Genomic DNA, 72,089 nt, shown 5'->3' with positions numbered 1-72,089 from the left:
GACCCACAGACACCAGTATGAGACCCACAGACACCAGTATGAGACCCAGACACCAGTATGAGACCCACAGACACCAGTATGAGACCCACCAGTATAAGACCCACAGACACCAGTATGAGACCCACCAGTATGAGACCCACAGACACCAGTATGAGACCCACCAGTATGAGACCCACAGACACCAGTCTGAGACCCACAGACACCAGTATGAGACCCACCAGTATGAGACCCACAGACACCAGTCTGAGACCCACAGACACCAGTATGAGACCCAGATTGCATCACTTACTCAAAACCAGAGTTGGCAGAGACAGAGAGAAGAAAGGGAGAGAAAGAGAGGGAGGAGGGGAGAGGGAGGAAGGGAGAGAGAGAGGGAGGGAGGAAGGGGAGAGAGAGGGAGGGAGGGGAGGGAGGGAGAGAGAGAGAAAGAGGGAGGGAAAGAGAGGGAGGGAGGGAGAGAAAGAGGGGAGAGAGAGAGGGAGGGAGGGGAGGGAGGAAGGGGAAGAGAGGGAGAGGAGGGAGAGAGAGGAGGAGGGGGAAAGAGGGAGGGAAAGGGAGAGGGAGGAAGGAGAGAGAGAGGGAGAGGGAGGAGGGGAAAGAGAGGGAGGGGAGGGAGAAGGGAGGGAGGGAGAGAAAGGGAGGGAGAAAAGAGGGGAGAGAGAGAGGGAGGGAGGGAGAGAGAAAGGGAGGGAGAAGGGGAGAGAGAGAGGGAGGGAGAGAAAGAGGAGGGAGGAAGGGAGAGAGAGAGAGAGGGAGTCTGTTGACTCATCAGTGTCCTCTTTCTGTCTACTACTTGGCCTGTCTGTCCGTCTGGCTGTTACTTCACCAGGGGAGGTAGTGTGAGAAAGGTTGAGTGTGTGTGAGGGGGTGTGTGAAGGAAATTCTTATGGCAGTGTGTGTGTGTGTGTGTGTGTGTGTGTGTGTGTGTGTGTGTGTGTGTGTGTGTGTGTGTGTGTGTGTGTGTGTGAAGGAGAGTCGCAGGAGGGTAAAGGGTGAGGGAGAGTCAGAGAGGGAGGAGAGAGGCTCCAGCTGTTCTTATCGGCCACACATACAGTACCCACACACACACACACACACACACACACACACACACACACACACAAACAAAGAGTATCAGACATACAAAAGCTCCCGAGAAAATACTGTACTGTACATTCCACACACACATACACACACAAACACACACACACAACACAGATGCACACACACACACACACACACACACACACACACACACACACACACACACACAGAAATACAAACAAAGGGTATCAGATATACAAAAGCTGTAAAGAAAATACTGTACTGTACATTCCACACACGCGCACACACACACACACACACACACACACACACAAACATCTGGTATGGATTAGATGCATGTGTTCTGGTTTCTGTAAGAATGTGCTTTGCCCTCACTGAGACTGAACATGCAGGAAGGGTTACTCTGACTGTGTGTTTGTGTGTGTGTGTGTGTGTGTGTGTGTGTGTGTGTGTGTGTGTGTGTATACTTAAAGGAATTATCCGGAGTAAAATGCACTTTAGATCAATTTACAGATGATTGGGGAGTACATAATGTTGAGTTGACATCAAAATCATGTCATTCGATGTGTTTCGAGAAAGTTCGATTTTACCTATTTTAGTCAAAACTCGTTAGCCTGGAAGTGACCCGGGCATGTCATTTCGCCACTACAAAACACTATTTTTATACCTCTTCTACAGTTCCAAACAACATTACACTTACGTGGTAGTGAGTTGAGGGTCCCTAAAGCCAAACCGAAGTATCCCGAGGTCTTTATGTGGTCGGATAAAGAGTCCAGAATGAATTTCATCAAGCCAGTACCTTTCCGGAAATGTTGCTGCTGCAGCTGGCATCTTTAGGGGAAAGTCCGTAGGAGTAATTCCTTTAAGTACTGTAAGCCATATTTAATCCAAAGTTTCTATCAGGCACAAACACACAAGTTGACATGTTACTACCCCCCCTCAGCGCCCACCACCCCTCCTCCTCCCACCACGCCCACGGTTACCACGGCAGCTGTCACCATGACGACGGGCGCCACAACTCCTCCTCTGACTCCACTTGCCACTGTGACACCTGAGGATTGTGAAGGGCATGAAGGATGTGATGATTATGGACCAACAGGTAAAAACACACACACACACAAACACGCACAGATGCACACACACACACACACACATGCACATACACACAGATGCACACACACACACACACAGATGCACACACACACACACACACACACACACAGATGCACACACACATACACACACATGCACACACACACACACACACACACACACACACATATGCACATACACCACACACACACATACACACACACACACACACATACACACTGAAGTGTGCATACACATACACACACTCACACACACATAGATGCACACACACACTCACACACAGATGCACACACACACACACACACACACACACACACACACACACACACACACACACACACTCACACACACACACCACACACACACACACACACACAGATGCACACACACACACACACAAAGTGACTCTCTTTACTTCTCATTCTTAGAAGACAATCCTGGATCAGTTGTGATACTAGAGGACCCCTTTCCCATACCTGGTGAGATGCACACACATACACATGTACACATGTATACACACACACACACACACACATGGGGAGTTCACTGCTGCAGATTAAAGAGCTGCTCCTCTTTCTGCGGTGTGCCTCTGTCTCTGTGTGGGGAGGAGAATTGGCATGCCATATGTGTGTGTATGTGTGTATAAATGAGTGAGAGAATGTGTGTGTGTGTGTGTGTGTGTGTGTGTGTGGAAGAGAGAGAAAAAACTAGAATGTGTGTGTGTGAGAGAGAGAGTGTGTGTGTGAGTAATAGAGAGTCAATGAGTGTGTGTGTGTGTGTGTGTGTGTGTGATGAGTAACAGATAGAGTGAATGTGTGTGTGTGTGTGAGAGTGAGTAACAGATATAGAGTGAATGTGTGTGTGTGTGAGTAACAGATATAGAGTGAATGTGTGTGTGTGTGTGAGTGAGTAACAGATATAGAGTGAATATGTATTTGTGTGTGTGTGTGTGTGTGTGTTTTTGTGTGTGTGTGTGAGAGAGAAAGTGAGTAACAGATATAGAGTGAATGTGTCTGTATGTGTGTGTGAGGATATAAACCTGCAGCTACACAGCTCACTCCTGCCCTCTTGTGGCTGAGCTGTTTCCCAGTGAAGACAAGTGAAGTGACCTCATCAATAGGAGGGCAAAATGGCATTCTGCGTCAGAACAGAGAAGAGTAGTTTGCTGCAGCTGCTATGCCATTTCAGTTCACTCAATTAGTGTTGCGACGGTGCAGCAAAAAAGGCTGCACATGGGGAGGTCCTGTTAACAATGGAAATATGAATAGTGTCCTACACTGTCCTCTTTAGTGGGCCGAATAGTGTCCTGTGCTGTCCTCTTTAGTGGGCCGAATAGTGTCCTGTGCTGTCCTCTTTACCTGGGTAGTGGGCCACCTACCTGTAATGGGAACTCCTGGCCTTGTGTTGCAGCGTTCTACCTGTAATGGAAACTTCTGGCCTTGTGTTGTAGCGTTCTACCTGTAATGGAAACTTCTGGCCTTGTGTTGTAGCGTTCTACCTGTAATGGAAACTTCTGGCCTTGTGTTGTAGAGTTCTAGCAGAAAGACTCGGGAGACACAATCTGGGGATTTAATCCTGAATAGGATATCAGAGACAAGATAGGGTTCATGAGATGAGACATAACTGCTCAGTATTTAAACAGTCTTTGGGGCACACTGGTGGCGGTGGGGTTTTGGTTTGGTTTGGTTTGGTTTGGTTTGGTTTATTTATGGATATAGGAAGACAAAGGGGGTATCCAAGGGATTACATGTAAAAGCGTAAAAACACTTATTTCCAACATGGTCCCTGATGGAAGAGGACAAGACATACAAACACATGCAACAGATATCACATATACACATACAGTATAAAATCACATTTCTAAGTCACCTAATTCTCTACTTTATTCCACAGAAAAACTCTAACCCTTTGTTTAAAAACCCTTTTTGTTTCTGCCATTTTAATATTAAATGGAAGGCTATTCCATAGCATAATCCCTGTATAAAAGAAAGAGCTACGTGCCGCGCTCTTTGCAGATGGTACCTTACAGGAGCGAACACTTGCTCTTGTTTCATGGGTATGTTGAGTATGCACCATTATAATTTGGGATCCCAAATACTTAGGGGCTACCCCATTGATAATGTTAAACATATGATTCAGTTTTAGCTGTTCAACCCTTAGTTTCACAGGCAGAAAGTCCACTTTCTTAAAATCATTAGAAGTGACATGATACCTAGGTGGTTTACCTAATATAAAACGGATCATGGTGTTCTGCATAACCTGCATTTTATTTTTCATTTTTACTGTCAGGCCACTGTACCATGCTGAACAGGCATAGTCAAAATGGCACTGCACAAGCGCCGACACAAGGAGTTTTTTAACTTTAAAATCTAAAGTGGTGGTGAAGACGTCAAAGTCGGCTTACTAAAAGTAGCAAGGAGGTGAGTTAGGCACAGAAGTTTTTAAGAAGCGCATGCACTTCCTATTGGTTCGTAGTAGGCTACTTGAATGAATGGGAAGCGCAGGCAATGCGACCGAACGACTGTGATTGGCTAGGAAATAGTGCTTCTCCTAAGCTGTAATTGGTCAGCAAGTTATGAATGGAATATGTGACGTCTTCCCTGTAGAACTTCTCTAAAGTTACCAGTTCCTGATGTGGTTCCCTATTATGTGTCATGCAGTTCCTGATGTGTTGGAGGGTTCCTGATGTGTTGGAGGGTTCCTGATGTGGTTCCATATTATGTGTCATAGAGTTCCTGATGTGGTTCCATATTATATGGTGGAGAGTCCCTGATGTGGTGGAGAGTCCCTGATGTGGTTCCATATTATGTGTCGTAGAGTTCCTGATGTGGTTCCATATAATATGGTGGAGAGTCCCTGATGTGGTGGAGAGTCCCTGATGTGGTTCCATATTATGTGTCGTAGAGTTCCTGATGTGGTTCCATATTATATGGTGGAGAGTCCCTGATGTGGTGGAGAGTCCCTGATGTGGTCCTTAAGGCTTAATTTCTCCTTAGGTAAGGGATTTCCTTAAGGGTGTTGCAAAGAATACCTTAACATGTTTCCTTAGTTAAGGAGAAACGTTAAGCGATTTACTGCTTTGAAAGGGATTTTCCGGCTACAGATTGTTCAACAGTTGTACTAGCTGCCATTAACCCACCGAACACAGTAAAGCTTAATGATCTTCATTCATCATTCATCTTACCTTAATAATATTCACGGAAATGATCCAGGTAGCAAGTAAAGCATGTTATACATGAACTGAACAATACTAGTTGGCAAGTTAGAGATGATCCTGACTGTCATCAGTGCACCAACATTTTAGTAAACCGAACCCGAAGCTCATAGGCTAACAAGACATCCACATGTTAACGTTAGCCTCACGTGAAGCAACAATAACAATATGGCATGTTTCTGATAGAAGCTAGCCCTATTTGACAGAGTAAGCATATTAACAGAGAGGTTTTATTTTGAATTGTCAAAAAAAGTAGTTAATATACCTCATTTATCAGCCTCAATTCCGTTAATAATATGGTTAAGGTATAGTCAGATGTCCCTTAGGTTTTTCCCCTTAGTTAGACTACTAAGGTCGTTTGTGCAACAGTTTAAGGGATTTCTTACAAGATAAGGACAAACCCTTAAAATACCTAAGGGAAAAACTTAAGGATATCTTGCAACCATTTTTAAAACCCTTAAATCAGATTTTAAGGGAAAAACTTAACTTTAGGTGCTTTTTGTGCAACCGCCACAGACCCTTATCTGGCCCACTGTTGCCCAGCAGCCACTTTATCTCTAAACACTGTGTGTGTGTGTGTGTGTGTGTGTGTGTGTGTGTGTGTGTGTGTGTGTGTGTGTGTGTGTGTGTGTGTGTGTGTGTGTGTGTGTGTCACGCTGGAGAGAGAGGGACGTGTGCTGCTGCCCTCTGCCAACACCTCCTATCAGGTCATAAACCCTTTATTACACTCTCCTATCAGGTTATAAACCCTTTATTACATTCTCCTATCAGGTCATAAAGCCTTTATTACATTCTCCTATCAGGTCATAAAGCCTTTATTAAGGTTATAAAGCCTTTATTACACTCTCCTATCAGGTTATGAAGCCTTTATTACATTCTCCTATCAGGTTATAAACCCTTTATTACACTCTCCTATCAGGTTATAAACCCTTTATTACATTCTCCCATCAGGTTATAAAGCCTTTATTAAGGTTATAAACCCTTTATTACACTCTCCTATCAGGTCATAAACCCTTTATTACACTCTCCTATCAGGTTATAAAGCCTTTATTACATTCTCCTATCAGCTTATAAAGCCTTTATTAAGGTTATAAAGCCTTTATTACACTCTCCTATCAGGTTATGAAGCCTTTATTACAGCGTTTATTACATTCTCCTATCAGGTTATAAAGCCTTTATTACACTCTCCTATCAGGTTATGAAGCCTTTATTACAGCATTTATTTCATTCTCCTATCAGGTTATAAAGCCTTTATTACACTCTCCTATCAGGTTATAAAGCCTTTACTATGTGTGTATCTGTGTGTTTGTGTGTGTACAGGTGGTGTTTGAGTTTAAGTGTGTATCTGTGTGTGTGTGTGTGTGTACAGGTGGTGTTTGAGTTTAAGTGTGTATCTGTGTGTGTGTGTGTGTGTACAGGTGGTGTTTGAGTTTAAGTGTGTATCTGTGTGTGTGTGTGTGTACAGGTGGTGTTTGAGTTTAAGTGTGTATCTCTGTGTGTGTATGTTTGTACAGGTGGTGTTTGAGGCTGTGATTGGCAGCCATAGCTCAGGTGGCCTGGCTCTGGATGATATAAAGATTCTGGATCAGATCAGCCCTGCAGAGTGTAAAGGTGAGTATGTATAGTGTGTGTGTGTGAGAGAGAGAGAGAGAGGGAGAGAGACAGAGTATGTAGTGTGTGTGTGTGTGTGTGAGAGAGAGGGAGAGTATGTATAGTGTGTGTATGTGAGAGAGAGAGAATGTATGTATGGATCTGTGTGTGTTGCCATTGATGCTCATAAACTCATATTCTGTAGTATTCTGCTGGCTGGTTTAGTAGGACGAAAGCAACCAGTAAAGAAAGTCATCTCTAAGGTTTTAAGCATGCAGCCACTGTGATCAGTAAACTATAATATGTGTGAAGATCAAAAATAACATAGGAATATGTGTTTTTCCCTATGTGTGTGTGTTTGTGCGTGTGTGTGTGTGTGTGTGTGTGTTGTCCTAGACCCTGAAGATAAGCCCCTGTCGACATCCTCTTCCCCTGAGGTTCTGTCCTTGTCCACCACTCCTGGGGTCCTCTTCTTCAGTAAGTCAAAGCAGCTAAGTCCCAGAACAGCTAACTCTTAGAGAAGCTAACTCTCAGAACAGCTAAGTCTCAGAGCGGCTAACTCTCAGAGCAGCTAACTCTCAGAGAAGCTAACTCTCAGAGCAGCTAACTCTCAGAGAAGCTAACTGTCAGAGCAGCTAACTCTCAGAGAAGCTAACTGTCAGAGCAGCTAAGTCCCAGAACAGCTAATTCTTAGAACAGCTAACTGTAAGATCAGTTCATCTTTACAGCAGCTACTCTCAGAGCAGCTAATCCTCAGTGCAGTTAGCTCTAGTCTGGTCAGTTTCCTTGTTTTGTGATCGGCATTAAACTATCTCTGCAGGAGTAGCCTGCTGCACTTGTGGGACAGAAATGATCTCCCACTTCTTTCAATTCACATTGTGCTCAGGGGCTGGCTTGACTGGTGTTCTTTTACTTTAAGAGTGACATTCTCAGACCCAATGCTGTATGAAATCTAAAGTCTCTCTCCCCCCCACACACACACACACACACACCCTCTCCAGCCTTTCCTACAGATTCCCCAGTAACCGGCATGAGCAGTGGGCTAGGTTCCGGTTCGTCCGGTTCTAACGGCGCCTCTGTGGGTTCTGGAATGGTTCTGCGTTCCCTGGACCCCATCCTGATCACCATCATCGCCATGAGCGCTCTGGGGGTTCTGCTGGGGGCTGTCTGTGGGGTTCTGTTGTACTGCGCGTGTGGACAGCCTACAGACGGTACTGGTACCGAGGGACAGGGCTCGGAACCACCACGGAACATCTCGGCCATGAAGAGCTACAACTTTGAGCTGGTGAAGAAGGAGAAACTGAACTCACAGAAGTCTTTCATGGAGGTGTGAGGATGCAAGGGGATTCACACACACACACACACACACATACACGCACACAGATTGAAAAGGTGGGACAAAATATGTCACACACACTGCCACGTCCAGGCATACGCATACATAAACATACACATCAACACACACCACCACGTCCAGGCATACATAAACATACACATCAACACACAATTGAACAAAGAGACAGAGACTCTTGGGTGAAGTTGTTTGGAGAGCAATGATAACTGCTGCAGGACGTCACTCACGGATTCCATTGAGAGACACAGGGCTGTCACACAGAAACCTTTTAACTGGACATCTGATGGACCTGTCAGACAGACAGGATATTGGACAGAGCTTCTTTGGGGTCTTCTTTAGCGCGTTTTATAGCAGAACAGGACAGGAGGACATTGCAGGACAGGAGGACATTGGACATGAAGTGTTTCATGAAGTGTTTGTGTAGAATTCCTCTGCAGAGTGGACACATTGAGTGGACATGTGTGTGGGAGTCAGTAGAACTGCACTATTGGAGGTCGTGCAGAAGATTGTGCCAAGTGTACAGTTCAAGAAGGTGTGTGTGTGTGTATGTGTGTGGGAATGTGGTGTGAACTGCTACTTGTTTCCTCTCAGCGGATTCTGCTGCTTTGGCCTGCGGGCGCATCAATATTCTTCTGTGTGTGTGTGTGTGTATGTGTCCACTCTAAAAAATGCTGGGTTAAAACAACCCAAATTCAAACCAAGTTCTGGGTTATTAACTAGCAATGCAATGAAATAAAACAAGTTTGATATTTATTTGACAGTTTACCGGAACTTTTATTTAGTAAGGGGGGAAAAAACAGCTTTTAGAATACTGAACTTCATGTCGAGTGTAAGACTGTCATGATTCATGAGCAAAAATCAACGAATTATGTGGATGAATAAAATCCATCAGGAGACAAAACGTAAGCGCAACACACTTTTAAACTATGGCCAGAGACTTTCTAATGAGGAGACAGCACTCGAAGAATCTCCCATAGAAATGCATGAGGTTAGTTTGTAATGCAAACATGGCAGTCGTCTACACATATTCCACCGCAAAAAGTTGACATGTGAATACCATGTCAATCATGCCAATCATGTATGTTGTGAATACATCATGCCAACCATGTGTTGTGATCTCACTGTCCTAAATGTCTTACCCAGCGAGCTTGGTTACAGAAACAACCCCACAAGATGACCCAACAGCCTCAGCCCAGCGTTTGGGTTGAAAATATAACCCAGAATTCTTTAGAGTGTGTGTGTGTGTGTGTGTGTCATTTTGGTGGAAATCATACTCAATACTGCAGCTGCCCTAGCAACACACATGGCCGGGGCAATGAATGACACGGCACATCTTTGTGTGTGCGTCTGTGTGTGTGTGCGTCTGTGTGTGTGTGCGTCTGTGTGTGTGCGTCTGTGTGTGTGTGCGTCTGTGTGTGTGTGTGTGTATTTATGTTCCCATAGGTGTTTCTGTAAATGTATGACATGGGTCAGTGTGTGTGTGTGCGCGCATGCGTGTGTGTGTGTGTGTGTGCATCCTTACAGTGCCTTTTTAAAACAAATATTTTGGTTGTCTTTTTATCACCTATTTGTTGCATTGTAATGCTTCACTTCTACATTGTTCTTACACTGCACACACACACACACACACACACACACACACACACAGGCTGACCTCACCATGTTACTGAAGAGAACACAGACTCCCAGTCTAACACACTCACACACACACACACAGGCGGACCTCACCATGTTACTGAACAGAACACTCATGTCCCCGTCTAACACACTCTCACACACACACACACACACACACAAACTCACACACACTCACTCACTCACACACACACACACACACACACTCTAACACAGGAATATTTAACCTAAACCCCGAGCTGAACTTTGACTTGTTCTACCTGCTTTTGTACTCCTTCTTCGTGAGCTTTATGTCTGCCACCGAAAGCTGGAATAATCACATGGAGGGTGTGTGTGTGTGTGTGTGTGTGTGTGTGTGTGTGTGTCTTCTGAAGCTGAATGTTGTTGTTTCACTTGTCCAGAAGGACGTGATTGTTTTGATTATCGGCGATTATCTACAGGGTAATGCGATGGTTGTGAATGTCACATGTTGGGTGTTCTTAAGACTGGTGAGAGAGCGCCCTCCTCTGGCAGGAGAGAGTCATCACTGATCACCTTAATAAGATGGAGGGTCACTGTCTACGTTAACTCGACTATTTTACTGTCACTCAATGACTATCTGAATGCTGACTGGATGGCTACCTCACCAGAGGCGGGGTTTGTTATCATGGGTAACACAGGACGGACGGCGAAGTATGAAGGAGTGTTTCAAAGACTCCCAGATAGGACACACACACACACACACTGACAACACACTTTAGTTTACAACATAGGGACACACACACAAACACACACACTGACAACACACTTTAGTTTACAACATAGGGACACACACACAAACACACACACTGACAACACACTTTAGTTTACAACATAGGGACACACACACATACACACACTAACTAACAATTACACACCTTAGTTTCAGACACACAAATACAATCACACACACACACACACAGTCACTTGCACATGCACTCACACACATTCACACGTGTACTTATTACCTACTTACTCTCTCTTACACACACACACTCACACAGACTTTGATGTACCCACACTGGAGTATACACAAATCCATGCTCGCACACACACACACAACTCGGATCACACACAGATGCACAAAGCATAGAGCTGACAGACAGCTGCACTGATGAACACACACACACGTCTACACAGGCACGCTGTACACACACATAAAAACACACACACACATCTACACAGGCACGCTGTACACACACATAAAAACACACACACACCTATCTACACAGGCACGCTGTACACACACATAAAAACACACACACACATCTACACAGGCACGCTGTACACACACATAAAAACACACACACACCTATCTACACAGGCACGCTGTACACACACATAAAAACACAGGCACGCTGTAAACACACATAAAAACACACACACACGTCTACACAGGCACGCTGTATACACACACCATGTACAACCTGACATGAAAGCACACACATTCTCTCTCTCTCACACCTGCATACACAGACACACACAAGCAGGCACATTCATACACACTTACAAATACTGTATGTGCACACAGATTCTCTCTCTCTCACACACACACACACACACACACACACACACGTCTACATCTTCCTACAGCTGTCTGTCTCTAGCAGTGACTACTACGACATTCCAAATTAACAAATAAATGTTTTTATTTAGATGATGTGTACAAATGTGTCCTTTGATCCTCTCAAGGTCGTCCATTCGAAGACGCTCACCAATATGGGAGACCAATACTAATTTGGTGTTTTAGTATTTAAATATGACATTTGGGCCAATATTCAGTTTTAACAGAAACACTTCATGTAAGTATTTTCTCAAATATTTAGCATAATAATGGAAGAGTTTGGATCGATATGGGACTTGGTGGTTTAAACAACTGACTAAATAATTAAATATCTGGTTTTACAAGCATTTGTTTGTGATTCTGATCATAGAAAAATTAGTTCAAATATTCCATGTTATTTTTTCAGCATTTTCAGTTCATATTGAACTGTTCTTTCTCAATCACAGGAAAATAATAATTCCATTACTACGATTTTAATAATTAACTAGAAAAGCATTTCCTGAAGAAAATACAGTGCATGAAAATGCAAAAAATATCATGTAAAATATCATACAGAGTAAAAACAAACTATATTGGTTGCTAGGTAGATGAGGTTTAAAGTTGGAATGACTGAACAGTTAAATAGGTGGATAGTTTATATAGTTAAATACTTAGCTAACTTAGCTAATCATTTTTAGCAGTTTTGCTAAAAATGCTAACTAACATGCTAACTATGCTAACAATGTTACTTAGCTAATCATTTTTAGCAGTTTTGCTAAAAATGTTAACAATGCTAACAATGTTAGCAATGCTAACATACTAACTATGCTAACCATGCTAACTAGCTACAGTGGGTAGGAGTCATAGTTGATGACAAGTAACAGTTACAATGGCTGAACAGTTAAAAAGTTCAGTAGTTTAAAGGGTTAAATTGTGTAACAGTGAAATATTGTACTGAGGACTTTTATTTTTTTAAACAGTTTTTGGCAGAGGAAGCAGTTGAACAGGATGTGTAGTCTTAATAGGGCCAGTTTGTATGCTTAGCCTGAGACTGGCAGTTGATGCAGGTGGCTGTCAGTACACGATCTGTACCGCCTGCCAGATCCGTTTCTGCGCGATAAGATAATCGCGGCGATGCGCAGAAGTTCAACGTCTTTTACGATGGTTTACTTACACTACATGATCGGGTTCTACGCCATGCGCATTGTCAGTATTACCTATTCAGAGAACGAGAATGTATAATAAGTCAAGTTAACATTGTTTGTTGCAGTAATAAAGTTATAATAGTTAAATGTACATGTTTTAAGGAACCAACGGAAATGTATGGAGGCTACCCAGATAGCAAAGGAGGTCAATCAACATTGATTTGTCAGGGTTCGCGTTTCCTAGCTGCTAAGTTAGCAACTTAGCTGGTTGCAATGCAATTTCCCCATTGCCAACCAACCAACAGGTTAGCAACTATTTGGGAAAGCGATCCCAGATTGGTCGGTTTCTGTCAGACTAATCGAAATTCCATGATGAATCAACGGCATGAAAACGTGAAGAACGTAAAAAAAAATATATATATTTGTAGTTGTAACTTCTACAGACCAAAACCCTGGATGAGATGTAATGAAACAGCTTTTAGTTTACACTTAAGCTAGGTTACACAATTGACAGCTCTCATTAGCCTACATGCCATCTCCTCACGCTAACTGTTAAGTCTTTGTTTTCACATGTAACATTGTTATAATTTAATAATGAAATATGAACTGATCTGGGAACTGGATACTTTCATTTAGTGGCCCATAACGTTTGCATGCATCCACAGAAGACACCTGCGTGACGCTGGCGTTTCAGGAGGCAACACTGCATCAAAACGAGAGCACACATTCAAATTCACACATGGAATGATCATCAAATGACTCATTCCTTTACTGTGAACTTGCTAGCCTATGTATTTGCCTGTGTAAACTTGCAAAGATGAGTATGGTCACCTACATTTAAATGAATGCTGCCTATTACAACCATGAATAAATGCATTGAGAGAATGAGCCCTATAGGAGGAGAGGGGGGGGGGCAACAAGTAAACTAACTTGCTGTGTTGAGACAAGAACATGGACTCAATGACCGTTAATATAATTTTATAGGCACATAAGTATGATCTTATATAAATAACACTTCATTTTAATTCATGTAACATGAAAAAATACATCAGGTATTGTATGCAATTTCAAGCCCATAACATTTTCTAATGTTTTCACAACTATAACATTAAGCAAACATCTCACGATTGCTGCCCATTGCATGAGTACACTGTACAAAGAAATAGTCTATAAAAGGTTTTTGCTGTTAATATGTCATCACTGGACATTTTTTGAAATAGTGTTAAAATACTGTCACCCTACCTGACAGTCATGAGTACTTTGGTGGTTTGGTGCATGGCTATTAGACTAATGGCCTCCTTACACCAAACAACTTTGACAAGATTTGAGAAAAGATTCTTTAAAGATTGGAGTCTTTTGAGTAAAGCTTGAATGGGGGGCATTAGTTAAAATACTACAATCTTTTAAGAATCTTTCCCAAATCTTGACAAACTTGTTTGTTGTAAGGTGGCCACTAGAGGTTTCCCCTCCCACTCAAGCAATTAGGACGCCTTTCACACTGCTCCTGCTTGACCTATCCCTTCTGGCAATTTCCAATCAGAGCCATGCAAACATTTTTATCTGACATAATAGAGTGTGCGTGCCTCTCTCTACAAACCATGTGCAGTGGCAGAGTCATAAGCCTCAAAAACATGGCCAAACTTAGATGTCTAATGTCAAAACATGATTTAGATAACTTATTGATGCATTCATCTCCAGTAGGGTTGACTACTGCAATGGGCTTTTCCATTTGGTGTCACTGGGCCGAGTCATCATCTACTTCTTTGGCTTCATGTTCTGAGTCCTTGGGCTTTTCTGTGAAAGAGAATCACCTGGAGTTGACCATTTTAATGCACTTTATTTACACCGATGTATTATAAGTCTTTATGCAGTGGTTTGACACTGACTAAAATAGGAGAAATATGTCACCCTATAAGGACTTTCCAACTTTTTCCAGCTAAGGGTTACATTAAACATAAAAACATAACGGTGAACTTACGACATGAACTGTGCCATCTGACAATTTGGGGTGGCATTTTGTCATTCTATGTTGTTGAGTGATTTGTGTGTCCTGGGGGGGCTTGGTGGACTTGGTTGCACTGCACCTTCTGGTGGTTTGAACTGTTAAATGAGAGTGTGAGGGAGAAATAGGACAGACAAAATAATTTATTAGAATAATATTACTACAGCACTAAAACAGAGTATCATCATTATAATCATCATCATCATTCATTCACTGTAATACTGATTAGAAAAACAAAAGGGCAAACGCTAAGAATCTTTAGGTCATAATCCAATAAATACTCTGATGCATCTGTGATTAAAGAGAAACTATGCAGTTTTGGCCATTTATTTGCGGTTTTCTCACTTTTTACTCGCAGGTTTCTCTGCAGAGCTCCCCCTACAGCCTCAGAGTATATGATTTACGACACTCCTCAATCAGTCAGTCTGTCGTTTTCCTCCTCCCTGTTCCTCCGACAACAGTTACTCGCTTTCTACTTCTTTTTACTGGCTGTCACGACGAATGTCTGAGAAACTCCATCGCTACCTAGTTCTAGGCGGTACATTCTAATTTTTACATTTTAGTAGAACTAAAGCACTCATTTTCAGGTGCTTGTTGACAGCCATGTCAAAGAACAGGAAACTGGTTTGCCGACTACAAGTGAGCTTGTGCTCAGAGCACATAGAACCTATTTTATCAACTCACAGCTTTTCTCTGCTTCACTGAAATCACTCCTGGCACTGTCTTGTTAGACAGCCAGGGATGTGCACTGCTGAAATAACGTTAGCATGGAAAATAGTCTCTCCAGACATATTTCTTCTCATATTTCCACCCAGATGAAATTTAATGCCACTCTTCGAAAATTAGCTAAATTTAATACATTTTAAGACCTTAAAAAATGTATATTTTATTTAAGACGTTTTAATACTTTTTAAGGATCCAATGGAGACCCTCTATTGCTTCTAGTGGTCATACCTTATTTTTAGGATCAGTTGAATTGTTTTGAGATTTTTTTTGTAACAGTCTTTACTATGTTAGATATTCATGACATACCTTCTTTGTGATCACTGCAAACCATATTTTTTATTTTTCCTCTTTAGCATTATAAACAATAAATGAAACTGGAAACAATTGAACCAGGAGACTTTGTCACAAGACAAAACAGATGTCTCAAAGCCCATTAGATTAACAATGAGCCTACTGCGGTTTAGATTTGTATGGCAGCAACGTTATAGACAAATAGACTAGGCTAGCTAACGTTACACTGACACAACGTAACTTAATGCTCTGAATTCGCAGCCAACATGAAATCCATAACTTTTTGATCACCAAGTTGACATTTCCAGGTCAACCACAAATAATTCCGCTTCTTTTTAATATCATCCAATAACTAATTCAATGGATAGGTTCGAATATAGGCTACTAAAAATTAACAGTTATAGAGATCAACGTGAACGTGAGTCAGTTACTGTAAGAACCGTGGCGTGGTTTCATCTATGTGATAACGATCAAGTGTGTAGGCCTACGGTTGATATAGGCCTACATATTCTATACGATTTACACGTAAAAAAAAAAAAACATGGATAAGCTGAAAGAAACTTGTGTTTTACAGTTTTGCAAAAATAATAAATGCATAGCTAGTGAAATCATTTCACTATCCTAGTCGCGAGAGACCTCTTGCTGGCTTGCTTGCTCGACATCACACTTGCGGCTACGCGCTCCCCACTGACACACCTTTTTGCATTACATTTCATTATGCTGACATACACCACAGTTTTACTTTGGCATACATTTACTGACTTCTGTACATAGTTTATTTAATAAACCTATTTTTGTGTTTAATATACTCCGGTGTGGTCTCCCCCTTTTATGTTGTGGCGGCCTTGAGCCAGGAAGTCATGACACATAGGAACTCTGGATCTAATTCATAGTGACCATTGGGTCCTTGGTTACCTGTCTGACCAAGGCCCTTTGTCCCGGATTACTCAGCCAGATCTAGAAAGACCGTTGGTTGTTCCAAACTTATCCATTTCAGAACGATGGAGGCTACTGTGTTCTTGGCCACTTTCAATGCTGCAAAATGTTGTTATAGATCACTGTGTCTTCACACAACCCTGTCTCACAGGTCTACAGACAATTTTCTCAACCTCATTGGCTTGGTTTTCACTCTGACATGCACCATCAACTGTGAGACCATATATACAGTATCAAGCAGACTTAAACTGCCACCTCTTGGCGAAAAGTTAATAGTTTTGCATATTAGTAGTAATACATTTCACGCAGCTGCGTGAATCACGGAAAGCGCGAATGAAGTGGACACTTCTAAAAGGGACCCACGGTACAGTAGCTGAAGGTCTGTGGCTAAAGCAGCCATAATGAAAGTGTTATCATTGTTTGGATACTTCACACACACGTGCTTTTTAACCGCATAGACTACAACTACCAAGCTGGAATCAAAGCACATCGACTCCCCTCTCACACCCTAAACACGCACTTCGAACAAACAAAAAAGCGCCTCAGTCTCACGGTATAGGCAAAACTGTATCGGACCGGTGTAACGTTGGTAGGCAACTAAATCATCAATCTTTCTGTGGAGTGTTGGAGTATTGTGTGTAGATTGAGATGAGAGAATTTAATTAATTTTAAGATGAGTCTGAAACTTACAATGTGGAAAAAGTGAAGCACTGTGAATACTTTCCTTATGCACTGCAAATATCCAAAGCCATTTTGGGAAAAGGCTCTTGAGATATAAAAGTGCATCTAAAATAAATAGAATATTGTGGAAAAGTGTGTTGGTTCAAGTAAAACAAACAAAACAAAAAAACATGTTATAAAATTAACAAATCTATCGTTCTGTGTCATTGTTGACAAAATGATCGGAGGGCTCAGAAGCCCCTAGCATTTTGGGGTGCCCAAAATTTCTAGCGACGCCCCCGACCTTGGTATTTTAAAAATTCAGACTACGACCTTGTCTAGAACATGTGCTGAATAACAGGTCTCTTAACTAACGTTAACCAGTAAAAAAAAGTACTTACCGCACATATTTCCATGTCCTTTGGTGAAGTTAATCGTGGTCTTTAGTGGCATCAACCTGATAAATAAATGCACATTATTTACCTTAACCTTAGCCCATAAACCTTCAGATGAAACACAGCAACCTAACTAATCCAACACTTAATATTTAGTAAGATAGCTAAATATTAAGTGTTGGATAAGTTAAGATAGGTTGCTGTGTTGGCATGAATGAATACTAGCAAATGCTCAATGTGGTCCCTATTTAAATTACCGTTACTGTTACGTTAATGATTAGCATGATTATTTCTACCCAAACGGCTAACGATAGCTAACGTTCACTGTTAACAATTGCCATATAGTGACATTACGTTTAACCAACAATAGCAACATTTCTAAAGACAGTGAACATCTGAACGCTGTACTCTTACCTGCACAATCTGTGAACATAATTCGTCGGGTGTAGTCAAAATATATTTTTCTGCGAAGTTGGTCTCGTCAAATGTGCCGCTTCTTGGCCGTCAACTGTTTCAAGACATGCGTGGTACAGATATTACAGAGGAATCGTTACGTCTTCTACTACGTAATTATGCGCAGAACGGATCTGGCAGGCGGTACGGATCGTGTACTGACAATGGCCCGAACACCTGCCATAGGATTCTAATTGCTTAACGGCTCTATTGTGATGTCATCAGCCCATGTTAAGTCTATGGGGAAATTTTGAGTAGTTTTTAATTAATAGTTTAAAAAGTATAATTAATAGTTTAAAAAGTATAAAAGTTACAAAGATGAAAAATACAAAGCCCCCATGTCCTAAGTAAGACCTACGTAACATAGTTTGAATGAAGTTTCTACGTTAAACGGTTGAAGCTGCATTAACTGCGTTAGAAGAAGAAACCGCAATTCCAGGGAATTACCAGTGCATGAAAATGCAAAACATATGGTGTGAAATATATTGTTAAAACAGATGATGTGCTAATTGGCAACCAACATGATGAGGTTTAATATAGTTCAAATGACTGAACTAGGTAGATGTGGTTTAATATAGTTGGAATGACTGAACTAGGTAGATGAGGTTTAATATAGTTGGAATGACTGAACAGTTAAATAGGTGGATAGTTTAAAAGGTTAAATTATTTGCTAGGTAGACAAAGTTTAATATAGTTGGAATGACTGGACAGTTAAATAGGTGGATAGTTTAAATGGTTAAATTATTTGCTAGGTAGATGAGGTTTAATATAGTTGGAATGACTGAACTAGGTAGATGAGGTTTAATATAGTTAGAATGACTGAACGGTTAAATAGGTGGATAGTGTAAAAGGTTAAATTATTTGCTAGGTAGATGAGGTTTAATATAGTTGGAATGACTGAACTAGGTAGATGAGGTTTAATATAGTTGGACTGACTGAACAGTCAAATAGGTGGATAGTTTAAAAGGTTAGCCTGAGAAACTGATAGGGTCCAGGTGGCCTGGCCACCTGGCCTAGGATTCTAATTGCTTAACGGCAGTCTTAATAGAGCCATATTGTATGCTTAAAGCCTGAGACAGAGTATATAGTTTAAAAGTTAAATGTAAATAGTGTAATGGATGTTGATAGACAGAAAGTTGAATGGATGTTGATAGGCAGATTGTTTAATGGATGTTGATGGATAGTTTAATGGGTGGATGAGTGAATGGTTTGAAGAGCATGAATGGATAGAAAGTTGGATGAAATGTGTCTTATATCCTTGTAGAATGGAGAAACACAGAGAGTTGGTCTAGTTCAGTAGAAAGCAGTTGATACAGGTGCAATCAGTTGAACTGATTCTTTGATGGGGCCTAGATGAGCAGCTGGAAGATGATACAGGTGCAAATCAAGTTAATTAGTCCATTGTGATGTCATCAGCCCATGTTAAGTCTATGGGGAAATTTTGAGTAGTTTTTAATTAATAGTTTAAAAAGTATAAAAGTTATAAAGATGAAAAATACAAAGCCCACATGTCCTAAGTAAGACCTACGCAACGCAGTTTGAATGAAGTTTCTACGTTAAACGGTTGAAGCTGCATTAACTGCGTTAGAAGAAGAAAAATAACTAGATGTACCGCATAGCGGTACAAAATATGACCGCCGCTCAGTCCTGTACATCCGTTCTGCGAAAATAAATCACACTTCAATTTGTCTCCATATTTTACTCCATCCCCCACTCTTGAAACTTTTGTGTATGCTTGTTTGGCATGCCTGAGTGTGTGTGTGTCGGCTGCACAGAAAAGTAGCCTACTGGTGCTGAAAAGGTGAATAGATTGTAGAATAGCCAAAGAAGATGTAGCATTGTTATAAAACCTTTAAAATCTCTAAACAATCACAAGTAGGGCAGTTCATCACAGTTCATCCATTGCAACTGGATTGATGAAAGGTCACTTACACCTGTTGGCTACATTGTATTTGGGAAAAGCAAAAGGTATCAGCATAATGTTATTTATTTATTTATGTATTTATAAACAAAAACATCTCTGTCAGTTCCATGCCGTTTTCAACAGCTATTAAAAACAAAGGTCATTTTTGGATGGATGGATTTTTTGTGAATGTTTCTTCTTCTACATAAGATTTTAGTCATCTTTAGTTCATGTAATACTTTATTGTCAATGCACAAATTAAGTAACAGTAGTCTAAAACGTTATTGTTAATGCACAAATTAAGTAACAGTAGTCTGAAACGAAATGCTGTTTTACATCTAACCAGTGGTGCAAATAACTGACATGTCCAAATGGGCCTTGATGAAATGCGTCGCTAGACTGTTCATACACATTTTAACGGGCCAAAGTTGAAGAGCTTTTGTCCGTTATTGTTCGTGCAAATATAGGCTGATTCATGTTCCCTTGCATTGTGTAACTGAGGTCCATGGCTAGTCTGGCTTTCATCAGACCAAGCTCAATCTTTTAAGAAATCAAAAAATAAATAGCAGGCAGATCAGTCTGGGTTCACCCAGCCTAGTCCAGGCTGGTAGTTTAAAAAGTATAAAAGTTACAAAGATGAAAAATACAAAGCCCACATGTCCTAAGTAAGACCTACGCAACGCAGTTTGAATGAAGTTTCTACGTTAAACAGTTGAAGCTGAATTAAATGCGTTAGAAGAAGAAGAAGAAGAAGAAGAAGAAAAAGCCTTGGAATAACAGTACAGTGCATTTTCATGCACTGTAATAATATTTCCATTTCTACGATTTTTTTTTAGATAATCCACCGCTTTGTTGTTTGAAGTACCCTTGAGAGAAATGAGAGACATAGTATTTCTGACAGATCCTCATCATTCAAAAGACATTCAGAAGTACTCTGGTCTGGTGGCAGGCAATTGGCCTCATTCACCAACCGTTCTTACGAAGAAATTTGTTCTTAAAACCCACTTACGCAGTTTTTACGAAGATTATGGTATTAAGTATAAATACTCTTTTGATCCCGTGAGGGAAATTTGGTCTCTGCATTTATCCCACACACTAATCCCGGCGCACTGAGCTGCCTGCAACAACAGCGGCGCTCGGGGAGCAGTGAGTGGTTAGGTGCCTTGCTCAAGGGAACTTCAGCCGTGCCTACTGGTCGGGGTTCGAACCAGCAACCCTCCGGTAACAAGTCCGAAACGCTAACCAGTAGGCCACGGCTGCCCCTAAACGGCTTCTAGAAGAGTAGAGATTAATCAACATCTCATCCATGTCCATTCATCATGTTCTGAAGCTCCTCTAGAGCGCAACAGGTAAGGATATTCACCAATGTTGTCTTGTTCTTAGGTAAGAACAGAATCTACGAACACTCAAGAACACTCTTAAGCACATTTGAGAACTGACTTGTTTGTAAAAAATCAATGGTTATTGCATTTTCATCATATCTGCAGGTGTAATATATAATAGAATTTAAATAACAACTACCTGTATATATTTTATAATTTAGGATATTTTTGAATGAAAATATTATAATAATTTTTTTAATAAAATAAATTCCACTATTTTACAAAGCATTAATGTATTTTAGAATAAATAATTAACACAACAAAAAACACGTTTTCACTTTTATTACTAGCTACTAAATATAACGACTTATTTACTGTTCAATTCCTGCAGCAGTGCTTTCACTTCAAAGTGTGTCATATACGGTAATCACAATTGTCTTGCTCATGTAGTTTATAATATATGGTACAAATGAAAGCTGGTGCCTCAGCCTCAATTTTGAGTGCACACAGGCCCTGTAGTATCATGCCCTTTTAGGGTGTTTACCTCTACTAATTAAGAACAATTGGCACGCCCCGTCAACTTAAGAAGAAATGGGATTCAGCATGATAAGAACAAAACTAAGAAGTTTTAAGAAGAATCATTGCAGTTCTAGGGTCCAATATGTGGGCTAGGCTAAGATATTTTAATCAACCCGACGCACAAATATTAATTAGGACAGAATTATACCCGACCCGCGATCCGACCCGGTTATTTACAAAATGTGTGCTTTTGGTTATAGCCTGCATGCATGTAGGCTATTTCGAAAACAGACATGGTGAGGCAAGGTAGGCAAGAGAGATACATTGCTGGTCAAAACATTAGCGTAAGAACAGGTTTATATGCTGAATGAAGCACAAAGCTTTACTAAAGCACATCCACTGTTTAAAGTCACAAACACAACGAACTAAGGTAACTTTTATGCATGCACGAACCTATACATACCAGTAGATATGGCTGTGTAGTCTGTCCCATAACATTTATTCCTGCAGGCTGCCCATTTTGGCTGTCATACTTTTAAATGGCTTCGTAAGAAGTAGGCCTACATAGACCATAACTTGTACTACTGTCATCTTCTTTAAGAGCTTTTCCCAATATTTCCCATAGCCTATATCGCTTTTCCTGAAGGGGTGTCTTTATTATTTTAACTCTAGTCTTCAGCTTCTTTACTGTTGACTTTACTGTATTGATGCTTTACTGTATTGATGCTAGCCTTCTTGTGATATTTTAAGGCCTATTTGTAGAAAATATATAATTAATTAATTTTAACTGACCTGCCCGCAAATGACCCGAATATTATTAAAATATTTAGTTTATGACTCATAACCGCGGGTGACCTGCAAGCTTACGAGGGGGGTTGTGGGAGATTCAGGTAGGGTTGCGACTTTTTGGACTCACCCACTCTGTCAAAGAGACGTGAATCATGTTTTGGCCTATAAACCTTTAAAAATATTGAAAACGGATCATTGATCAGGGAAAAAAATATCATGGATCAGGATTTTCCTCGGCCCTCCCCCCAGGCCAACAAAATTATCCTGGGCCTTCCTCTAAGGCTTAAAAAATTCTCTTAGGCCCCCCCCCCGACGATCGCCCTAAGGGCTAAGGGTCCAATATGTGGGCTAGGCTAAGGGTCCAACATAGGCTAAGGGTCCAACATGTGGGCTAGGCTAAGGGTCCAACATGTGGGCTAGGCTAAGGGTCCAATATGTGGGCTAGGCTATGGGTCCCGTGTGTCTGCCAATGTGTCCTTGACTGGAAAATGCCCGACAACCTGGCAACACCTCTGGTTACCCATACGGAAAAAAACTGGAAAAAACATATAAGAATGTACCACTACCTCAGTAGTAAATCTTTATATAAGGATAATATGTGCAATATATGGTTTACTCCTGAAAGTGGCCCCTTTTGCATTTTTCTCATACAACTATATTATGAGAAACAAGTATTCATAAAGTGAACATTGTGTATGACATTTATAGGTAATGTGCATGATAAACTATAGTTTCTTTAAATGTTCCATGTAATGTTCGTAGTTTTTAATTATATGTTGCAGTTTAAAATGTGTATGCTTTTTATATGGAAATCAACCCAATTATATATGTTTTTTGTTTGAAGTGTGTATTCAATGTAAAAGGAATCTATGATGTCTTTCTATGATTCTTATATGTTCCATGTAATGTTTGTAGTTTTTAATCATATGTTGCAGTTTAAAATGTGTATGACTTTTATATGTAAATCAACACAATTATATATGTTTTTTGTTTGTAGTGTGTATTTACTGTAAAAGGAATTTATGATGTCTTTCTATGTTTCTTATATGTTCCATGTAATGTTTGTCATTTTTAATTATATGTTGCAGTTTAAAATGTGTATGCTTTTTATATGTAAATCAACCCAATTATATATGTTTTTTGTTTGAAGTGTGCATTCAATGTAAAAGGAATCTATGATGTCTTTCTATGATTCTTATATGTTCCATGTAATGTTTGTCATTTTTAATTATATGTTGCAGTTTAAAATGTGTATGACTTTTATATGTAAATCAACACAATTATATATGTTTTTTGTTTGTAGTGTGTATTTACTGTAAAAGGAATCTATGACGTCTTTCTATGTTTCTTATATGTTCCATGTAATGTTTGTCATTTTTAATTATATGTTGCAGTTTAAAATGTGTATGACTTTTATATGTAAATCAACACAATTATATGTTTTTTGTTTGAAGTGTGTAATTACTGTAAAGGAAATCTATGATGTATTTCTATGTTTCTTATACTGTATGTTCCATGTAATGTTTGTCATTTTTAATTATATGTTGCAGTTTAAAATGTGTATGACTTTTATATGTAAAGGAAATCTATGATGTCTTTCTATGTTTTTTATATGTCAACCAATTTAAAATTACTGTCACTATAAAAAAAACATAGTTTTTCTTTTTGACTTCTGTACACAATTCTGTACACTTTTAAACTGCTAGAGCAGACATGGTTAACATGCAATTATTAATTCCTGCCATGTAGTGGTATATGTCAATCTAGATCTGTAATATAGAAAACATAGGCCTAGACGTTTCACAGATGTAAACATTCAGCTTTTTTATTAAGTGAAAACAAACAGCTATACAAACTACAGTAGCTGTACTACTTTAGATTACAATTAACATGCCAATCTCACTAACATGCCCTCAACACTAATTAAATGGGCTCCAAAGGCAGAAGTTTAACTGTGAGGTGTGGAGGTTTTACTTTTAGATCTGAGCTCGGTAATCTTGGCATTGATCGTGGTTCCATGGACAGTGGAGTCCCTGGAAACCTCTCAAGAGTTGCACCTACACATGAAACAAACACAGAAAAATGCAAACATGTACTATAGTAGGCTGTAGTCAGGAGATACAGAATAGTGCACTGAATAGTGAATATGAACATAAAAGCTTTCATAAAGCTGAAAACCTACTGTAAATGGCATCCAATTTATTTTTGTCCAGTGGTAGACGAGTATCTCCTCCACTTCTTTTGGTCCCCCGAAGATTGCTCACCAGTAATATTTCCAATGGGAAGACTGCAGTGAGGAGATGCCTCACAAACACAGTGGCTGAATTTGAATTGAGGGCATAGGCCCATGCTAGTTTGTCAATCATGACTCCAGTCCCAGGATGAATCTCCACCTGTTTAGATAAGGACCCAAGGAGAGCATCTCAACATATGTGAAGCAATATTCCTGATTAAAAGCATTCTAGGGTCTATTTGAGCATGGGAACGAGTCAAACTTTTGTTCAAAAGTGATTTTAAACGCATAGCAGCATTTTCAAGTTTGATGGATGGAAGCATTCACAGCACTTTAGCTTGCAATGAACACTCTATGGACAGATCGTAGGATGCATTCAGTCGCAATTTAACCACTAACAAGGCTCAATATAGAATCATACTTCATCAGTTGTATTACATTAAGTGTACACAAAGTTAATTTAAAAAGAATGTTTATGAAGACTCTGTTCAAATGGACCCTAGAATGATTTTTTCCCAGAATATTGCTTTAAGATACTGTATAAAGGGTTAGACATACTCATTGCAAGGACGTCTCACATACAGTACATCTATTTTCTATCTTAAGTATTTATTTATTCTTTGAAAATAGATTACCTTAGATGGCTGGGAGACAGTTGGTGATGGAATGGGGGGAGATGCAGATGTGGCTGTAGAGAGCCTAGAACTTGGGGACTTATCAGGGGTGGGCCCTGAACTGGATGTTGACCGAGGAGAACCTTGCAAGGTCAGCCTTGGTGTGCTAGTCTTAGGAGGTGTAATTGAATCCATTATTTTGTTCATGCCATATAGGAGTCCTGGCACATCTAGTTGCAGAACAAGACAGGAACAGAACAGAAACACACTGGAAAAAAAGTGTTAATATAAGTGTTAATATAACAGAATTTTACTGTTTATTTTACAGATCTGTATTTTTAAAATACCATTTAATTTACAAAAAGAGACTGTGATTTTACATGTCAAATGTAAACTAACATGAAATCACTGTAACTGTGAAAACACACAATATTCCTGTTCTTTTACAAAAAACCTATTAGAAATCCAAATATTTATTGTTAAAATACGTTCACAAATATATCGTAATTTCACAAATATTTGCCTGTTATTTAAGGGAATAAACTGTAAAATTCAACTGTAAAACTCTAAAAAAAGTAGAAAATCATTTAAAGTTACTGAGAAATTAAAAGCAATAACAATTTAATTAGTAATTTTACTATAATTTCTTTCTTAAGTGACTCATGTTTTCATTGAAAATAACTACAATTACTGTAATTTCCTAGATGGTAACATTTATTAACATTATAGGCTATTCATTTATATTGAAAGGACATCTAAACAGACATAGGGAAAGTGAAGGAGGCCAATACCAGGATAAAACCACATAAACTAGGCTGTATGCTTTTCATCTGTTTCCTTAACCTAGCCTACCATTTAAAAGCATTACATTCTGTCAGAACAGATCTTATGAAAGAGCATTAATATGCAACGTCTCCCTGCACACACACGTACACCAAAAAAAAACGTCTCACGGCACCTGAACCGGAACAACGTGACGACAACAACGCGACATGTCATTGGAGTACATGCTTTGAAAAGCGCGGGTCCCGTTTGGGTTGGTATGGACAGAGAATGTCCTAATAAGGGACGGGCTGGTATGGGTTGGTCAACGGGATCTGTTTGAGAAGAAGAAGACACCCCATTGGCTGTTGGGAACATCAGTCTTTGACGTTACGCTAAACTAACACTAAACCGGTGTCAACCCAACAACATCGCGCGGCGGTTCCCGTTTGGTCGACTTCGAAGTGAATAGCAGCTAATGCCCGATGTCAAGGCTAGAGGAAGGACGAAGGTAGAAGGTAAGTATCAAACTTACTTAAAGCTGAGTAGCATTGGGTTTATTTACCACCATGCCTCTGAGTTTACTCAGTCGGCACCGAATCCGCTAGCATGTCGACATGTAAGCTAACTATGATGAACAAAAGCACGACTGGCGGCCTCGGCGTCTTCACGTTGTGTAATTATATATTGTGAACTATTTTTATTATCATTGCTAGTGTGTGATGCCAATGAAACACTCTCTTGGGCACGGAATAAATTATTTATTTTTGCCCGTTAACTTCGCTAGTTAGCTAGCTAGCTAACGTTGGCACAGTAAACTAAACGTGAATGGAACTGCTGGTTATGTTCACTAGCTAGAGTAGGTGTAGGACTTTGGTTAAACTTTGCTGAAAGCTGAAATGACACGTTCAGCAACTGTGTGGTAGTCTACTAGTTTTAGCAAAAATATGTTCGGATAGTTTATTCAGGGCTCCAGTGTGCGACCAATGTGCGACCAAAAATCTGCTTAGTGCGACTAATGTTTTTTTATAGCCTATGTCCCCGCTATTTCTAATAGACCTACGTTAATTACTTAACTAATTCATGCAGCTTTTCTTGCTATGCCCTGCGCACTCTGCCTCTCTCATTCTCCTACGCGAAGTTTCATTGTTTTTTAAAAGATGTTTAGATGCTTTAGTTTTGTTTCATCAACGTTGTCACGACCAGCCACTAACGTTAGCTTACCACTTAACAGTGAGCCATTACGTTTGCATTTGTGATCTAACTGACACAGGCGGAGAGAAAGACGAACATTTGTTTAGAGCTGCAACAATGAACAATAATCGATTATTACCCCTCTTGCCTTTTCTACAGAACCCAATGTTGAGTCAGCTAACGAGGTGCAGTGGGAAGGCTCTCAGTACAAAAAGGGACACTTTCTGTGTTTAAACCAAGGTGAGGCTCTTGAATTCGGACAGATTGAGCTCATGCTTCTGATCCAGGACCAGCATGTGTACTTTATTGTTACACCTCATGACGTGTCTTATATGCCAGCATTTGCATTGTATGAAGTGAAGCAAGCAAGGCAAAGCATGAAATGTTGGAAGCCTGAGCAGAAACTAGATTATTATCCTGTGTACAAGCTTTGTGGGACGAGTAATTTCACTTAAGCATAGCATTGTTGACTCAGAGTAAGTTAAAAGTTAAAATTTGACACTAATGTTTGGATATCATGGATAGGAGTTGAGGACCTGGAAGACCTGAGCTACCTGCAGGAGAGTGACTTCCTTTCTTTCCTGAGACCAATTGAAGCCAGGAAACTTCTGTCACTGCTCAGAAAGTCAAGTATGCGTTTCAATTTGTACCATCAACTTTGACATTAGAAAAATGTGCATAGTCAAGATATATTTATTAGGTACACCTGTTCAAATGAATGCAGTCCAATACAGAAGTTATACTATGAATTATACTTCAAAGAATCTTCTCTACATTTTTGTTGATGTTTTCAAAAAGGTGATGACTAAACTATACCTTGTTCATCATTGATTTCATAGTGGGTGTTGGTGGTGGTGTACTCTACTGCATTATATTGCAAAAGGAACATTTTGAAATGTGTCAATTGGCTACTGAGTATTTATGTTGGGTATTAATATACCCAGATTGAGCTATGTGATGTCTGTATGGTTAAGTATTACTACTATCTGTCCTTTATTAAGGCCAACAAGATGTCTTGGACAGTCCTCCAAGCAACCAGAGCAACCAACAGTTCAGAAGTACCAGTACAAGTCCAGTAACACAGTCTGACGAGATGCACCTTTCTGGTGAGTATATGCATCTGTTGCACAGAATCACTTTTATGAAGAAATTACAAGCCTCTTTGCGCATTAGCATAACGCGGGAAGGAATTGGGATGGGGGATGTGTTGCATATCCTTGAAATCGTCTCCTCATTGGCTACACGGACATGTAAGTCCCGCTTGGAAGCTCTTTCAGAAGCAACCCTATTGGCCCATCAACGTTGGATGACAGATTCATGGCTCGCATGCCTCATTGGCTTAGAATATATTGAAGCCAGCGACAACAATGGACATCATACTCAAAATCGCTGTTTTCCCTCAGAAAAAAAAGTTAACGTTTCGTTTTTTCGTTATGCATCTTTTTTGTTTGTGATGGCTTGTACGATTTCTCGATATATTGTCAATGAAACAATGCAGATATTTTACATCTATGGATTCTTACGAACTTCATATGGGGGTAGGGTATTTTAAGACATTTTTAGATCTAGTAAATATTATTTTTGCATGGAAAGCTTTACCTGTATCGATTGTTGAACCTCAGCTTTCAGCTGGTATATAACATTACTATGGAGCTGCATGATAAGCCGATGTAGGTTCATTTTTGGTGTCTGGGGGGTGGGGGGGCACAGTGAGTGTCCCGAATTGTCGACAGGTGCTTCGAGAGGATTATTTTTTTTTGCTATATATATATATATATATTATTTTATATATATATATATATATATATATATATATATATATATATATATATATATAACCGAACCGCTTCTTTGCTCGCTTTGAAGCACAAAACAGCACCTGCCCACAGAAGACCCATCCCCCTCTACATGAGCAGCCCCTGTGCCTCTCTGCCGACAGCGTGAAGAGGACACTTGCTGCTATCAACACCCGTAAGGCAACAGGTCCAGACAACATCCCAGGTCGCGGCGCTGAAGGACTGCGCGGGGAGCTTAAGGATGTCTTCACAGACATCTTTAACACTTCCCTGAAGCAAGCCATCGTCCCATCATGTTTCAAAGCTGCCACCATCATACCTGTGCGAAGAAAACTGCTCCATCCTGCTTCAATGACTACCGCCCGTGGCACTGACACCCATCATCATGAAGTGCTTTGAGCGGCTTGTCATGTCACATATCAAAGCCATTCTCCCCCCACCCTGGACCCTTCCAGTTTGCATACCGAGCCAAGCGGTCTACAGAGGATGCAATCTGCTCTGCCCTCCACCCAGCCCTCACCCACCTGGAAAAAAGAGACTCATATGCAAACTTGACAAACTGGGACTCAGTACCTACCTCTGCAACTGGCTACTGGACTTCCTCTGTCAGAGGCCCCAAGTAGTAATGCGATGTTGGCAACAATACCTCAAGCAGCATCACACTGAGCACAGGGGCCCCAAGGCTGCGTGCTCAGTCCGCTGCTCTTCACCCTGCTGACGATGACTGCACTGCAACCTACAGCAACAATCACATAGTGAAATTTGCTGACGACACAACTCTGGTGGGTCTCATCACCAAGGGCGACGAGACTCCATACAGGTTGGAGGTCAACCATCTGACCACGTGGTGCAGGGACAACAACCTCCTGCTGAACGTCCAGCAAGACCAAAGAGATTGTTGTTGACTTCCGGAGAGGTCACACCCAACACCTGCCACTGACCATCGGACGGTGCTGTGGTGGAGAGAGCGAGCAGCACCAAATTCCTGGGGTGCACATCAGTGAAGACCTCTCCTGGACCACCAACACTGCATCACTGGCTAAGAGAGCTCAGCCGCCTGTACTTCCTCGCGGAAACTCAGGCGAGCAAGTGCTCCACCAGCCATCATGACCACATTCTACCGAGGCACCATTGAGAGCATCCTCTCCAGCTGTATCGCTGTGTGGGGCGGAAGCTGCACTGAATACAACAGGAAAGCCCTGCAGCGCATAGTGAACACAGCTGGAAGGATCATTGGTGCTTCACTCCCCCTCCCTGAAGGACATTTACACCACCCACCTCACCCCCAAAGGCGACCAAAATTGTGAGTGATGCAAGTCACCCCGCTCACAATCTGTTTGATCTACTGCCCTCTGGGAAGAGGTACAGAAGCCTGCGCTCCCCCCGCACTACCAGACTCACCAACAGCTTCATACACCAAGCTGTAAGGATGCTGAACTCTCCCTCCCTCCCCCTCCACCCTCAGCTACATAACATCCTGGACATTGGACCCACAATGGCCGCCTGCACTACTCCACTTGCACACTTGAACACTTGCACACTTGTACACTTGTACACTTTACAACTTGGTGTTGTTGTCCTGAAAACACAACACTTCTGCTGCTCTTACATAACTTGCACCACTATGCCACTTTCTTTATTACTTAGGTCAAACAGAACTACCCAAGCCTTTTATTGGCCTGACTTTGCACTAGTATTTTATTGACTGTCTATGCACAATTTCAACCAAATTTTGCTGCTCTTATTTTTTCATTATTATATGTGCCCTCTTATTTACTTATTTACTTACTTTTTTGTTTACTTGAATGTTATGTTTGTCTGTGGACTTAAATTGGTAAAATGTCTTGTCTTCACCGTGGGATAGTGAGAAACGTAATTTCGATCTCTTTGTATGTCTGGAACATGTGAAGAAATTGACAATAAAGCTGACTTTATATACTTTATATATATATATATATAAAAAAAAAAAATGCACATACTGTACAACTGAGCACTGCTCAAGTGCTGAAATGATTAGTAAAAGGGTTCCCAAACTTTGTCAACTCAGGGCCCACTTGAAAATCTCTTTTTTTCCAGCCCACCTCTGCCCTCATTAAAGGAACACACCACCCAATGTCAGTAGTAATATATATCTGTTCTTACCTTAACTTTCACGAGTTGAGTCATACCTCTCCCGTGTCTGTACGTGCACTCAAACGCTCTGGTGCACGGCGCGAATGTGTTAGCATGTTGCTATGCTAGCGGGCTCAGACGTAGCCATAGAGGGAGGAAGATAGCAGTAATCAAAAACATACACGTTTTCCCTACTTAAATACAGTTGCACGAGTAGTTGATAAAAAATGTGTAAGGTCACACAACATGAAACGTGGCGATTTTCCAAGCGAATAAACAAAGAGAACTACAATGTGTGGCGCAATAGCACTTGGGAGTACTTCGACCTAGTACTTCTCTCCACCACGTTACATTGTAGTTCTCCTGTTTATTCGCCACCAAAAGAAAACTTGCAGTCAGTCCAAAGGTTCTCACACTGATCGCCAGAATTGCAGACTAGGAATTGCGAAGACAAGTTATGGATACTTTGTCCAAGTTACAGACTGTTGGGATTCATTTCCAGTGAGGTTTCATGTAAGTATCATGTGGATCAATTTTTGGTCCAAGTTATGGATGACTGTTGTATGGATTCATTTCCAGTGAGGTTTCATGTAAGCTATCATGTAGCGTTATCAATTTTGTGGATTACTTGGCCAAGTTATGGATGCCTTGGATAGAGTATGGATTCATTTCCAGTGAGGTTTCATGTAAACTATTATGTAGCGTTATCAATTTTGTGGATGCCTTGGATAGAGTATGGATTCATTTCCAGTGAGGTTTCATGTAAACTATTATGTAGCGTTATCAATTTTTGGATTACTTGGCCAAGTTATGGATGCCTTGGATAGAGTATGGATTCATTTCCAGTGAGGTTTCATGGATTCAATTTTGTGGATTATCCAGTTATGGATGCCTTGGATAGAGTATGGATTAATATCCAGTGAGCTTTCATGTAAGCTATTATGTAGCGTGGATTTTTTAATTTTGTGGATTACTTGGCCAAGTTATGGATGCCTTGGATAGAGTATGGATTCATTTCCAGTGAGGTTTGACAAAGTTTGTCATCAATGTTTTGGATGTATGGTTAATTGATCCAGGTTATGGAAACCTTGGATAGAGTATGGATTAATTTCCAGTGAGGTTTAATGTAAGTTTGTAATCCATGTATGGTGACTATGGTGACCAAGTTATTTATTACTTTTTTTTGTTTGCAAATTATTGTTGTATACTGTTACTTTACATCTAATATAAAGTAATATACAGCCTTTTTACATAAAATAATGTCATTAAAACCAACTAATAGCGCATTTCTCTAAATTTAAGCATTATTATTCATATTACAATGTTAATTTACCATCTTTATGGGTAATTTCATTGTTTTAAAACAAAATGTTTAAGTAAATGTTAAAAACAAATGTAAAATAATTAAATATGCATTTGATGTGATCTAAAAATAAAAGTAAATTATTGCTATTGTAAACCCAAGACAATGTTTTTCAAATTCTTTTTACATGTTTTAAAAGATGAATCACATTATTTTATGTCCATTTACTGTTATATTACATCAAATATAAATTATTATACAACCTTTTTCCATTAAAAACCAGCTAAGAACAGCACATTTCTTTAAATTTAAGCAGTATTATTCGTAATAAAACATTTATTTACCATATTTATAGGTAATTTCATTGTTTTAAAATGTGACTGTTTCTAAATAAACATTAAAAACAACATGAAAATAAGGCAAAATCTTGTTAAAATTACAACTACAAACTGTATTTTAATTATGGAAAATAACCGTATTTTTATGAGAAAGTAATTATCTGTTATTTTACAGTATTTTTCTGGCACCCCAGCTGCCAGAAAATTACGTTTTTTTTTACGGTCATCACTCCACAAGCTAGCCTACAGTATAGTCACAATACTTCCTACAGTTATTTAGACAAAATGTGTATCTGTGTAGTTGTTAGGGCTGGGCGATATGGACCAAAAGTCATATCCCGATATATTTAGGTTGAATATCAATATACGATATATATCCCGATATTTTTTCCGCAAAGTTAGAGCTGTAAAATGAAATGTTCAGTCAAATATGTTATTGAAAACTCACTACTCAAATAACAATAAAATGTAAACATAAAACTGGAATGGCTTTTTTTGAAATCAAAGCTCCGTAAGGTGCACATTTAAATAAAAAAATATCTTAAATAAAAATAGCCTATAAAATAGATCTATCTTTTTCTGAAATAAATATATTTGTATGAGAAAAGTAGCATGCAGTTTACAAAGTAGATCTATCTTTTTCGGTGAATGATGGAGCAAGGATAAATAAATTTGTATGTCGATATAGCATCGCATTTTAAAATATATCGATATATCATTTTATATCGATATATCGCCCAGCCCTAGTAGTTGTCTAATGGTTTCAACTACAGCAGTGCAGAGAACCATTTCCTTCCATTTGGTGTTCTCTTCTTTAAGGTCCTCGACCTCCTCTTTAACTCCACCAGTGTCCATGATTGTCAACTGAATGAGGCTGGCCAGGTCCATATGTCTTAAGGAAGTCTTCTGCAGGGTCCGCCCTCACCTTTGACTTCTGGTTGTCAAGATAAACAGAATTGATAGCAATACTTGGTTACCCATAATGTACTGTAGAACTGAATCAGCAGTGTTCAATTTACATATTACCACTGGAAAATATGATAATTACATATACTACTGTAAGATAAAAGTAAATTAATGTCACCTTAACTTTCTTTGGCTCCGTCTCAATATCAGTGGTATCATCTGAATCGCCCCTATATTTTGAGGGGGCCACCGACACCCTTTTGGTCAGCTGTGGTCTTTCCACCTCTTCCAGCAGAGAGTTTAATTTGCGGGTACCTAGAGAATAGAGTTTGTCAAACATCATTTGAAACAACTAACTTCGGGACGATCATTTCAAACAACTAACTACTTTAGGATATGCTAATTATAGTTCATACAGATAAAAAATATTGTTTATGATTGGGTGCTAAGTCTGCTAACCAATGCCTTTGAAGTGAGTGTTAATAGTGAGTTAAATAGGACAATTAAGGACAAACTTACCACTAACAAAAAGCACATCTCCTTTATAGTGAGGCCACCCTCCCTTTGGCTTCTTTCCATTGAAGCCACTCAATAAAGGCTGAGTAGGGGGAAATTGGATTTCCATTTTGGTCCATTTTGGAATCATCATAACTCCTTATAGCATCAGTTTACACATCACTGAACTTCCCTGAATCTTACCCTTCAATCCACTGTACCACAGCAAACTTTCTCTCCATATTCTTAAAAGATTAAAAGTAAATATATGCATTGTTAGCAATCAGCATAACACCGGGTATAGGCCTAAATGTGAGGAAGTCAAACACCAATCTTCTGCCAAAGGACATTTTAGATCAGTGTTACTCATTGCGCGGCTCGCAAGCCACATGCGGCTCGTCAAGCTACTGTATAATTGGTGGCTCGCATGGTAAATTTGGTTTTACTCATTTTGAGTAGGCCTAAACTGTTCGCCAAAGGCCATCATCTCTGGACCCAGCTTGATTAAAAACAAAAGTAGGCTCTGATTTAGCCTAGTCTACTATATGACTTCAAGGAGGTGATCTTAAGTTTCGTTCTACTTACAGTATCTATCAACGCCTTTGAATGCAATCCGCTGCCCTGTTACACAAATGCTACAGCTGACTTAAACTGACACCTTGTGGCGATAAGTTGTAATACATTTCACGCAGCAGCATGAATCACGGAAAGCACGAATGAAGTGGCCACTTCTAAATGGGACCCACTGTGGTAACAGTCAATCATTTTTTTCAAATGTGCTTCATAAACATACTATATTGCACTACAAAAACGCAAACATCTGAATTATACTTCCCCCTTCACCCAAATACAGTAATGAAGGTGAAAGGAAGTTATTAAACTTCTAAAAAGAGAGTGTAGGAAGACTGAAAGAAAGTGGCGTAAATACAAACTTCAGATCCACTATGAAATCCATAAAGAGATGCTCCGCACATATAACTCTGAAATATGCAAAGCAAGACAGTCTTTCTTTTCTAACATTATCAATAGAAGTTCAAATAACACTCAGTATTCTATTTTCAACTGTTGATAAGTTAACAAATCCCCCTCACAATTAGCCTGAACTTCTCTCAACTAATAAATGCAATGAGTTTTCATCTTTTTTAAAGGTAAAATTGACAAAATCAGACTCAACATATCTGCTCAATTACAAATTCAACAACCTGAACTTCCAGCAACAAACAGAGGGAAACTAAACTTGATGTCAGAGTTCAGATTGATAGACTACGAAACACTTGAAAAAACGGTACAGAATCTCAGCTCTTCCACATGTGTCTTAGACACTCTGCCTACCAATTTCTTCAAAACTGTTTTTCACCTCATAGCGGCGGATGTCCTTCAAATTGTAAATGTATCACTGCTGTCTGGCACTTTTCCTAAGTCACTGAAAACAGCTGTTGTAAAGCCACTTCTCAAGAAGAATAACCTGGATGCCTCCATGCTAAACAATTACAGGCCCATATCAATCTACCTTTTATTGGCAAAATTATTGAAAAAGTAGTCTTTAATCAATTAACCACCTTCCTAACATCAAATGGGTATTTTGATTACTTTCAGTCTGGTTTTCGGGCAAATCACAGCACTGAAACAGCTCTCATTAAAGTTTCCTAAGACATACGCCTCAACACAGATTCAGGTAAAACATCAGTCCTAGTGCTACTGGACCTTAGTGCAGCATTTGACACTGTTGATCACAATATTTTACTACACAGACTAGAACACTGGGTTGGATTTACAGGCATAGTTATCAGCTGGCTAAAATCCTATCTACAAGAAAGGAGCTTCTTTGTTGCCATCGGAAACTGTACCTCAACACCAACGTCCTTGACCTGTGGTGTTCCCCAGGGGTCGATCTTGGGGCCACTATTATTCAACCTCTATATGCTCCCACTTGGACAAATCATTCAAAATAATTTGATTTCATATCATAGCTATGCAGATGACACACAAATTTACTTAGCTCTATCACCAAACAACTATGGTCCTCTTGAATCTATGTGTCAGTGTATAGAACAAATCAACACCTGGATGTCTCAATTTTTCTTCAGCTGAACAAAGAAAAACTGAAGTAATTATATTTGGTAAAAATGAGGAAAAGACTTAGGGTTGCCACTCTCCTTGACACAAAAGGGTTGAAGGCAAAGGATACTGTTAAAACCTTGGTGTATTAATTGACAGTGATCTAAATTTCAACAGCCACATGAAAGCGATAACTAAATCAGCTTTTACCACCTCAAAAATATTGTCAAACTCAGAGGGCTGATGTCAAAACATGACTTAGAAAAACTCATTCATGCATTTATCTCCAGCAGGGTTGATTTACTGCAATGGACTGTTCACAGGCCTTCCTAAAAAGACTATTAAACAGCTTCAGGTGATACAAAATGCAGCAGCTAGGACAAAAACTAAAAGAACTGACCACATTACTCCAATTCTTAAGTCCTTGCACTGGCTTCCAGTAAGTCACAGAATTGACTTTAAAGCACTATTGCTTGTTTTATAAATCAGTAAATGGAGCAGGACCTAAATACTTGTCAGACATGCTTCAGCAGTACACACCTTCTCGTCCTCTCAGGTCCCAGGTGAAAAACCTGCTAGTAAAACCTACAGTTAGAACTAAACATGGTGAAGCAGCTTTTAGCTGCTATGCGGCTCAGCTGTGGAACCAACTTTCGGATGACATTAAAAAGGCCCCAACTGTAGCCAGTTTTAAATCTAGACTTAAGACCAAACTGTTCTCAGATGCTTTCTGCTAACTGTGCCGAGTTACAAATTCTGAATCTACCTCGATAATTATTCTACTTTGTCTTTTATTACTTTTTTTACTACTTTTGCCTTTGTTTTTGCTTACTAATTATTCTTTATTTTTAAATGACTTTACCTTGTGTTTTATGTTTTCTTTTTATTATGATCTTTACCTTTTAACTATTCTTTGACTATATTGCCCTTCTATGCTTTTATTTGTTATTATCGTTTGGTTTTGTTTATGTAAAGCACATTGAATGACTTCTGTGTATTTGAATGACCTCTGTGTATGAAATGTGCTATATAAATAAACTTGACTTGACTTGACTTGACTTGACGTGACGACGACGGCTGACATCAGTCCTCAATTCAAAAGTTTAGCCGAATCTCGTTGAATTTTGCGAGATCTGGATTCTGGAGTCACGCCTTTTTCTCTGCATTCCGCTGTTTTAGTTTCGTTGTTTTCTTTCCGCTGTCCTTGTTCTTGACCTTGCGGGTTTGAATGATGATGGCAAAGACTAGGGCAGTATACTGTACAGTCATTTCTTTTAAAATACAAATGATGAAAAGAAAACGCACTTCTCAGGAGAAAGAAAACGAGTGGCTGAGGAAGAATGTTCCTAAACGTACTCCGAGCAGATGGGGAAAAAAAGGTTTGTAGCCTACAACCATTTCCTGATGCAGTTAAGGCATTTCTTTTGGCAGCATCCTAATTAATTAATTAATTAATTAGGCCGTACCTGTTTATTTCTTAATTCGAAGTAAATTAATTGATTACCTGTTTAATTCCTAAGTAATTTCGTTACCTGTTTATTTCCTAAGGAAAATCACCAGGGCAGACATTGAGCAACATAGGCCTACTATGCAATATGTAAGTGTAGGCTACCACATTTTTTGTCCTAAATGTTGTGGCCTGTGAAAAAATGTATGGATGATGTTATGACTCTTAGTCTAACTTTGTGAAAATAGGCTACTTGTATTGTTTCAATGTTGCTTTTGTATATTTATGCATAGCTTCATATCTGCACTAGTTTACCACTGGATTATGGAAATTTATTGAAATGATGGACATAACATTTGGGAAAAAGAGATTTTCTGCAATGTCTGAGAGGCAGCACAAGTGAGCCAAAACTAGACCTGTAGCCTAATGTCATTGTAATTGCCCCTATGCCTTTTCTGACCCCCCACCCCACACACACAGGAAAATTATGAAGATTGTAGTCAAAGAGAGATTGTTGTCAGTTGAGGCATGTGAAAAAAAGAGACAAGTGTATAGCTGCTTTTTTGAATATTACAAGTCAATAAGACCTGTATAATAATTGGGATTTTTGTAAAGTAAAAAGTATTTTTACAGCATGTTAGATGTTCACAGTGCTGTGTCAGTGGAATGTTGACCGTGTCAACATGTCTTATGTTTTGTAAGTTTGTTGCAATACAATATTTGCATTACCGTGTTTTCACCATGGTTGATCAACTCCAGCAAGCTCTCTCCTCTCTTCACACACTCTCAATTACACACACACACACACACACCATCATACTTTTCTCTCTCATTCTCATACACAAACAACACAGCAATCAAGTTTAAGCAAACAATCATCATTTCCCTTGGTTTTTTTTATAATTATGTGTTAAAAACAAACTTTCTCCCACACTTGTAAGGATATTGTATGTGGAATTAGTGTCATAGCCCTAGTTCCACTGACCCCTGTGGCGTTGTCCGGAAGCAAAGTCCATGTTTACATGTTGATGCTGACTCGGATATTGACTCAGATGTGTTATTCTGATTGGCAGAGTAAGATTCATGCCAGAATAACTGAGCTCCTGCTGGACACATCCATTCTCTGCTCATCCTGCTGGACACATCCCTTCTCTTCCTGCTCTTGCTTTGAGGTACTGTGCCACATTTATGCCATACGAAAGATGCATTTACATTTCATCTAGATTGATAGAACTGATTGATGAATCTGATTGAAAATTGTCTGGTAATTTGAGGTACATCAAGATTTGAGACTCTGTCAAGCTTTTTACTGTAGTAGTAGTAGTAGTAGTAGTAGGGATTTCCCCCTCTGGTTTTCCTATCCCTACCTCTAAATTATTTTTATCCCCGATGGGGACAACATTTATCCCCCTCTGCCCCTCAAATTGATTAATGCAACTTCATATAAGTAAAGCGCTGCAACGTGAGAACAGTCTAGTAGGCTAGCCTACATAATAATCTGACATCAGAAACGCACCGTCACCGTCAGCACTCATGCTGCTGACACAGTGGCTGCGTGATAACTTAATTTGGCCTTGATCGTGCAGGACATTTCAGAATGTCGAGTGTGTAATCCATCATAAATGGCTAATTTCAATGGAAAAGTTAGCTGGACAAATGAAAGAAAACGAGAAGGATTCAGTGATATTCAGTCGTATTTTAGAACCTTCAAAATTAGAAAACTGTTGCAACTGAGATGGAGGACAACTGCACGTAGAGTAGAACGTAGGACTATTGTCCGAAGGAACTTACATTAAATGAGGAGATATTTGCTGAATGTCACAAAAAGTGTTACAGAAATTGCTTGGCATCGCTTATTCAATGGCTCTCTACCGAAACATCTGTAGTTTGAGGAGGACGAACGAGAAAGCACTCGTTTGATAAATCAGCCAGTAGGCTAGGCATAGTAGACAAATAACTTTCAGAAATAATCTGTACTGTAAAAACGAATGTTGGTGGGTATTTAAACTATCTAGCGGGTGTTTTAACAGCTGCAAGAAATAGAAGCTTCATGGTCTTTATGTTCTGGTTCGTAAATTATTTTCATAAAACTTCAAGTTGCCCTATAACTTTACTCTCCAAACTCTTCACTGCACCATAGGCGGAGTTTGACATTAGAGCCGGGGGGGCAGACAAAAAAAAATAATAATTGTACAGGTCACACAGTTCTTACCGTAGCCGTGAGCACCCACTCCACCGACAGCACGCAACAGCAATTTATTTATTGGCACAACAGCACTTTATTAATCAAATAAAGTTTAATAAAATACCTTTTGATACATTTATCAAAAGTCCAACAAGTCCAAATCTACACACAACGCAAAATGAGACCTGGCCTACCACTTGGGGAACACAGCATGAGCACATATGGAGAAAACAAACATGCTAAATAAAGATATATATATATATATATATATATATATATATATATATATATATATATATATATATATATATTACATTGTAACAATTTAACAATTCGTTCTTATGAAATCCAATGCAGCACGGTTGTCTTGAAACGCAGTAGACAGGGGTGTCGCCTAGCAGTTGAAAACATTCGGGGCTTAGCCCATAGAGTCTGGTTGCTGCTCACTTTTGATAAATTAATCCACCGCCTCTAGCCTCATTTGTGCCACATTGATTGAATATTTTGTACAATCATATTTTGTTTTGCTTACGCGCGTCACATTCACCAGCCAGTTCCAAACAGGTGAACAAGGCTTCGCCACTTTGCTGTTTAAACAAAGTGGAATAAAAAGTCCAAATCTACACACAACGCAAAATCAATTAGTAAAGCTGACAGGACATTTATATACATGGCATTTAGGCAACCTTTTATTGCAACGTTGGCACGGCAAGATGTCCATACTAGTGCAACAGTAATTTTTCGTTTTTCGTCCTGCATGCCTCGTCAGGTTGGCGTAATGTAAACTTTTCGGTGTGAAGGATGATAAAGAAGAAATCCTGGCTGCTCCCATCATCAACCGCAGCCCGTTCCTTATATTGTTGTTTTGTGTTACTTAAATTTATTTTTAAAATATCTGGTCATGCCAGACGTATTTCACTAATTTTTGAAACAATCCAGTTACCCGTTTCCACCAGGGGGGGGCAGTGCTCCCCCTGCCCCCCACTAACTCTGCGTATGCACTGCACTGTAGCCAATTAACTGACGGTATGATAGTAGGCTATTTATTTTCTGTAGGCTACAATAAACACATTTATTTTTTCAACTTTTGCAATATGCAGCACTTGGCTGCTGAGCGCAAATCAGCGGGAGAGAGAATGCACGTAGCCTACGGCGTGCAGCGCCAATGTGTAGGCTATTTGGTTACCAACTAACACTGTTAGCCAATTCACTAACTTAAGACTTCAGTGCCATCATATACAACGCTTTTTTTTTTTACACAACAAATACAGAAAGGATGGAGGCAGCAAAAAGTAGAGGAGTCATTTCAGATGGGGCAAGAACAAGGTGAATTTGTATGCTTGTCAAAGCGTAGTCCTACCCTGCATTAGAGGAGCTGATCATCATACCAAGCACACTTTCGCTGTTTAAAGTCATACACCACGGTAAACTAAAACTAAAATGTTACAAAGGTGGCAAAATTAATATAGGCTATTATTAGCCATGACATTACTAGGCTATGAATTGTTCGTTCATTTTTTTTGTTTTTGGGGGTTACAAACTTATTCAAAATCATCCCCCCCTCTAGTTTTTACACAAATCGCACCCTGTTTGTGTGTTTCAGATGGATCCTAAGCTCCTGCTATTGGCCGTGCTGGGACTGTTTTCTATTAGTCAAGCTCAAATCAGTAAGGACACAATCTCTCTCTCTCTCTCTCAGATCTCTCTATCTATATCAGAGACTTGTTTCCCATGTGTGAGCTGTGTCTGACTCCGGTTCCCTCGGAGAACCAAGGTTTTATAAGTGACAACAACCCGTATTTGCAAGGAAAAGATCTTTCGGTTCCTTTGTTAAAGTAATAGGCTAGTGACAAATGGTCAGAAAGGGCTTTAGTTTTTGAGATACCCCTACCGGAGGTAGAACTAAACCCAACAATGTTTTTCCTGATCTCTAAGGTCTCCCATATATGAAATGGATTCTTGGCTAAAAATATTTTACTGCTAAGATTGTTAAATTAACAGATATTGTTATACACCCCAAAAACAAAAAAGGACTAAAATATAGTCCGTATTGGAATTAAGGCATATAAATTAGACAGAACACCCTAACTTGTCATACTATATGTACATATTTGGTATTGTTGGATTCAGTACAACCCCACCCTTCCAACAAGCCATCATATGTGTTTCTATGATAATCCCTGGTAAAGCAGCTAAAGTAAATGAAAACATTCTGCATAGATATTCGTTTTTTGCATGTCTGCTTATTTTAGGTGTATGTTTACATGTCTCTATTCATTCCATACATCAAGATATTCACATCCAGTCTTTTCCAGTAGGTAAAGCAACTTCCTGACTATACACATGCCAAAGTTTCAAAGTTCTCAGAGCTTGTGTGATTGATCTGCACTAGTTTAAATGCCATAACTCCCATACGGACAGGCTATATTTTAGTCCTTTTTTGGTTTTGGGGTGTATAATTTAACAATCTTAGCAGTAAAATATTTTTAGCCAAGAATCCATTTCATATATGGGAGACTTTAGAGATGAGGAAAAACATTGTTGGGTTTAGTTCTACCTCCGGTAGGGGTATCTCAAAAATGTGGGGCCATTGTCACTAGCCTATAAGCTCTGTTCGTGCAGGCATGTACAGTATCTTTCGGTTCCTTTACAGTGCCGCTGCTGGTCATTCCGGTGCCATGTGCGAGTTGCTTTGTGGTGCCAAACTCGTAGACTAGCCTTTACATTCTCGTCCATGTTCCAAATCACATTGATTGCAGCCTTTGTTAAAGAGCCCTCTCACCAATCTGAGTTATGGTCAGAAGTAGGAACCGGGCAACCGGGAAAATGGCCGTTGGCCTCGTCTTTGTTGCCTTCATGATTTCCTCTGTCCTTTGGTGCCCAACGCACAGTGCGTGGTGCGCATGGTAGGAGTGGCGGCACTGTTTCCTTGTGAAAGTTAGCTCTTTTGGTCACAGGAGCTCACAGGAATCAGGGTCCCACTAGCCAAAAGCACAACAAAGCAAAAGGCTAATAAATTCTCCCTTTCTCTCTCCAGAGGAGAATGAGTGCATCAAAGCCAATGCTAAATCCTGTGGAGATTGTATCCAGGTTGGAGAGAAGTGTGGCTGGTGCACAGACCCTGTAAGTCCTGCTCACGCACACACACGCGCACACGCACAGACATACACACACGCACACACACGCACGCACACACGCGCACGCACGCACACACGCGCGCACACACGCGCGCGCACACACACACACAGACACGCACGCACGCGCACGCGCGCACACACAGACACGCACACACACACAGACACACACATTCACGAGATATTACGTTCCGTTGTCTGCCCGTTTTTCTCTATTCAATAACTGGTAACACTTTATAATAACTACACACAATTCATCATTTAACACTTTATAATAACTACACACAATTCATCATTTAACACTTTATAATAACTACACACAATTTATCATTTAACACTTTTCGATAACTACACACAATGCATCATTTATTAAGCTTTTGTTACTTATTAGTTAATGGTTTGTTCATCATTAGTAATTTCTTGTTCATACATAATTTATCATCAGTAAAGCATTTGTTCACACAGTTATAAATAGTTTGTTCATAGTAAATAAGCCTATATCTTAAAATATGTTTATACATTATTGTTAATACTTAATAAAGGATGCAATAATATGTTTTTGATTAAGTAATATTTCCATTGTTTAACAGTTGTTACCGGTGATGCCAGTAACGTGTTACTTAGTAACGCGTTAGTCTATTTTGACCACTTTTTTCGGTAACGAGTAATCTAACGTGCTACTATTTACAAACCAGTAATCAGATTAAAGTTACTTATCTAAGTCACTGTGCGTTACTATTTTTGTCATTTTCCTTAGTAAATAGATATATTCTTTGCTTTCTTCTTGTCTCTGGGATTAACGTCATGTAGGCTATGGTCACGTTTTCAGCATGAGGACAACTCGCGTATAAAACCACACAGCGACACAAACGTAAACAACAATGGAGGGAGGAGAGGGCACATTTTATCTATACAGTCATTATTTTGAGTTTGTGTCAGCTAAACATGACAACATTAAGGTACATTGTACATTCTGTGCTGGCCACAAAGTTCTGTCTAGCTAGACATCCCAAGTCTCCCGAAGTTTTGGGAGTCTCCCACATATTGAGAGCGGCTTCCTGACGCCCGCAAATTACATAAAATCTCCCGGAACCTAGAGCGAACAAGAGCACGCAAGCCAGACCGAACTTCAAATCGCATGTGCATCTGAGTTTAAAGCGCACACAACGGAGAGGGAGAGAGAGAGAGGAGTGGTGCCTGTGTGCCTGCCCAGGTAAAAAAAAAACTATTAAAAGTATACTTTTTGAAAGTGTACTAAGTACAGTTTGTATTTTTTTTCGTCAAATCCAAGTGTAATTAAGTGTATTGAATTATGTATTAAGTTCAACTTAATACCAACTTGACTATACTTTGAGTGTAATTAGTGTGCTAAAATGGAACAACTTTTTTCAAACTTTAAGTGTTCTTAAGTACATTATACAAAAAGAGATATTCATTTGGCATACTTCTGTAATATTTTAAATTAACTTCAAATGTACTTCCTCACTACAATAAATGCCTTGAAGGTTTGCAGTTATGTTAACAGTCTACTGTACAGTCTTAAGATACTTTAAGCATTATAAAGGCATGCAATTTAAGTATAATATTAGTGTGATTTAAAATTGTACTATTAGTACTCTCCTACCTATTCTGTTACATGACAAATTACACTTTGATTATGAGAAACATTTTATTGACATGAATGAAAACAAAACATAATATTCATCTATAACGAAAGTAAAACATTTTTCTGAAAGTTATGGATATCTTGAGCATATCTTTTCCAGTTGGATGTGGTAACGCGATAAAACATGCATTTGGGCGTATTATATTATTTCACATGCATAGATTTTCCGAGTGGCTGTTTGGAGCGGTGGTCAGATTCCTCCTCGCTCGCAGCATTTTCTTCCATGCTTGGGGAGCAGTTTCCTCTGAGTCTGGGCCAAGTTAGTGTAGTGGATAAGGTGCTGGACTAGCATGCAGTAGCCTGAAAAGTTGGGGGTTCAATTCCCGGCTTTCACTGTTATGTCAATGACCTTCAATTTAATTGACATGTGTACGTTGCTTGTCTGCTAAATGAATGAATGTGAATGTAATCTCTACAACTCATTTGAAAATGTGTTGCAAGGCATAAAAAGTCCTCACTTTAGATAAGCTCACAAAATATCATTAACTAACCACTTGTAACTTGGAAGTTGTTTATAAAATATGTATCCTCACCCTAACTAATCATTAGTGCATGTGTATGTAACAACTGTTAAATAATGGAAATATTACTTCATCAACAAAATATTATTGCATAATTTGTTAAGTATTAACAATAATTCATAAACATATTTTAGGCTTATTTACTATAAACAAACCATTTATAACTGTGTACAAATACTTTATTTATGAGAATTAACATAAATAAACAATGCTTTACAAATCATGAACAAAGCATTTTGTAATAGTTTGCAACTACAGTTTATAATAAGACAATGATTTCATTTATAAGTGGTTGTTTCATTACTTATTAAGTATAAATCATGTACTTACAAACATATATTTTGGATAGGCTTATTTACTATGAACAAACCATTTATAAATGTGTGAACAAATCCTTTACTGATGATAAATTATGTATGAACAGGAAATTACTAATGATGAACAAACCATTAACTAATAAGTAACAAAGGCTTAATAAATGATGAATTGTGTGTAGTTATTATAAAGTGTTACCCAAAAACTTTGTCCCACAAGGACATAACAAAGGGGGCAGCCGTGGCTGAAGTGCCTTTTGAGCAAGGCACCTAACCCCTCACCGCTGTAGCAGGCAGCTCACTGCGCCGGGATTGGTGTGTGCTTCACCTCACTGTGTGCTGAGTGTGTTTCACTAATTCACGGATTGGGATAAATGCAGAGACCAAATTTCCCTCACGGGATCAAAAGAGTATATACTATACTATACTATACTATACTATACTATACTAATGCAAGTGTATTCAGTGGATGTGTGTGATGCGAGGGCCCCTTTTCGACGGGTTTAGGATATACGAGAGGGCTGACCCGACGGGTTTAGGATATACGAGAGGGCTGACCTGACTGAGAGGCTCTCTCTGTCTGAATCAAATCTGGGGTCTGGGGTCTTTGCAAATCTGTTATTTGCAAAATATGAGACTTTCTACATTTTCACTAAGGAGCAGAAGCTAATGTTAACTTTACGAACAGCCTAAGCTTAATGTTAACGTTATAAAGAGCAGAAGCCAATGTTAGCAGATGCTAAATTAGCTAAAAGCTAATGGTAGCACTGTTGCTGTGGTGGAATAAAGAAACCTTTGGCCTTCTGTATGTCAAATTGAAAATACCACCCATAGTTAAACTCATCTGTTCTGTGCTGTCCTCACACACACTCTCTCTCTCTGACCACTGTTGTCCTGCCTGCTCTGCTGTAGGACTTCCTGTGGCAGGGGGGTTCGACATCAGCACGTTGTGATGAGGTGGACTCCCTGATCAAGAGGAGATGTGCTGAGGTTAGCATCGAGAACCCCCGCGGATCTCTGCAGATCACACAGGACAAGAACGTGACCAACCGCAAGGACAAGGACATGGCAGAGAAACTGAAACCCGATGAGATCACCCAGATCCAGCCGCAGAAACTGAAGCTCAATCTGAGATCAGGTGACCATGCCCCGTACCGTCTACCTAGGGTCAGGTAGTCATGCCCCCTACCGTCTACCTGGGGTCAAGAAGCCACACCCTTTAACATCTATCGTATGTTCCCGTTGTCATTTTACCAAAATCATTTTACGAAAACCGGGAAGTTACACAAAATTACGCAACATCACGTCCATTTGAAGTCGTCTGACAAGAAGTGTTCTCGTACAAATAAGAGGACACTCATTGTGAGACGTATTTCGTAATATCTTTATTATAATTATGTTATTCACCATCATTTGCAAATTGGTAATGACTGTTAAAAGTGATTAGGCGAGAGGCACATATGGAGCACAGCTGAAGACGCACTGTCACAAGATGTAAGCAACTCCTCTGCTGGATAAAGGTCCTTAGGTTTTTTATTCAGTCATTCGAACATTATTGGGGTAAGTGCTGCGTTTTTCAGGTCTTATAGAGTTACCCTGTTTATATGGAATATGTAACGGAGTGGAGAGAGCCTCGAGACGATAGAGAACGTTGGGTTACGTTGTAACCCTGGTTCTCTGAGTGAAGAGACCATCTCTCCAGTCCTCAGGCCGCTCGGAGACCCGTTCCCATCAAACTATCAGTGATTACACGCCAACACCGGTGTTTTATAGGTTCGGGTGTGGGCATGTCCGGGCAAGCCGGTGTGTCTTAAAGCCAATCCACGGTCCTTAGCAGGTGGGGGGTCATTCCCCGTACATATGGAATATGAAACGGAGTGGAGAGATGGTCTCTTCACTCAGAGAACCAGGGTTACAACATATCCCAACGTTTTGTTCTGTGTTCTTTAAAGGTAGGGTATGGGATTCTCTTTTGTTCTGTGTTCTTTAAAGGTAGGGTATGGGATTCTCTTTTGTTCTGTGTTCTTTAAAGGTAGGGTATGGGATTCTCTTTTTTGGCCATTTGTGCAAAATCACTTGAAATCCTGTTCCTAACCCACTTACAGCCACTGAGTTGGAAGCATGGAAATTAAACAAGTCAATCAACTGTGGAAAGGGCAGGGCTCGGAAAACTCCATCCAATTATTTCCAAGACCACCTAGAACCATTGGACAGTAAGTTCGTCAATCAAACTGTCGTACTATACTCCCCCCCCCGCGGCGTCGACTCCTTACGCTAGCCCGGCTCGCTCTCCCGCATCTGAGTTTTCGCTCGTGCATGATTGCCCGTCCATGTTCTTCGAATGGATGGAGTCAGGGCCAGCGTTGTAGGAAAGAGGGTAGGACCATTTGAGTTGTGTAGTTTCAAAATCTGACAGCCGTTTTGCGAATCCCACACCCCACCTTTAAGTCTTGTGTATGTAAACCACTGGTTTTATTTTGCATTTCAGTCCAAACCAAACCAAGCATTGTGACCAGGCTTAGAATTTCACCATTCTGGGGGTAAGGGCACTTGGCTTTCGGTTGGGCATATTTGGTGGGGGGCACAAAGGCTACATGTCAGGGCACCAAGGCCAAAGTTAACTATACAGTAGTAGGCTATAAAAATGATCAAAGTTGTATTCAGCCTATTCACTGCAGTAGACCTGCATCACTGTATGAGACATTACAAAAACATGAAACATGACATATTACATAAAACTGTAAATCATCTGATCATCTAATATTTACAGACACAATAGGCTATATTTAACATTAATTTTATATTTGGCCTGTTCATGTACTGTATTGAACAATTTAAGCACAGCTCAGCTTTAAAGGAACACGCCACCCAATGTCCGTAGTAATATAATGTTCTTACCTTAACTTTCACGAGTTGAGTCATACCTCTCCCGTGTCGGTACGTGCACTCAAATGCTCTGGTGCGCGGCTGGACTGTGTTAGCATGTTACTATGCTAGCGGGCTTTGCCGGTAACTAAGCGTAGAAGTAATCAAAAACATCCACGTTTTCCCGACTTAAATTCAGTTGCACGAGTAGTTGATAGAAATGTCTACGGCCACGCAACATGAAACGTGGCGATTTTCCAAGCGAATAAACAGGAGAACTACAGTGTGTGGCGCAATAGCACTTGGGAGTACTTCGACCTAGCGTAGTAGTATTGTTAACACCTAATTGTAGATCCTATCCACCACAGAGTTTAGAATCCATGCTGGATCGACCCTCAGCCTCTCCCTCCCCTCTGAGCGAGAGAGAGGCGCGCACACACACTAGAGATGCGCTGATGGGCTATTATTTCACCCATAACTGCATAACAAAACTTATCATCCATCAGCACCAAAGTTTTTAGACCAATTTTCAAATTGGTACGTACCGACACGGGACAGGTATGACTCAACTCGTGGCGTGTTCCTTTAAGAAACTCAAATAGCCTAGATGCATGCTTAGCATTTTGTGATCATTAAGGCTACTTTCACAAACTCTTAGTCAGCTGTCCTCTGATTTACCAATATCTAGGCGATATTTGTAACATTTATTTTGTATTTGGCCCGTTATGAAATCATGTGGAACAATTTAAACACATTGTAAACCTTAAAGCCCAAATTTGGAGACATCCATGCATGTCGAAATTTACTGAAAATTCAAAACTGGATTTCTCTGGAACGGCTAACTGTACAGGGGACTGCTTTACACCTTTGTGTTCGGTAAGGTCTTCTGTTTATTCTGATATATGATTTGTTGTGTGTTAAACGAAGGGTTCGTGAAGTATTCCACCGAGATAAATGGGTAGGGAGATGGACGCAAAACCTTGAGTAGAATTAATAATTAAATTGAACTATATTATTTACTTTTCTCGCGAACCGTTCACCACAGCAATTAGTGGCCAACATCGTTTAAAAGCTGAGAAAAAGCTCTTTCATGTGATACTTCGCGAGTAGTTCAACTGAGAATTTGGATGCACTTTCTATCTTGCGCTGTCACTTTCTCCACTGCGTAAAAGACAAAATTAATTTGCGCTGTGAATGCTGTAATTATTTTGACAGGCCATAGGCTAAATAAAAATCGCTATTAGTAGGACTCAAAGCAGAATATTGAAAGAAGGGGGCACCAAGGCCACCGTGGCCTGTAAACCTCTGATTTTCAAAGGGGCATCACGGCCAACGCAGGGGGCAACGACGGCTATGGCCATCGTGAAATTCCTACCCTGATTGTGACAATTGCTTATTGTGACTTGACAGTCATCTCTGCAGGTGGCAACCTAGACCAAAAAACTCTATTAAAAACCCTGCAGTCTATGCTGACCAATATGTCCTTGGGGATTGTAAAGAAAAGCAGCCAAATTAATCTGGAAGGTCACATTCCTCTGACATAATATAACCTCTTCACAGATATACGGATATACACACACACACACACACTCAGATGTAACACTTCCCCCATTGGTTGTGTGGTTTCAGGAGAGGCTCAGAAGTTCCGGCTGAAGGTCAGACATGCTGTGGACCCCCCCCAGTCCCTGTCGTCTGAGGTGATCCTGGAGAACAATAAGCTTCCTGAGGGCGTGTCCATCTCCTACGTCTCCCACTGCAAGAACGGAGTGAGCCGGACCGGGGAGGACGGACGCAAGTGCTCCAACATCTCCATCGGAGACGAGGTGGGACGCACTCTCACTCTCTCTCTCACACACACACACACACACTCGTGTCTCTGACCGTGTCTGTCCCTGCAGGTGACGTTTGATGTGGCCATCACGTCTAAGGGTTGCCCGTCCAGTAAGACGGAGACGGTGAGGATTAAGATGCAGGGCTTCACTGAGGAGGTGGAGGTGCAGCTCAACTTCATCTGCGAGTGTGACTGCCACAAGACCGGCATCAACAACAGCCAAATCTGCCACTTCGGAAACGGCACCTTCAAGTGTGGGACTTGCCGGTAGGCGCACACACACACACACACAACTACAATTCATAATAAATGTATATAAGGACATAAATGTTACAGATACAGAACATTGCTATGGCATGATCTACCAATGTGGGTCTGATGACTATCTCAAACAGCAGATTTATGGATACACACAACACCTTCTTCTCCATATATGGTGACTTCCAATAATGGAGGATATTGAGCAGTATTTGGCAATTTGCTTTGCCCTTGCTTTTGTAAAGCCAACTATCCTGAGACCCCTAATGACAAGACTATGCACGTGGTCCAGGCTGCCGAAAATAGGCACCAGATATTGACATTTGTAGCCAAGGCCAGTTATTTGCTGTACAATAGGGTGATATTTTACTAGTTTTGTTAAGTAAGCCCCCTCTAGACATGAATCAAAACAGCAGCCTCCTTCCAGGATGAACACATCCCTATCGTGCTCATCAATGATTATAATATCAGGCCTGGTAGCATTTCAATCAGAAAACGCAGACATTGTAGAACACCTACATTGTTGGCACACACACACACACACACACACACACACACACACCACAAATGTGTGCTTATACTGAGACACACAACTATGTCTACGAGGACATACGGTACACAGTAATCTGACTGAGTTGGCGTTTATCGCACACATGTTCCTGGGCTCACTTATTATGTCCATATTTATTGTACACATGTTCCTGGGCTCCCTTATTATGTCCATATTTATTGGGTGAAAGGATGGATTTGTCATTGTGTGGCTTTAGTTCATACATAGATATCGTAACGCCCCCAATTATCACCACTTTTGTTCGGAAATTCTAAAACGACAATGTTTTTTAACACTTCAAAATAACATTTGCTAAATGAACATTAGGGGCTCTATCGTGCGTCCCAGCGGAATTGACTTTGTATACTCGCACTTTTGTCTTTCCTATTTTGCAGTCAGCGCATATGGAAATTTTCCCTCCACAGGGAATGCGCCTGTTAATTAGGGGAATTGACATTGTGCCCACCGGGAGGTTCAATTAAAAGACTGGGCGTGTTCAAGAAACGCTCACTGTTGATTTTTTGCAGTTTCAGAAAACAATTCCGCCAGGAACTCCCTGGTCTAAAAGTCTGTGGCGCAAAATGCAGATGCTATTTTGAGGGCTCATGGAATGTGTTGCACACCAATCTACAGACACCCCCGTGATCATATTTGTCCATTTCCGGTTTTGTTCGTGCATTGGTGACCTAAAAAATTAGTAGCCTACAACATCTACATGCAATATATTTACAACAACAACGCTTCTAATTATGACCTATTAAGGCGAGACACGGCAGATGAAAACATCGCTTTTTCATGCACTGGTCAATTTCGAGATTTTGAGCTAGTATGTTACCTTAGCATGTATTCTATCACACACTACTACACAAAAAGTCCGATTTACACATTTAGGTGTTTATTTCATTATATTGTGTCTACTCAAAGCTTCGTATATTTCTCCTAAATTCAGCAAAAGTTAGCATTCTAACCTTGCATGCACTCCTGCGACCGCGGGTCCAAAACATATCATGTGTACTACCGTTGGAAAGCTCTGTTTTTCCTGTATCACGCTATGTGATCCATATATGGACACTTCCTTTGTATCAGCAACCAATCGCTTGAAAGTTCAAAGGCGAAGTCTAGGCTGAGAACGGAATCTCATTGGCTGTCTTTTCAAGGCTGTTTTCTCAAAATGAGTTTTCTCTCACACTCTGAGCTCAAAAACTCCACTTCAGAAGCACGTACATACACCAAACTTTCTAGACTTATGCCTAACTATATGTCGAAGATTTCTACAGAGGGGTTTGTTGATATATTATTCCTAGCCTGACTTACATGACATTTTATGCCTAAAAAAACATGGAAAAAATCGATTTTTTAGGGCTAGTGACATAATTTTCTGATTTACAGGATAACAAAAGTAGATATTCATTAATCCCTCTGTAAATGTTTCCCCATCTAATATCTGAACACAATGAAAACATCATTTTGAACCTAGCTGTATCCAATGCTCAGGTTTCGTGCCTTAAAATGTATGCAAATTAGCGCATATTTAATTAGATAATGCCTAATTTGCAAATGTAAACATTAAATTACAGCAAACTTGTAATACATTTTTTTCTCATATTAATGTAAGTAATCAACTGGGGAAGTTTCATAGTGATATCTGCTTGTTAAAAATGTTACCCTATTCACCTGTAGTGTCTCGCCTTAATTTGGACAACTTTATACAGCCCTATAAAGGCCAAAGTTACCTTTAGTTTTGTTCCAATTTACCGTTATGTATGGCTTTAAACATCGCTGGCGCTTTTAACATCAGCCTAAGCATTATTCCAGCCGCGCTTAAGGTTTTAAGCACCAGAATTTTGCCTACCTTGTTGTAGCCCATCTGAAATAACTCCAAGCTTTATGTTCCCTCCATCCTTTCGTTATTTTCAAAAAACATTTTATATCCATGATGGCCTTAAAGTCTTGAGTTAGTGAATTAGCTTAAATCAGCTTTTATGAGCTGTTAACCAGCAAATAGTACAAGAAAGCAGCAAGTATGGCTACAATTTCTGTAGTTGCTGCACCCATTCATTCTCTCTCCTGCTCAAACTAATGTTGTGCGTGCATTGTTGATGATAAAGTGTTTACAAACTCTACTTAACAGAAAATATTGTAAATAGCCTACTGTCATGCAGTTAATGGGATATACTGTGCAGAGTTGAAAGTTAGGTCAACTTGGAAACTGTTTCTCACAGGTCACTTCAGTTGCTTAACGCACACTTTGCTCCACTCATCTATACAACATAGTTCCCATTTCGGTAAACCATACATAATTTCAAAGAAAAATATTACCACTCGAGGGAAATCAGTGTGGTGTCCATTAAGATGTGAAATCTAGCTGCATACATTTTCACTTAATCACGGATGTGTTGATGACATAAATTAGGAAATATTAGATGACTTAAGGAGACGGATGTTGAATTGCATGCCGATGCCATTTAACCCAAATGCCCCAGCGCAGCACGGAGAGAAGAGATTAACTGACAGAAGATATGCATTGTCTATAGAGAGGTAATGTTAGATTACATTGTACATAGCAAAAATATCACCATGCATTCATAATCTCGTGATTCAGTGAGAGTGATCCCAAAACATCGGAAAGTATGTCTTTGTGACAATTCTGTATTATATTTTGTCGAGAGGAAAAATCAATACCATAATAGCAATCAGCTATGGAACAAGCGTGCCTGTTAAAGGGAATGTGAGATGACGCCCTGATTGGTTTATTGCACGTTACGCCCAAACCACACCCATGATTAATGTAGCTACTTCAGACCACCCCATTTTAGATTTGCGCCTGGCGCAACAATCAAATATCCCGCCGGTAAAATAGCATCAGCGCCCAAGATCCGCCCACAAAGTGACTTGCGTTTTGTGCAAAGACACATCCGTTTCAGACCGTTAAAATATAGCCCTACATTTTTCAGTAGCCATAGGTGTGTAGATTTGAACAAAATCTGGTTTGGTTCTTAACAGGAGCATTTACTGCCTGAAATATCCGATTTTGTTTACCACGCTCGTAGTTATAATGCTGGCATGATGGGCCGCCTATTTACGCCGTTTCAACGGCACATGAATGGTTAGACCGAGAATTCTCGTCATAAAATTAAAATTCCACTGGAGCTCCAAGCGGATGTGTACACGCAGCCTTACAACGCTGTTTACAGCTCTTCGAGTCACGGTAAAATGTCATTTTAGGTACATAGATAATTTAGATACACTTTTTTTTGCTCAACTTGTTGAGCAATATGGCAGGGCAACCACATGACCAGGTCCATGTGTTCTGATTGGATGGTTTAAAGTTCTCAAGAAAAAGTGGATGGTTTTGTGGTAGAGTTTTAAAGAAACTTGAGGTTGGTGTGAGAGAGAGAGTGTACTGTCAAGTCAAGACATGTTTATATATATCCCACAGAGTGCAAACTAGCGCTTCACACAAAAACACCATGCCAGACGGAGCGGTGAAGGACACCAGCGTACCAGTAACTAGGCAACCATTGTACATAAAACATACATACTGTAAATAAACACATAACAAACAAAAACACATTTATAACACAACAGGCCACACACACACACACCCTTTACACAAGGACGTAGACAGAGACAACAGTAGCCTAATAAGTGCATGGGCAATGGGGACTCTTGGCATTGAACAGCAGACAGTCGCATGTTGGGGTTGTCCAACCGGCTGTAGCATGATGCATTTTGAACAGAGCCCACGGGCAACGCCATAGGGTCACGCCAGGCTGTCTTCGGGGCTCCCAAAGCACAGCTCAGATCCCTATCCACTATCCCGCTGATCAGCAGCTCGTTGAACCTCTGCAGTGACAGGTCCACTACCGTTCACAGTGTGAATTCCTGCACATCCATACGGTGGCAGCCAGCATGAAAGCCCATCTTGGCGGACATACTGTAGGCAAGGCAAGGCATAGGCAAGGCCCCAGAGCCAAGGGATCCTCAGCCAGGCGCTGGAAGTCCACCTCAGCAGGCAGTAGCAGTTCATCATGCCAGCGGTTCATCATGCCAGCGACTGACTTCACAGATCCATGCAGTCCAGTCTCAGCCAGCCCAAAGAATGTTGAGTTAACGTCAAGGAAACGATCCTTTAGAACACTTTATCAACCGTCTCTGGTCAAGGTTACTTAACGTTAACTTAGCCTGATGCAGTCCAAAAGGCTATCGATGGCTATTGACAGCGAGGTAGAACGCAATGAAAATAACGCTCATGCATAGCGAGTAATTCCATCTTAAAGAATATTACTGTAGATTAAATTATAATATTACCTTTAGCTGGTCAGGCTGTTTTTTTCAGCAGGGTAATTTAAAAAAAAAATTCCAGACAAAGTGGCGTAACTCACCTGTCTGTGTGTGTGTGTCTCAGCTGTAATGAGGGGCGCATTGGTCAGAAGTGTGAGTGCAGCATAGACGAGGTGCGGACAGAGGACCTGGACGCCAGCTGCCGCATGGGCGACGGAACGGACATCTGCAGCAACAACGGAGACTGTGTGTATGCACGGCGAAAGTGCAAGAAGAGGGAGAACCCCGAGGAACGCTACAGCGGCAAATACTGCGAGTGTGACAACTTCAACTGCGACCGCTCCAACAACAAGCTCTGCGGAGGTCAGTGTGTGTTAGTGTGTGTTAGTGTGTGTACTGCGACCGCTCCAACAACAAGCTCTGCGGAGGTCAGTGTGCGTGTGTGTACTGTGACCCGCTCCAACAAGCTCTGTGGAGGTCAGTGTGTGTTAGTGTGTGTACTGCGACCGCTCCAACAACAAGCTCTGCGGAGGTGATTGTGTGTGTGTGTGTGTACTGCGACCGCTCCAACAAGCTCTGCGGAGGTCAGTGTGTGTGAGTGTGTGTACTGTGACCGCTCCAACAACAAGCTCTGCGGAGGTCAGTGTGTTAGTGTGTGTTTGCAAGTGCGTCTAACTGCGCCTGTGCCCACTCAGACAGCAAGCTCTGGAGGCTAGCATGCATATGTACGTGTGTGTGTGTGTGTGTGTATGCCTGTGTTTAAGCGTGAACGCTTCTGTTTAGATGTGTGTTTGAAAGTGTGAAAATTATTCATTATTATGTCATATTGTGTGTGTGTGTGTGTGCGTGCGTGCCTGCGTGTATACAGGTGCTGATCATATAATTAGAATATCATCAAAAAGTTGATTTATGTCAGTAATTCCATTCAAAAAGTAAAACTTGTATATTATATTCATTCATTACACACGGACTGATATATTTCAAAAGTTTATTTTGTGTTTAAATTTTATGTTTATAACTGACAACTAATGAAAATCCCAACTAATGAAAATCCCAAATTCAGTATCTCAGAAAATTAGAATATTACTTAAGACCAATACAAAAAAAGTTTTTTTAGAAGTGTTGGCCAACTGAAAAGTATGAACATGAAAAGTTTGAGCATGGTCAGCACTCAACACTTATTTGGGGCTCCTTTTGCCTGAATTACTGCAGCAATCCGGCGTGGCATGGAGTCGATCAGTCTGTGGCACTACTCAGGTGTTATGAGAGCCCAGCTTGCTCTGATAGTGGCCTTCAGCTCTTCTGCATTGTTGGATCTTCCTCTAGACTTTCTATGGGGTTAAAGGGGTGAAATAAGGATTATATAGGGTATTTCACACTGTTCCTTAAGTTCTCCGAATAGAGTATGTAACATTGGTTGGGCTGAAAATGGCCTGTGTGCTATTCTATGCGCCCTAAGGCAAGCCTAGGAAATAGGCCCTAGAATGAAACAAAAGGTTTTCTCCCTTTTATGGTATGCTCATGAATATTTAGATGAACTGCGTGCTGATTGGTTGGTTTACAACGAGCGAAGCTCCAGAGCAAAGACGCCAATATGGCCAACAGCACTGAGCACTCACTGAAACAGATATATGGAGATACTATGGAGACATAGGTGTTGAACAGTAGCCTAGAAATCTAGACGCACCCTAGCGGCGGCAAATTAATTTGCTCAGCCTGTACGTCTAGTAGCAAACCATAGGGATTTCTATTGGCTGACGCCGTGGACGTCATCCAATCACAGTGCTCTATTTTGTTAGAGTCTTAAGGCGGGCTTAACAGGATGATGACAGTCCTGCGACAGTGAACAACGAGGAAGGTGGCTATGGCGAACGAAGAGCGGTTGTTTGAATCGGCGTTGGCGTCAACTTTGGAGGAGTTGGACTTGTGCTTTTCTTTGAAAGTTGAGCAACACAATGCACTTAAGTCATTCCTTTCAAGAAGGATGTATTTGCCGCTTTGCCAATCGGATACGGTTATGGTCGTAGCGCTGGCCTATTGCATGCCTAGGCAGTTTGAAAGACAATTCTCTGCCCGCCCCTTGGATTAAGCGAGGTGAATGGGTCGATTCCAGACTATACATTTCAATAATATAGGATGGCCCGCCAGGCTAGTTGAACAGCATATTTGAGCCTGAATCAGAGGAAAAATCTGATATAGAGGAGCAACCAGTCGCCCATAGATTGGAAATTACTATTTCAGAGTGGTAAGTTTTGTCATTTATTTGATTTTGCCACACGTAGCCCCGTTAGCTGTAATACTAGTGTAATACTCGCACCTTAGTGTCGTAGACTAAGCTAAACTTTGTATTTAGCATTGTAAGCAACATAAGTTATTAATTTGCACACAAACAAATGGTTTACAACTTCTACCCTCGTGCAATTTTTGTCAAGATGTCCAGTTAGCTGAAAAGTTCGTAGCCAGTCGTGGGCAGTTCAGGCCGTACTGTAACGTTAGTGAAAGGAGTGCTGCTTGCAAGGAAAGAACTCGTTTTAGTCAGTAAGTATATTCTCCTGCTGAATAGGTCATCTGATTAAGAATAACATACATTTTTGTAGTGGTAATATGCGATCTTACAACAGGATGTCCAGTTAGCTGGGCAGGAGCTCTGTGCAGTTTGTAGGCTATATGGCTGAAGTGAAACGAGTAGCCTACTGCTCACGTCAATGAAAATATTACATTTGTGTCAGTAGGTCTAATGTACTCTTGTAACTACTATCCTGCTGATTAAGTCATCTGATTATCGAGATTTGTACCTTCTTTCCATTTAGTATGTGATCCAACTACGGGACGTCCAGTTAGCTGGGCAGGAGCTCTGTGCAGTTTGTAGGCTATAGCTGAAGTGAAACGAGGTCAACAAAAATATTACTAAGCCTACTCTCATTTGTGTCAATTCAATTCACAGACAGACACACACACTTTATATATCCCCAAGGGGCAATTTACATAGTACCATGGAGTAGAGTACAATAATCAAAAATGAATGCGTTTGTCATGTTGTCGTTCTTGTAATTCTATCACCCCTTTAAGGTCAGGCGAGTTTGCTGGCCAATTAAGAACAGGGATACCATGGTCCTTAAACCAGGTACTGGTAGCTTTGGCACTGTGTGCAGGTGCCAAGTCCTGTTGGAAAATGAAATCTTCATCTCCATAAAGTTGGTCAGCAGCAGGAAGCATGGACCGTTTCTCAAAGTCAAGGATGGGTCCTTCAAAGCCGCTCTTTCAAGGATGTTACGTTATCAAATCTCGCCAAGCACTGTTCCAATGTCAAGGGTGCTTTAAAATACTATCAAGTACTGAGTCCTTCGTTCTAAGATTTTCGAGGATGCATGCGTGTATCCTCTGCGTGTTTGTAACACCCACAATCCTGTGCGCACATGATTTGCACTTGTAGCTTCCTGCACACTCGCTAGTCTGTTCCATTGTGTGTTTTCCGTATGCTAAGTAGAAGCCTTGCCTCGTCTTTGAAGGATTTGACTCGGCAGGACTCGTTCTACCAAGCACGAATCCTTGACTTTTGAGAAATGCCAATGAGTTCTCTAAAACTTCCTGGTAGACGGCTGCGTTGACCTTGGACCTCAGAAAACACTGTGGACCATCACCAGCAGATGACATGGCACCCCAAACCATCACTGACTGTGGAAACTTTACACAGGACTTCAAGCGACGTGGATTCTGTGCCTCTCCTCTCTTCCTCCAGACTCTGGGACCTTGATTTCCAAAGGAAATGCAAAATTTACTTTCATCAGAGAACAAAACTTTGGACCACTCAGCAGCAGTCCAGTCCTTTTTGTCTTTAGCCCAGGCGAGACGCGGCTGACGCTGTCTCTTGTACTTTGCAGGCGTTTTGAGTTAATAGCATCCATCAGGCAAGTGTTATTTAAATAAACTCCTGGTGTACTTACAAACTTTCCAATGCCTCGTTTTATGAGTAAAGAGCATAGTTGTATTACTGTAGAAGTTTCGTACCATTCAGGGCATTATTAGTGGGATAATTTACGAGATAAAAGTAGGTTCCATTACGCCTGGAGAAAGTCATTCATTTCTGACAGCGCTACTCGACCAGGGTTCGACCAAGGGAAAACACGTTCTGGGAGGGTGTTTGGCTCGGGGTCATGGTGCAAAGGACCCTAGGGAGAAATTACTCCGAACCATCGCTTTAATTAGCTGATTAGAGTGTGGCACCAGATGTCTTCAATATTGAACTTTTTCACAATATTCTAATTTTCTGAGATACTGAATTTGGGGTTTTCATTAGTTGTCAGTTATAATCATCAAAATTAAAAGAAATAAACACTTGAAATATATCAGTCTATGTGGAATGAATGTATATATTGTACAAGTTTCACTTTTTGAATGGAATTACTGAAATAAATCAACTTTATCATGATATTCTAATTATATGACCTGTGTGTGTGTGTGTGTGTGTGTGTTTAACTCTACTTCTGTCTGCAGGCCATGGGCGCTGTGAGTGCCGCGTCTGTATCTGTGACGCTTACTACGTGGGCAGCGCTTGCGACTGCTCTCTGGACACCTCCACCTGTCTGGCCAAGAACAAGCAGATCTGTAACGGCCGCGGCACCTGCGAGTGCGGAGTGTGTAAGTGCACTGACCCCAAGTTCCAAGGAGCCACCTGTGAAGTGTGTCCAACCTGTCCAGGAGTGTGTACAGAGCACAAGTGAGTGTCTCTCTCTCTCTCTCATATACTCATCATATACTCACATCTGCACAGACACACTCACTGTCTCACAGACACACACACTCTCACACACGCACATACATTAACGCATTCAAGGCGTTGTTACTTTGTGCCTTGCCATGTAGACACCCTCTCCTGGTGTGGATGTCTGCATAATTCCCCCTCACTGTCTTACTCTCTTATCTGAAACCAAACCAGTCATGCACAACCGTGTCAACAGTGTATCTGTGTTATTGTGTTCAGCAGTATAATTACTGTGTGTGTTTGTGTGTGTGTGTGTGTGTGTGTGTGTGTAGGGAGTGTGTGCAGTGTCGTGCCTTCGGTACTGGTGAGAAGGAGACGTGTGAGCGTGACTGCATGTATTTCCACCTGGAGATGGTGAAGAGCCGTGATGACCTCCCACAGCCTGGGGCCGAGCCCTTCATCTCCCACTGCAAGGAGCGCGACGCCAACGACTGCTGGTTCTACTACACCTACGCCGTCAAGAACGACACCACCAAGGTCGTCCACGTGGTGGAGACTGCAGGTACACACACACACACACACACACATTTTTGAAATCAGCACGTTACAACTTGTCTACAGATTATGAAACGTATTTTCAAAGACCCACGGGAGAAGTCTCTCGGTTAGCCTACATTTAACCCTCTAGGCGCCACGGTCGACTTTTGTCGACAAGATGCGGCACTGAATAAAACGGCCGATTTTGTCAAATAGGGTGTCATAATTCGTTCAAACTCCACTCCACTAGATGGCAGACATGTCATACGTCATCACCGAGTCGATAAAACGTCATGCTTCTATACAAAATCTTCCCTCTAGAGCGCATTGAATCAGTTCGAATCAGAGCGGTATTGTCAACGTCAGAGTATTTGCATTACATTATCGTGTAATGGCATCAGAAAAGTTTACCCGCAATGAAGTGTTGGGTTTTCTATTCGCTGACCCTGATTCTGAAGGAGAATATCTGCCTTTAGAAAATGACGGATGATTCGTTTACTCGCCACGCTTTAGATGCGTCCCTGCCTTGCAATGGTGCAGCTGGACAAAGTTTAGACCTACACCAAGCACAAATGAATCCTTTGCCCAATGTAGATGGTCCTTTGCCCAATGTCAGTGCTGGGAACAATGTTTCACTGGGTCATAGTGTTCATCGGGAAGTTAGCAGGCGTGTTAGTGATGTGGGAAACGAGGCTGTAAGTTATGTGGGGGTCCAGTCTTTTTACAGCGCTACGCTAGCCAGCTAGCTTCTTTGTCTTCTGACCGTGTGCCTCTCCGCAATAGCGGCGACAGTAACGTGTTGTTGGAGCATTTGTCTAATGCCACTGGGGATGTTAGACGAGGTCGAAGTGTTCATAGGACAGTTAGGGGGCAACGTGGAGGCAGGGGGAGTCGCAATGAGAATGACAGTAGGCCCTAGTTCAAGCTGTGCAACTTCTCTCTCCTTTCGGCGTCGCGAGGCAGATCAGGCCGTGCTGGTCGCAGCAGGAGCAGAGGCGGTGTGACACGGGGCAGAGGAGCCATGCATAGTTTAGTGCAAGATGATGGCTTTGAGTACTTGGCCAATGAGGAGCAGTACCAAAGTTGGATCACGTCTTTTGATCAGCCAATTGGTTATCTGGGGGAAAGAGAACTCTCCAATGCCAATTCGCCCCTAGATTTTCTATCACTCTTTCTCTCTGACTTCTGGAATTTACTTGTCATTGAGACAAATCGCTATGCCCATCAGTTTTTAGCCTCCCATCAACTCCAGCCACACTCCAGATTTCATCAATGGTCTGATGTAACTGTCAGTGAAATGAAAGCCTTCTTTTCTCTGCATTTGAGTATGGGTCTGGTAGAGAAGTCAGAGTTGGAGGATTATTGGGCTGAATATTGGCCAACAGAAACACCTGGATTTGGGAAGGTGATGTCCAGGAATAGATTTGAGATGTTGTCTTTCCTTCATTTCAGCAATAATGAGGAGTATGTTGACAGGGGTCAGCCAGGCTATGACAAAATCCGCCCAATCATTATGGCCGCCGCTAGCGAAGCGGTCATATAGGGATTGTCAAAGTCCCCCCGTCATCTACTTCCTGAATTTTTGGTCAACGATACCCAGGACACCGAACCACCGGGACACATGAAATTTGGTGGGTATGTAGCCCCACTAGACTTTTACGGAAAAATGTTGTTTCGTCCCTGGGGTCCTCCCCGTGCCCCCCGAACCGTAAAAAAAAGCAGTTTTTCCTAAATAACTACCTGAACCGTGGCACGAGGGATGAAGAATCTTTTATGGTATGTTGGTCTCAAGGGCCCACATCAATCTGGCCCATAATCACTCATTTGTGATTTGCACCCCCCCCGGTAAAAAATGAAAATGCAATATTATTCTGCTTTAATCGCCCCGGTCTTCAGTTAAGATGTTCAGAACTGCACCAAATTTTATTTGTATGATTGACCTGGCATTCTCTGGCGGTATGCCAAGTTTGTAGAATTTCATCCATGGGGGGGGTCTTAAAAAAATTAGGTTATGTGTACATTTAGTGACTGTACACTCATTGGCCTGTAAATGGCGGTGCACACATATACACATGCACACACACAGGCACCCACATACCATCGGTATTAGAACGGACGATACATAATTACAAATTCAGTAGGATTAAAAGAAAGCCAAAATATATAATCATCATCATCATCATGGCTGCATTTCCAGTATTGGCGATAAGTAGTCGTTTGTCCACTAGATGGCGCATCTTTGCAGTGAGACGTAATTTTGTTGGAAGTTAAACGTGGGTTGGAATAACAATGGACGCTTCCTACAAGGACTATAGTTTACCGCAGATAACGTCTAATAAGGATAGGATGATGTTCACATGAAATGTAATTCCCATTTCTTCTTGAAGCCGAAATAAATCTGAGGATGTTTATCGGACATGCTTGGTTTTACTGCAGGAATGCGTTAATCTTATAATATCAATAAGGACCTAGGTAATGTTACCGTTAGCGTTGGTTGAGTGATGATGGAGGCCAATTTGATTGATTGCATTTGTAGAAAACTATAAATGCGGTTATACCAAGCAAATTGATAGCAGCACTGTAATTGTATCTTTCGACTGTCATTTGTTGCATGTGCTACAAAAATCATTCTGTGCAATGGAAGATTTACCAATGTTACACCGGTCTGATACAGTTTTGCCTATACATGCGTGAGACTGAGACGCCTGTTTATTTTGTTTTAAGTGCGTGCAGGGTATGAGAGGGGAATCGATGTGCTTTGATTCCAGCTTGGTAGTTGTAGTCTGTGAAATTAAAAAGCACGTGTGTGTGAAGTATCCAGACAATGACGCCTTCATTTCATTATGGCTGCTTTAGCAACACACCTTAAGCTACTGTGTAGTGGGTCCCATTTAGAAGTGGCTACTTCATTCGCGCTTTCCTTGACTCATGGAGCTGCGTGAATTTTATTACAACTTTTCGCCACGATATGGCAGTTTAAGTCCGCTTGATACTGTAAGGCGTAAGCCATTGGTTTCCAAAGGAGATTTTATTTGTGTCGCCAGCATAGCCTATTAAAAATTTATGTTGTAAATAGGCCTACCTTATAAGCCTACCTGTAGCTTAGGGAAACTAACAGCTTTCTATTAGGATCTAGTGTGTTACAGTTTTGTCATAACTCCCTGATGCATTTTTGCATTTAGAATAGCCAGAGCGTGAACAATATCGGGTGCCTATGGACTAGGCTTGGTGAACCCAGCCTGATCTGCCCGCTATTTATTTTTTGATTTCTTAAAAGATTGAGTTTGGTCTGGTGAAAGCCAGACTAGCCATGGACCTCAGTTACACAATGCAAGGGAACATGAATCAGCCTATATTTGCACGAACAATAACGGACAACAGCTCTTCAACTTTGGCCCGTTAAAATGTGTATGAACAGTCTAGCTTTACGCATTTCATCAAGGCCCATTTGGACATGTCAGTTATTTGCACCACTAGATGTAAAACAGCATTTCGTTTCAGACTACTGTTACTTAAGTTGTGCATTAACAATAACGTTTCAGACTACTGTTACTTAATTTGTGCATTGACAATAAAGTATTACATGAACTAAAGATGACTAAAATCTTATGTAGAAGAAGAAACATTCACAAAAAATCCATCCATCCAAAAAGGACCTTTTGATTTTGATAGCTGTTGAAAACGGCACGGAACTGACAGATGTTTTTGTTTATAAATAAATAAATAAATAAATAAATAACATTATGCTGATACCTTTTTGCTTTTCCCAAATACAATGTAGCCTACAGGTGTAAGTGACCTTTCATCAATCCAGTTGCAATGGATGAACTGTGATGAACTGCCCTACTTGTGATTGTTTAGAGATGGTAAAGGTTTTATAACAATGCTACATCTTCTTTGGCTATTCTACAATCTATTCACCTTTTCAGCACCAGTAGGCTACTTTCTGTGCAGCCGCACACACACACACTCAGGCATGCCAAACAAGCATACACAAAAGTTTCAAGAGTGGGGGATGGAGTAAAATATGGAGACAAATTGAAGTGTGATTTATTTTCGCGGAACGGCTGTACAGGACTGAGCGGCGGTCATATTTTGTACCGCTATGCGGTACATCTAGTTAATTTGGTCATCCCCCGGTTTTCAGCAGTGTATGGCCCATCTAAGCAGCTGTCACTGGATGAAATGACCATTGCATTCAAAGGGAAATCCACACTCAAAATGTATAACCCAAACAAACCAGACAAATATGGTTACAAAGTATTTGTTCTGAGTGAAGCAAAGTCAGGCTATGTGCTACAGTGGTCCATGTACACCGGACAAAATAGGCCTAATGCTGATTTCGGTGCCACACACCTTGTTGTCCGTGAGCTGATGGCCCCGTACACAGGGAAAGGGCATGAGGTGTACATGGACAGCTATTACACCTCGCCAGCCATAGCAGATGAGCTGGCAAGTAATAATTCGGGTTTGTGTGGGACTGTCAGCAGTAACAGGAAGGGGATGCCAAAGGGCTTCACCCGTGAACAGTTACCGTGAGATGACCCAGTCTTCATGAGGAAGGGGAAAATGCTAGCTTGTGCGTGGCATGATACAAAGCGCCTCACAATGCTCTCTTCACTGCATTCCAACACGTGTCAGAAAGCGCATCAGGACCAAACACACTGATAGTGGCTATAGGGAGATAAATAGGCCTGTTTGTGTTGATGACTACTATTCTTTCATGAATAGAATGAAAGAATGAAGAGAATGAAGATCTACCTCTTTCCCCATAGATCAAAGAAATGGTACAATAGGATTTTCAATGCCATTCTCAGTGTAAGCATGGTGAATGCCTGCATCATTTATTGCCGCTGCACTGCTGCTCCTCACAAGCCCCTGAAAGTCTTCGTGCAGGATGTCATCACTGCTTTACTGGAAGGCTTCTCCAGGAAAGAGAGCAACAAAGGCCGAAAGTCATCCTCACTGGGAGACATGCCACAGAGACTCACTGAACGCCACTTTATCTGCCAGGCTGATGGTAAGCCAGATTGTGTCGTTTGTTCTGATCGGACCCGCCCTAAAGGCCGCCGTCAGACAAAATACATGTGTAGGCAGTGTGGGGTGGGTCTTTGTGTTGTGCCTTGCAATGAGAGGTACCACACCCTGAAACACTACAAGAAATGTCACCTGGATGGATAGGGAGTCATTATCTCTACAGCAAAAGGCCTGCTACATAAATTCTTTTTTTTGTCTGCCATTTATTAGCAATGATTTAGACTGTTGATTTACTATCTATTTCCCTGACCATTTAGTAGTGTACACTATGTGTTCTTTTTTGTGAGTTCATGTCCTTGTGATGTATGTGTCTTTGTCAGCTAAAAAAAACAACCAAAAAAACATCAACAAAAACATCAAAAAGAAGAAAAAAAATACTAACATTGTCTCTCGTCTCGTCATCTCACTCCTGATCTGTGCCTTGCCGTGGCGAGTGAGCTTTTGAACTAAACAGGTCTTGTCTACTTGTGTTTGTGTGTCATATGAATAATATATATGTGCCCCATACATGGCTTCAGAGTGCCTACTGTATGTAGTAAATGGAAAATCTCTACAGCAAAAGGCCAACCTACCGCTACATTCATTCGGTTTGTTACTGCCATTTATTAGTAATGATTTACACAGTTTGTTTACTACTTACTATTTACCTGAGCATTCAGTATTGTGCAATATAGCACACAGAAGATGAGGGACATTTTGGGGGGAAAGAAGTGCTGAATTTTATCATTCAAACATGCGACTTTTCATGAAAATTCTATAATCCAAGATGGCCGCCACGCCATATGACGTCATAATATGCTAATTAGATGGGGACATTTAATCCCTACATAAACTTTGGGTCATCCTTAATATTTCTCTAATTTACAGAAAGTCTCTATCTCATCACTTTTAAGATATAGCCTTTTGAAATTAAGATGTCAAAATCGAACGTTTCGAAAAAAAACCTCTGGCGCCTAAAGGGTTAACGTTGCAAACTTAGAAAACACTTGGGAAACTAAACACTCCGACCACCGTGATTTACATATATATTAGCTATCCAGCTATCAACCAGTGGTTTCAACCAGCACTGCTGTGGCAGCTGAAGCAGAGCCAAGAAAAGATAACTAGTAAAACATGTAGGGAGAGAGAGAGAGAGAGAGAGAGAGAGAGAGAGAGAAAAGATAACTAGAGAGAGAGAAAACATGAGAGAGGGAGAGAGAGAGAGAATCTGCTAATATGCTGCGACAGAGAGCCAACTAGTGCAGATAAAAGCAGTAATGTAGGCAAGCCTGCAGACATGCCAAAAGGGCATTTGTATCAGATCATCAGCGAACATGTCACTGGATTTAATCCAAAATGCCTGAATGTCACACACCACACAGTACGTAATCACAATGTAATGCATCTGCTATATGTGCTGAATAGGCTGAGTAGAATTTAAGACTTTAGGCCTGACGTGTGCATATTTTGAGTCTGTAATAATATTCATATTTTCCTATGAATATTATTTATTGTGTGTGTTTTTGAGTTGATAATTCATTAGTACCAATTACATATTGTATTGTGTAACTGCTGTTTGTAATGACTCCAATGAAATACACAAGGTTTTTGGGAGCCCTAAGGAAACCCAGTGGTGTTACATCCTTTGCTATTTGACTGTAGCCATCAAATTGTGGTGTAGAACAAGTTATACACAGTTTGAAATATCCAGAAGATTTGTTTTGGATTTAGAATGTTTTTCAGCAACTTACAACTTATTTAACTTCACTTGTTTTCCTTATTATTGCCTATTAGTGATATTTTTCTAGGGTTGTGGAAATAACACATAAGGCTAATGTGCCCCCCCCCCCCCCCCCCCCATGAATAATCGTTAATCGATAATCGATCGATAATTTTGCCATAATCGAGCAGCCCTAAAAACATAACAATCTGTTCCAGCCAATCACAGACGAGATGCAGAGAGAGAGTTTCAATTGCAACTGGAGGGAGTAGCGAGCTAGCTCTGTTTTTTGTTTGAATGTCAACAGAAGTCATGTTATCCAACATCGCTTAGAGCACCTTTAAAGAAGCCCTATGCAGGTCTGGTTATTCCTTCGCTGTTTCTGGGTTTTCGCCTGATTTGAGCTCGCATTTTTCACGACATAGCTCCCCCTGCAGCTTCGGGAGCAAGTGACTGCTACGCTAAACCCCCACTAGCTAGCGAGCTAGTGTTACACTTTTACCCCAAGGATGACTCACAGGAGGCGGCAACACATTTACTTCTTTTATTCTGTGAACATATATGAAAATGGCAACAGGTGAATAAATCGTGCTCACTCCAATCTCCATCAGCTATGCATCTCAATCATAACATATGCAATCCTACAAACACAAAACTAAACTGCATATCTGTCATTAAACTGTGTGTGTGTGTGTGCGTGCGCACACGTGCACATGTATGAGTGCACACGGGTGCCTGTGTGTGTAGAACAAAGGTACTAGACCTGATAAGTTCAGTACAGTCATCTAAATCATCCCCTTACAATGCATAGCGTTACGATGCATCATTTACACTAACATCTTACAGTAGCCTAGTTATTAATGCCCATATCCGAGACATACAGAAAGCAGTCAAACATCATAATATCATTGTGTACCGTGTCTGTGTGTGCGTGGGCCTGCACGTGTAGTGCGAGTGTAAGCTATATGGCACTTATAGCACACACCACGTTGCTACCGTTGTAGCTTCAAGTAACGTTAATAGTGGGCTACTGGAATAGCATGCTTAGCAGCGAACTCACGCGAGCTTATTCACATTTTCTATACAGGACATAAATTAATCATTAATCATTTATACAAATTGTAACAGAAATGGTAATAACATAAGAAAAAGAGTGAAACCTCACAATAGTAGTACATATACCTGCTTCTAGAAGATATTACATGCTAGCGGACATGCTGCTAACAACATCTTCCTTACCGTCTAATCTCACTTAGTCATGTCAACACAGTGCATTTCCCACCCGCATTAAACTCAAAATATAGCAACAACCAAAACAACCATGAGTATTTATCTGTATCTCATCTAGTTATCTACTTACTATTGACTTCTAACATGGTTTCAAGCCCCTTACCTGTGAACATATATGAAAATGGCAACAGGTGAATAAATCGTGCTCACTCCGATCTCCATCAGCTATGCATCTGAATAGCGCAGGAGTGAAGCACAGTTGACGTTCCCACAGAGGTCATAGGTCAGAAAGTACTTTTCAAAAATAAATATTTTCAACTTGTTCTATAATCTTTCTTTTCCTAATCCATTCTACTATTTGTAATTTGACCATTTCTACTGTCATGAACAAACAATCAACATTTTTAACAAAAACAATATTTGCGGTTGCTACACTAGCCATCAATAAACCAAGCTAAACACATAGGGCTCACAATAAAACGGTCGAGCAAACACATTGTTCAAGAGACTATCAAATCACATTACAAAAACGAAGTTCACCCAAGAGTAGGCTACCTACAATTTCAACAGCAAAAAAAGCCAAGTCTGAGTCCGTTTTGCAGTCTTCTTAGAAACTACAATCTGACTACATTTTCGAATATTTCCACCGAGTTACATCCGGATTTCTTCGGTCCGTGACCAGAAAGTTGCATATTCGGTTTTTCCGCGGAGAAGCACTAGGGGGAGACGAAGCACCCACCAAACGACCCAAAAAGTGTTGTAGAACCATCACAACGACTCTCAACCTGCATAATTAAGGTCCTTTTTGCTAAAATTATTGCATATGGCCTCTTTAATGTTGTAAGGGAGGCTGTTCCAGAGCTTGGGTGCTCTAACTGCAAAAGATCGGTCACCCTTATTTGAAAGTCTACTTTCGGAGCAGCTAAACGGCCCAGGTTGGAGCATCTGAGGGGCCGAGCCTGACAGTAGGGGGTTCAAATCTATCCTAAAACTCACTGGCAACCAATGTAGATTGGCCAGAACTGGGGTGATGTGTTCCCTAGATTTAGACTTAGAGCCTAGCTGCTGAGTTCTGAACATACACACACATACTTTTAGGAAAAGTTCCACTATTTGTAACAGCTGAGCTAGAGAGAGAGTTCTGTTTTTGACTCCATGTTCCATAATTCCTTTTTTTCCAGAATGCCGTGGAATGCCTGACATGTCCTTTTTGAAGGGATGAGTGTAAAGAATGACACCTCCAAGGTCGTCCATACGGAATAGGTCACAGGTGCGCGGACACACACACACACACACACACACACACACACATTCTTATGTGAGAAAATAATGTTCAATAAATAAATATAGCAGGAAACTGCGGTTCCTTCATTTGGCTAACTAGCTGTTCTTCTGTTCTGCACTGTTCTGGTGAAGCATTTTGGACTTGTGTCTTTCTCAGTTATATTGGTTTTCTGTAGGTGAGGACAAAACGTTGTTGAATTAGATCTTAATATCAATGTGTCCATAACTGAAAGAGAATTTACTCGATGTATTACGCTGTGAGGTTGTCTAAGTCTTACGCGGTTTCAAGGCTTTTTTTGTTTGGTCACATACAGCAAACATCTCCTCATGGTTCACTAGCTGCCTGTCCCCTGCGCGGTAAAAAGTCCAAAAACTGCAACAAAAACAGCCTGATCCAGTCTGGACCATGAAATATAACAAACTGTTCCAGCCAATCACCAACGAGATGCGCGTTCATGTCAGTTTTAATTGCACGGGAGGGAGGGGCGAGCAAGCTCTCTGTTTTGTTTGAAACGTCAACAGAAGTAACTTTACCCAACCGTGCTTAGAGAACCTTTGAACAAGCAGAGCACTCCGTGAGCACAATCCTCCTCATGTAGCTCAAACTCGAGATTAATTAATAATTAATATAATTACTATATAATTAATATAAATATGTTGGCTTTTATATGCCGAGATAAACACTGTCTAACAATAATCATAAGATGTAGATCACCTGTAGGCAATCGATTTGATATGAAAATGTTCCTTCTCAGAGACTAAGGAAAAATCTCAAAAATGTTTCATTAAAATATTGCATTTTCTGGTTAAAGCTGGTTAAAGTAAAATTGGAACTAAATGCACTTTCTAACAAAAAAAAACATCAATTTGCTCTATATCAATTGAAAAGTAAAAATTATGAAATGGGACAGAAAACAGGTAAAATACTTTTATATTGAAGAGGTTCATTAGGCTTACTGTTTCTCTGTACAAGCCAATAAGGTGAAATTGTGTACCTGACAAGTTTCGGCTACCTTGCCTCTGTAGCCTTCATCAGAGGTGTCACGTGATGTTGGTGTGACGTCGTCTGAGCTGTGTTATATGTGTCCCCTGGGGTGCTCCAGGGGGGGAGTGGGGCGCCCTCTGCTGTCTGGTGGTTTTTCATACAGCCGGGGGCAGCCCTGCAGGACTGTGTCCCAGGTGTGGGATAGCTGTTAGGCTCCTTCATCCCGGTTCACAGTCTTTGGGGCCCGCTTCCTGATTTCAACCGCCTCTTTGATCCATCGTTGGAATTTGTTGCTTTCCGTTCTGATGACCTTGGCTGCGTCCAATATTTTGATATTTCATATCAAACCGTTCATAAGATGGTTTTCCCTCTTGCAGTGGTCTGAAATGGCAGATTTCAGATTTTCTTGTGTTGCTTGGTTGCTGTTGCTTCTTGTTGCACGGATGAGCGTTCCAGATGTTTCCTTTTCACCTTCTTTCTGGTGTTCCTTTTTTCGTGTGCATGTTAGGCAAGGGATCTCGTATATCACATCACACTTTTTCTCAGGGGGAATCTGATCCTTAGGGTGTACACGGCCATCCCACCACATCAGGTGGGATGGAAAACTCCATATAACACAGCTCAGACGACGTCACACCAACATCACGTGACACCTCTGATGAAGGCTACAGAGGCAAGGTAGCCGAAACTTGTCAGGTACACAATTTTACCTTATTGGCTTGTACAGAGAAACAGTAAGAAATAGGTAAAATACTTGCTCAAAGACTTCAAGGACAAAAAACATCTCTAATCATTCAAGCAGTAAAATCAAACATCATAAAGGTGCTCTAAGCGATGCTGGGTAACGTCACTTCTGTTGACTTTCAAACAAAACAGAGAGCTAGCTCGCTACTTCCTCCCCCTCCCTCCCGTGCTGCTCCCATGCAATTGAAACTCCTAAACGCGCATCATGTCTGTGATTTGCTGGAACAGTTTGTTATGTTTTTTATGGGCTAGGTTTGCCCAGGTTGTTTTTGTTTCGTTTTTGGAGCCTGGGCTGTCCAGAGATCGCATTTTTTTACAGTGTATTCAGGACACAGACAGCTAGCGGTTGGTTA

General features: G+C 40.7%; 2 protein-coding genes and 1 long non-coding RNA gene across 3 annotated transcripts in view; 2 read left to right on the top strand and 1 right to left on the bottom strand.

Annotated features, from left to right (window-relative positions):
* The window catches only part of LOC125284343 (neuropilin-1-like), a 38,290-nt gene extending 29,222 nt beyond the window's left edge, over positions 1 to 9,068 (top strand). Inside the window, exons 11-16 of the mRNA XM_048228258.1 lie at positions 1,988 to 2,143; positions 2,586 to 2,797; positions 6,022 to 6,078; positions 6,886 to 6,982; positions 7,358 to 7,438; positions 7,963 to 9,068. Of these exons, the coding sequence (XP_048084215.1) occupies positions 1,988 to 2,143; positions 2,586 to 2,797; positions 6,022 to 6,078; positions 6,886 to 6,982; positions 7,358 to 7,438; positions 7,963 to 8,294 (935 nt within the window). The 3' untranslated portion in view covers positions 8,295 to 9,068. The remainder of the gene's footprint in view (positions 1 to 1,987; positions 2,144 to 2,585; positions 2,798 to 6,021; positions 6,079 to 6,885; positions 6,983 to 7,357; positions 7,439 to 7,962) is intronic.
* A 4,296-nt stretch (positions 9,069 to 13,364) lies between these two features.
* Positions 13,365 to 18,213, bottom strand: LOC125312296. Its single transcript, XR_007196596.1, has 4 exons — positions 18,081 to 18,213; positions 17,673 to 17,728; positions 14,635 to 14,756; positions 13,365 to 14,450 (listed from the first exon to the last, which is right to left on the bottom strand). It is a non-coding gene; the product is annotated as an uncharacterized LOC125312296 (long non-coding RNA).
* Positions 18,214 to 26,675: 8,462 nt separating this feature from the next.
* On the top strand, positions 26,676 to 70,094 carry LOC125312292 (integrin beta-1-like). The gene is made up of 16 exons (XM_048270748.1): positions 26,676 to 26,779; positions 27,615 to 27,695; positions 27,981 to 28,085; positions 28,457 to 28,561; positions 37,776 to 37,842; positions 38,012 to 38,060; positions 38,984 to 39,082; positions 41,699 to 41,762; positions 43,133 to 43,218; positions 46,643 to 46,868; positions 50,225 to 50,418; positions 50,494 to 50,693; positions 55,643 to 55,881; positions 60,013 to 60,235; positions 60,553 to 60,782; positions 69,905 to 70,094. The coding sequence occupies exons 5-16, from the start codon at positions 37,829 to 37,831 to the stop codon at positions 69,943 to 69,945; spliced, it is 1,665 nt and encodes a 554-aa protein (XP_048126705.1). The 5' UTR covers positions 26,676 to 26,779; positions 27,615 to 27,695; positions 27,981 to 28,085; positions 28,457 to 28,561; positions 37,776 to 37,828; the 3' UTR covers positions 69,946 to 70,094.
* Positions 70,095 to 72,089: the final 1,995 nt, after the last annotated feature.

The sequence above is a fragment of the Alosa alosa genome, chromosome 19 (assembly GCF_017589495.1).
Source record: "Alosa alosa isolate M-15738 ecotype Scorff River chromosome 19, AALO_Geno_1.1, whole genome shotgun sequence".
Taxonomy (NCBI): Eukaryota; Metazoa; Chordata; class Actinopteri; order Clupeiformes; family Clupeidae; genus Alosa; species Alosa alosa.
This window is presented reverse-complemented; position numbering and strand designations above follow the sequence as displayed.

What these genes read in the sequence shown, in the direction of transcription:
- LOC125312292 (XM_048270748.1), top strand. An exon ending in GAAGCTCAATCTGAGATCAG is followed by an intron (nt 46,869 to 50,224) that starts GTGACCATGCCC and finishes GTGTGGTTTCAG; the next exon opens with GAGAGGCTCAGAAGTTCCGG. An exon ending in CCACGTGGTGGAGACTGCAG is followed by an intron (nt 60,783 to 69,904) that starts GTACACACACAC and finishes CTTTTTTTCCAG; the next exon opens with AATGCCGTGGAATGCCTGAC.